This window comes from Loxodonta africana, chromosome X, assembly GCF_030014295.1.
Source record: "Loxodonta africana isolate mLoxAfr1 chromosome X, mLoxAfr1.hap2, whole genome shotgun sequence".
Classification (NCBI taxonomy): domain Eukaryota; kingdom Metazoa; phylum Chordata; class Mammalia; order Proboscidea; family Elephantidae; genus Loxodonta; species Loxodonta africana.
In genome coordinates this window covers 37,861,058-37,933,146 of record NC_087369.1, presented here as the reverse complement: position 1 = coordinate 37,933,146, position 72,089 = coordinate 37,861,058, and positions in this window count along the sequence as shown.

Genomic DNA, 72,089 nt, shown 5'->3' with positions numbered 1-72,089 from the left:
TTATCCATGGTGGACAAGTTTCAGCAGAGCTTCCAGATTAGGACACACCAGGAAGAGAGACCTAGCAAACTACTTCTAAAAAAATGACCAGTGAAAACCTTATGAATAGCAGCAGAACATTGATATAGTGCTGGAAGATGAACCCCTCAGATTGGAAGGCACTCAAAATAAGGCTGGGGAAGAACTGCCCCCTCAAAATAAAGTTGACCTTCACGACATGGATAAAGTAAAGTTTCAGGACCTTCATTGGCCAATGTGGCATGACTCAAAATGAAAAGGAACAGCTGCACACATTCATTAATAATAGGAAAGTGGAATGTATGAAGTATGACTCTAGGAAAATTGCAAGTCATCAAAAATGAAATGGAACAATTGAAGATAGATACACTAGGCAGAAATGAGCTGAAATGGAGTGGTATTGTCCATTTTGAATAAGAAAATCATACAGCTTACTATAATGGGAATGATAAATTGAAGAGGAATGGTTTCCCACTAATTGTCAAAAGACATGTTAAGATCTATTCTGAAGTACAAAGCTGTGATAGGATAACATCCATATGCCTACAAGGAAGACCAGTTAATATGAATATTATTCACATTTACCCACCATCCACTAATGCCAAAGTTGAAGAAATTGAAGATTTTTACCAACTTCTGAAGTCTGACATTGATCAAACATGTGATCAAGATGCATTCATAATTACTTGTGTTTGGGATGCAAAAGTTGGAAACAAAGAAGAAGCATCAGTAGTTGAAAAATATGACCTTGTGATAGAAATGACACCAGATATTGCAGGACTGAATTTTGCAAGACTACCAACGTACTCATTGGAAATACCTTTTTTCAACAATGTAATTGGTGACTATCCACGAGAACTTCAACAGATGGTAAACACTGGAACCAAATCGACTACATCTGTGGAAAGAGAAGATGGAGAAGCTCAATATCATCAGTCAGAACAACGCCAGGGGCCGACTGTGGAACAGAACATCAATTGCTCCTATGTATGTAAAAATGAAGCTGAGGAAAATTAAAAGTCCACAAGAGACAAAGCACAACCTTGAGTATATCCCACCTGAATTTAGAGACCATTTCAAGAATAGACTTGTTCTATTGAACACTGATCACCAAAGACCAGACGAGTTGTGGGATGACATCGAGGGCATCATACATGAAGAAAGCAAAAGGTCATTTAAAAAGATAGAAAGAAAGAAAAGACCAAAACGGATGTCAGAAGTGACTCTGAAACTTGCTTTTGAACATAGAATAGCTAAAGCTAACAGATGAAGTGATGAAGAAAAAGAGCTGAACAGAAGATTTCAAATGGTGGCTCCAGAAGACAAAGTAAAGTATTATAATAAAATGTGCAAAGACCTGGAGCTAGAAAACCAAAAAGGAAGAACACACTAGGCACTTCTCAAGCTGAAAGAACTGAAGAAAAAATTCAAGCCTCGAGGTGCAATACTGAAAGATTCTGTGGTCAAAATATTGAACAATGCAGGAAGCGTGAAAACAAGGTGGAAGGAATACACAGATTCACTGTACCAAAAAGAATTAATCAACATTCAACCAATTCAGGTGGTAGCATATGATCAGGAACTGTTGGTACTGAAGGATAGGTCCAAGCTGACTGAAGGCACTTGCAAAAAACAAGGCTCCAGGAATTGACAGAATAGCAATTGAGATGTTTCGACAAACGGATGCAGCACTGGAAGCACTTACTAGTCTATGCCAAGAAATTTGGAAGACAGATACCTGGCCAACCCACTGGAAGGGATCCATATTTGTGCCCATTCCAAAGAAAGGTGATCCAATCGAATGAAGAAATTATTGAAAAATATCGTTAATATCACACACAAGTAAAATGCTGCTGATGATAACTCAGAAGCAGTTGCAGCAGTACATCGATAGGGAACTGCCAGAGATTCAACCCAGATTTGGAAGAGGAAGTGGAACCAGGAATATCATTGCTAATGTCAGATGGACCCTGGCTGAAAACAGAGAATACCAGAAAGATGTTTACCTGTGTTTTATTGTGCATTCGACTGTTTGGATCATAAAAATTATGGATAACATTGTGAAAAATGGAAATGCCAGAACACTTAATTGGGCTCATGTGAAACCTATACATAGACCAAGAAGCAGTCATATGAAAAGAACAAGAGAATATTGTGTGGTTTAAAATCAGAAAAGGTATATGTCAGAGTTGTATCCTTTCACCATACTTATTCAGTCAGTATGCTGAGCAAATAATCCAAGAAGCTGGACTATATGAAGAAGAATGAGACATCAGAATTGGAGGAAGACCCATTAACAATCTGCAATATGCAGATGACACAACCATGCTTGTGGAAAGTGGAGAGGACTTGAAGCACTTACTGATGAAGATCAATGACCACAGCCTTCAGTATGGACTACACCTTAACATGAAGAAAACAAAAACCCTCACAACTGGACCAATAAGCAACATCATGATAAACGGAGGAAAGATTGAAGTTGTCAAGGATTTCATTTTACTTGGATCCACCATCAATGCCCATGGAAGCAGAAGTCAAGAAATCAAATGATGTATTGCATTGGGCAAATCTGCTGCAAACGACCCCTTTAAAGTGTTAAATTACAAAGATGTCACTTCAAGGACTAAAGTGCGTCTCACCCCAGCCATGATATTTTCAACCACCTCGTATTTATGTAAAAACTGGACAGTGAATAAGGAAGACCAAAAAAGAATTGAAGTATTTGAAATATAGTGTCAGAGAAGAATTTTGACTATACCATGGACTTCTAGAAGAATGAACAAATCTGTCGCTAAATCTGAATGCTCTTAAGAAGCGAGAGTGGTGATACTTTGTCTCACGTACTTTGAACATGTTGTCAGAAGGGACAAGTCCGTGGATAAGGACATCATATTTGATAAAGTAGAGAGTCATCAAAAAAGAGAATGACTGTCAATGAGATGGATTGACAAATTTGCTGCAACAATGGGCTCAAACATAGCAACAACTGTGAGGATGGCGCAGAACTGAGCATGCTTTGTTCTGTTGTACTTTGGCTTGTTGAGTCATAACTGACTCTAGGATACATAACAACAACTAACAATGATGTCAGACCCTGGAATTCCTGTTTCTCCAGCTGTCTGCACATCAATAATTTTCCAAAAGAACCCAATGCCTAATGCAAAATGCTCTTCCTTAAGATTCTAACTAAGCTATTGTTTGGCCTGAAGGTGACTCCAGGGAACCACTTCCTTAAAGGTTCAAAAGGACACACAAGGTGGATGGACTGGGTGGTCACCCCCTTTCCATGAACTCAAAAATCTGAATTTTAGGAGAATCAAAATGATTTTGTCATTCCCTCCTTCCGATTATGATTCTGCTGTAGAATCTTTGATCACAAACGTTCAATAATGGTAGCTGGGCACCATCTAATTCTCCTGGCTTCAAGGCAAAGGAGACAGCTGGTAATGGATGTATTCAGACATGTAGTCTAATTCCTCCTATGCCTGGCTTTCCTTCTTCTGCTGCTCCGGATGAACAGAGACCAAGTGTTACACCTGGGATGGCTATTTACAAGACTTTTAAGTCCCCAGACACTACATAAAGAACTAGAAGATAGAACAATATTAGGCCAATTGACTGAAATTACCCACAAAATCATGGCCCTAGGTCTTTGAACCAAGGAAACAAATCCTATGAAGCATTTGTATATACAAAAGGAGCACCAGTAACTGCTTTTCATTATTCTCAGCAGCAGCTACATTCTTCAAAACCTCAGACTGTGTATTATTAATAGAAACCCATCAACGTTCATCTATTAATGTGCATACTCCTCCTTGGGAAACTAGTTGGAAATCTAATGCTATTCTGTTCTGCAAAATCATAGCTCAAACTTCACGTACTTCTCTATTTATGGCCTTTACAACTTTGCTAAGTTTATCAACAAAAACTTCAAATTAGAAAGTCAATATCTAAATCTATTTAATGTCTGATAATTTCCTTTAATGCAAGTATTAGCTATTTCAATAACAGCACTATGCTGGCTGCTAATCAAAATGTCAGTGGTTTGAACCTACCAGCTGCTCCACAGGAGAAAGATGTGACAGTCTGCTTCCTTAAATATTTACAGCCTTGTGAACACTATAAGGAAGTTCTACTCTGCCCTATAAGATGGCTTTCAGTAAGAATTGATTCAACTACAGTGGGTTTGGCTACAGAATATCCTGTGGTAAGGGTTTTCTCATCTCTTGATTCTTCTTTTAATCTTTGTAAAGTTTATTTTCTGGCCTTAACTTTTTGTTCCTCTCGTATTTCTTATTTTTCCTTAAGGTTAGTTATGTGAACACATGAGAATAACATAACAAGCACCAGTACAAATCTTCAGGGGAAAAAAGTCCATTTTTTAGATAATTTAGGAGAAAAGGGGAAAATGGTTTCTTACATTCCCATGTAAAAACCATAGTAGTCTTTTAGTTCACTCAGTTCTATGTACTTAATTTTGGTTCCATACAATTCTGGATCAGCAGCGGTCTGTAAACCCGTCTGCTTCTACAGAAGAGTTTTGGAAACCTTGATTCTGTGCAATTGTATCCACATTGAAATATCATAGTCTTTTTCATAAGTCCAATATAGTACATCTTTTGTTGAAATATTTTATCAAGCTTTCTAAGTGACTCAGCGAAGTGAAAACTTATTTGCAGATGATAAAACTTAAAATGATCATTATTGCCTTATAATAATTCTTAAAAGGGAAAGACCTTATGGGATTTAATTACAAAAGTAATGCAAAGCCAAATAAAAGTCAATTAAAAAATCTTTAGACAAAGATATCTCTAAACGTAATGATTAACCTTATTTTCAAAGAGCTTCAGATATAGCACACAATAATCTTGAGATGTAATATCAGATAGTCAGGATATACCAAGATTATCAAGTCTCTAAACATCTATAGGTAAGCAGAGTAATTCTCCCAGTGAAACTCATTGGATTTTATGTTGCAAGATTCAAAAGAAACAAAGTTGCTACCCAGTTAGCAATTGAAATAAATAAAACCATGTCTGGTAATATTACCTTGTTGTCTGATATCAGGCAAAAACTTAAGAGGAAACACTACCATGTAAGTTTTAACCCAAAGAAAATCTGGTACTTCTCTTGCTTTGACAACACAGTCCTGGATTGAATTGTGTTCCTCCAAAATATGTGTCAATTTGGCTAGGCCATGATTCCTAATATTGTGCAGTTGTCCCTCCATTTTTTGATCTGATGATCCTCAGTTTTGTGATGTGTTGCAAATCCTAGCATCTATGCATGTCATTATGGTCCCATTTGGGAGTGAGCTGTCCATTATGTTAATGAGGCAGGATTAGGTCATGTTAAAGAGGATTAGGTTATGTTTCTTATGATAATGAGGCAGGATTAGTGTGGCATACAATCGCCTTACTCAGTTCATGTCTCTGACCTCATTTAAGGAGAATTTCTCTGAAATGTGGCCTGTATCACCTTTTGTCTTACAATAGATAAAAGGAGAGAGAAGCGAACAGAGACAGAGGGACCTCCTACCACTAAGAATGTGTCTGTCTGTCTGTCTTATTTATCTACTGCTGCTATAAAAGAAATACCACAAGTGGATGGCTTTAACAAAGATCTATTCTCTCACGGTCTAGTAGGCTAAAAGTCCAAATTCAAGGCATCAGCTCCAGGGGAAGGCTTTCTCTCTCTGTTGGCTCTGGGGAAAGGTCCTTTTCTTCAGTCTTCCCCTGCTTTAGGAGCTTCTCAGTGTAGAGACGCTGGGTCCAAGGGACGTGCACTCCTGGCTCTACTTTCTTGAGGTCTTCCTGTCTCTCTACTCGTTTCTCTCTTTTCTATCTCAAAAAAGATTGCCTTAAAACAAAGCCTACTCTTATAGATTGAGTCCTGGCTCATTAACATAACTGCCACTAATCTCATGTCATTAACATCATAGAGATAGGAAAATCATATCAGATTACAAAATGATGGACAATCACACAATACTCAAAATCATGGCATGGCCAAATTGACATTTTTTTTTTGAACACCATCCAATCCATGACATTCCACCCTTTGGGACCCAAAAATTCATGTGCTTACCACATGTAAAACATATACACCCCACCATGTCCTAGCAACTGAAATCAACTCCAAGTCTCAAATCCCAAAATTTCTCCTCATCTGTGAAATTTAGAATACAAGTTATCTGCTTCCAAAGTACAATGGAGCAATAGGCAGACACAAGCTAGACATTTCCATTACAAATGGGAGAAATTAGAAGGAAGGAAGGGATAAAAGGCACCAATCAAGTCAGCAGAACACATTACATTAGCCCACAAAGCTTGAAAATAATACTTTGTTCTATGAGACCATTTAGGCAATGGCCCTGCCCTGCAGACTCTGGGTGTTGGCCACACTCTCTGGATTCTGAGTGGAAGCCCCTTGGCCCTGGGCTTCAGCTCCATCTTCCAGGCCCACTGGTACAGCAACTCTGCTCTCTCTGATTTGGGTGGGCCCATTTTTTTTTTATTCTCCTAGTCATATCTGAGTGATGGCTCCACCCTTTGAGACTGATGCAGCTCTGCTTCCTGTGTTCCTTGTCTCTTCAGCCTCTGCTTCCTAGTTCCTTGGCCTCTTGGGCCTGACTGCCAGTGTCTGTCCTGCTGGGGCAAGTGTTCCAAAGCTCTTTAGCTCTACAAATAAGTGCCTGGAGGTACCCCCCTCAGCCAGTAAACTTTGGCCGGAAGGCACTCAGCTCTCTTGCTCCAGGAGTCAGCGAACCTAGTGCCATCGATAAGTGCTCAGAGACACCCCACTCCACCAGGAAGCCTCCTCTGTAAAGAAACTCAGTTCTCTCACTCTGTGAGCCAGCAAGCCTAGCTTCACTGATAAGTGCTCAGAGGCACCCTACTGTGCCAGGAAGCTTCTTGCACGAAGGCACTCAGCTCTTTCACTGTAATTAGGCTCTAGTGCTGTCTTGTGCTGGTCTCCTGGTACTGCTGCTGCCATTTCTCTGCTGCTACTTCTTGCTGTCTGCACCATCTCTGATTTTACAGGTCTCCTCACTTCCTTCTGAGTCCTCACCAGAAGTGTCTTTGATAATTCCACCAACAGTCTCTTCAAGGCAATCTAGGCTTTTAGTATTAGGCACTTTAAAACGCTTCCAGACTCTATCCATTCACAGCTTCAAAACTGCTTCTACATTTTAGGTATCTGTTAGAGAGACACCCCACTCTTTTTGTACCAAATTCTGTCTTAGTCATCTGGTGCTGCTTTAACAGAAATATCACAAGTGGATGGCCTTAAGAAAGAGGAATTTATTCTCTCACAGTCTAGGAGGCTAGAAGTCTAAATTCAGGGTGTCAGCTCCAGGGAAAATCTTTCTCTTTCTGTCTGCTCTGGGGAAAGGTCTTTGTCATAAATCTTCCCCTGGCCTAGGAGCTTCTCAGTTCAGGGGCCCCAGGTTAAAAGGACACACGCTCCTGGCTCTATTTTCTTGGTGGTATTAGGTCCCCCGTCTCTCTGCTCATTTATCTCTTTTATCTATTAAAAGAGATTGGCTAAAGACACAACCTAATCTTGTAGATTGAATCCCACCTTATTAACATAACTGTCACTAATCCCATCTCATTAACATCATAGAGATAGGATTTACAACATAGAAGAAAATCACATCAGATGGCAAAATGGTGGACAATCACACCATACTTGGAATCATGAACTAGCTAAGTTGACAAATACTTTGGGGGGACACAATTTAATCCACTGCAGCGTCCTTTGGACCAGGGGTCCTGAGCTGATAACCTCCTTGAGCCGGGGGAATATTTATGCCAAGACACATGGAGATCTCCAAGGAATGCCAGACCCACAGATGTTGAAAGGAGACAAGGACTTCCCCGAGAGCCAACAGAAAGGGAAAGCCTTCTCCTAGAGCTAGCCCCCTGAATTCAGACTTTTTACTTCCTCCACTCTGAGAGAATAAATTTCTGTTTGTTAAAGCCATCCACTTGTGGTATTTCTATTATAGGAGCACTAGATAACTAAGACAAACACAATTTAATGTAACTCATAAAATATTATATAAATCTTTTTCTTTTAGCATTTTTTCCTTTATAAATTAGGAACTATTTTTTTTGTGTGTGGTTTTCCATGAAGTTTCAAAGTTGTCAGGAGTATATCATAGGTCATGAGAAACAGTACTTGTGGCTTAGCATGAACCCAGGAATTTATTCTAATGAGGCACTGAACTCTTGCCTTCAAGGCAGATTACAAAAATAAATTAACTCTTCAATTTAGTAAAGAAAATTTTGGTATTTTAACAGCAAGAAATCCAATTCTTTTGCTTTAAAATGTATTTGACACCAAACTCTCAAAAATCTCATAAGTTAATCCATCAAATTTTAGTCATGACAGATAAAAATTTTTGGCCACATTAAATAAATTCACTTTTTAATAAACTTTTTAAGGTTTGCTGAATATCTCTTGTGGTACAACCCTTTAAGTGGCAAAAATGAATACACTCGTTAGCACACCCAGCCATATCTTTTCTCTGTGGAATAAAGCAAAAGTATATAAACTTAAATTATAATGAATAGCTATGAACTCAATTTAATATTAATAAATTACCTAAAGATCTCGGAAATTATTTTTAGCATATATATCACAAAACATAATTATTGTTGAAGTAATGTTCTTTTAAACAGTCAATATTTTCTTTCAAACCTTTATTATTACCCATATTTTTCTCAATCTAATCTTAGATTTTATCTACTGTTTTTTTTGAATCAAAACGTCTCCATTCCATCTAACCTTAAATTTCTGGCTCCTGCAGAAACATTTCCCAGGCAATTTCAGTTGGATCACATTGGGCTCTCTATCTTTTGGCTTCTGGTCAAAGATAAGAATTAGTCATCCAAATTCATTTACATATTTTAAGTTAGCCTAGGTTTTTTGAAAGACAAAATATAACTAAATTCTTTCCCTTTTATCTTTACTATTTTCTTGGTAAGCAGTTTTGCCTTCTCTTTATAATAACCTTTTTATCAACCTAGTAAATAGGAAAGATGTTTAGTAATTTTATAAATGAACCCTTTTTTATAAATGAACTTTTTTTTCCCTAGGTTTGTCCTATGCCTTTCTCTTCTCATTCTGGAACTAATAAAAAATTATTCTATTTTCCCTATGTGAAACACATTTCATATAATATCTAGCATAAGTTACTTAGAAAGGTTTTGCTTTTAATATTGACATAGTACAGAACATAAAAATCTCTATCAGATAGAATTCACTTTCATTAGTTCCTGGGAATGTAAGGGCTATTTAATTTATATAATCACTTATTTATCTTAAACAGATCAGAATAAAGTTATTTGAAGGAATATTAGGATCTAATAACATCTAGTGGTAGAATATTATTATGCTGTCAAACCCTGCCTTCTGTGTACATCACAGAATGCTTTAGAGAGGCAACTTAGAATCATCTGTCCTTTTTAAGGCCATGTTATGCCATTCAAAATAACTAATCCATCCTTTTTCAGTGCACTTTTCAAATAGATCAGTCTATATCAAAGTTCTCAATGTAGCTGCTAAAAGCCCAACTCACAAGACAGGTGCAAGAAACAGTTTTACTTGGAGAAGAAACAAACAAACAAACAAAATTAAGACTGAAGACAGCTTCATGAAAAACCAACCAAGCGCCAGCCATGGCCTCCAACCTAATACAAGACAGGAACTCACACACAATGTTCCAGACCAGAAGTAAACTCTCAACAAAACAAGACATAAAAACCACATAAATTCACCTGTCTGTGAGGCCAGCTCAAAAAAAAAAAAGCTCATACTAAACAACACAACATAAAGGAAATGGGGAACCCAGTTTCTTAAAATGTCTACAATTCTTTGGTAAGAACAAACCAATTCCATAGAAAAACAAGATCTAGATTAAATTTATTAACTTCCCAAAGCCTCAGATATAGGGCTTTCAGACCCTCTGACAAACCTGAATACCAAATAGAAGTTCCCCAAAGAGGAAAGAAAAAGCAACTCAAATGGGAGCTCATTTTCCCAAAGTGGAAGGAAAAGGAGCAGATGGGAGCTCATTTTCCCAAACTGATCATTAAAATTCCAAATTACTTCTGCTATATTCAGCTTATAGCATTTTCGAACATGAATCCCAAACCAGTGTCCTGGTAGGTAGGAGGGAGCTCCTGACTGTGGAGCTTCTCTTAGATGACAATGATCCTATTCTTTAGGTTGAAACTTTGGTCTTCCAGAGTCAAATAAAATTCCTGGCAGGGAGTCTGCCATGGGATGTCATCACTGTTTTGTTTTACAATGTACCTCCATTGCATGAGTTTTCTTGCAGATGGTGGGCAGCATAATGCTCTGGCCCATTTCATGTCCCAGTTTTTCCTCTCATCAGTATCTTTCTGTTGGTGGTGATCACCCTAGAGTCTTTTAAGGTGCTTGAACTCATGCCCACATATTTTTGCAGCTTAAACATATCTGAGATTCCTTTATAACAATCATATGAAATTTAGTTTGTCTTTCTAAACCTAGTTCATTCTGCTGGTTAGAGTCCCAGTCTCTTACAAATTACAATTATTTTTTTTAAACAGTTTCAGAGAGGCTATTTAGAATCCTGAATACATCTGGAAATGGCATTATACCAATCAAAATAAGCATCCCATTGTTTCTGTCTGGCTTGGGCGCCATGGTTTTCTAATTTAGACCTTAAATATATTAGTCTCTCCAATCAGAAAGTACCCCAAAGTGGTTACTGATTTAACAAACTGTTATTAGGGAGCTCAAACAAAAACCTAAATACAAACAAGACCCAGACCCATAGTTTTTGGCCAGAATTCCATTAGGAAAATCTGCTGCTTTATTGGGTTTGGCATACGCCATTTTAATACAGTCCTGAACACCTACAAAACAACAAATTCACCAAATTTACAATAAATATTGGATTACAGCTCACAATGCAAAAGAAGCAGAACTCATGAATCCATGAGGGCTTACCAAGGCTGCCTTCAGATGCTTCATGGAGACAGTAAGCTCAAAGAGCTCTTGCAGGCATCATGCCTGCCTCCAGTGAGAGCTCTGTGGGGTGTCAGTCAGCCACTATGAATCCCACTCCTAATGCCAGGAATTGTCAGAAACCTAAATGCTTAGAGAACCACCAAAAATTAGTGTAACAGAATATATTTATTGTGAGTGGATATGATTCACATTGGGCAGTGTCACTCGAACATGTTGAGAAGGCACACCAGAGAGGACACAGTGAAAGCTGGTTATATAGGTTATTGTTATGTTAATTTCTTAAGAGATAGTATCAAAGCACAGAGCAGGTTACAGACAGTCACCAAGGACATGCCATACATCCTAAAGCAGCCTCTAGTTTTAGTCTCTAGACCCTGGAGTTCTGTTTCTCTAAGCTGGCTGCACATAGATAATTTCCCAAAAGAACCCAATGCCTTAGACCAAACCCTCTCTGCTAAGATGCTCACTAAGCTACTGTTTGGCCTGAAGGTGACTCCAGGGAACCAGTTTTTTCAAGGTCCAAAAGGACACCTAAGGGCAGATGGCCTGAGTGGGTCAACCCAATTCCATGAACCCAGAAATCTGGATTACAGAAGAATCAAAACAATTTTGTCAAAACATTTAAAAATTCTACTTTTCATGATTAGTTCTTAATATATTTGGAATTAAGTTTTGTGTATCATGTAAGACGGAATCAGTTACATTTCCTTTCATATGAATAACCAATTGTTCCAGCATCATTGATTGAATAGCTTATCATTTCTTTAATGATCTGCAATGCCCACATTGTCATATATCAAGTTTTCATAAGTGTATAAACTTATTTCTGTGCTGTTTATTATTTTATAATAGACATTTTAAAGAACTTTAATTAATTAAAATTACAGTCTGTAAATATGATTCTTGAAAAGATCAAGGTTCAAATTAAGTTCTTCTAAAGGTACTGTAGAGATGTCTGTGTGTGCTCCCAGCCTTAAAATATTAATAACAAGCAAGTGCTAGTGTTTGTATGTGTAACTTCTTGTTTCTAATGAGTAGTAATTTTTCATAAAAGCTGAACCTAGAAATTCGTGTTTCAGAAAGAGCATATGGTAGTGTCCAGGGCCCAAAGGACCATATTTGGCAAACGACATGGATTCCAAAGCCAAATAGGATTTACAAAATATTTTGAAGCAGGCACTTAACTTTTTAAAAATGATAAAGCATTAAAACAGTCTATAAGGCTACTAAATAAACCTAAATTACCTCCAAATCCTAGAAAAAAATCCAGATCTGTTATACTGTCATTTGTTGAAATAAATTTTATTTAAATTATAAAGCACAAAATGAACTTGAAATGGCATTAAAGATGTTGAAATTTCCCCCTTAGACTTCTCTGTCATATATAACTAGTTTTCAAAAAATGCTACTTGCCTCTTGTGTAGCAAATATCAAATGTTTGTGTATCTGACAGATTAAAAAAAATAGAATGCACCATTAATAAATATAAACGAGATTCTAAAATGATATCTTTATCTAAAATATGGATATTTTTCACTGAGTGTGAAAAAAATCTGGGTTCAGTAAAACAACAAACAAAATTTGAAATGGAAGATGCATATCCGAAAGCAGTATACATAAAAGCTTGACAGAAGGCACAGATGGTAGTATAGTAAGTATTCTTCCTAATTGCAGGGAAACCTTTTCTCTTGGGCAAATCACTTTGAAGCTTGTTTATGTGAAATGTCTTTCATGTGAAGATGCTTGGTACAACAGAATCTGATTGTCAATTGCCCTAATCTCTAGAGAATTGAAAGGTTATCTGATTGCAATTATTAAGAATAATTCCCATGCAAAAGCAAAAATATGCCTAATGGCACTGCCCTGAGGGTTAACTAATGCAAAGGGCTTTAAAATATGCCAGATAAATATAGTTATATTCCTTCCTTTATAACACAGTGTATCTATAACTTTTATAAAGAAAGAAATCCTGGACTTTCAGTCATCCTGAAAAAGAGAACTGTTCAACTCTAACTGTTCTTTTGTCTTTACCATTCCTTTCCAAATATCTTTAAAACTACCTATGTGAATTTGGGAGCAATCATGAGATGTAAACAATGAATTTACTTTGTACGTTTCTTCTACAACTGCATAGCAAGGGTTTATTACACCAGTGAAAATGTCTAAGACAGGATTTTCCACAATCAATTTGATAAAATTATTTCTTCTTGCTTTGATTCAGAACCCTTCACATAATTATTATAAATAGTTACACAGAAGCCAAGTGAATTATTGTGAATTTATGTATAATCAAAAGTATTTGTATACCTATATTTTGGATTGATTAGGAGTGTCAATGTGCTAAAAAAATGCAACTCATAAGAATACTAACAAATTATTATATATATAAAAATATATATATAGTTGATATTAATGCAAAAAATGGACATTTTCCCAGTAAATGCAGGGATTAAAAGTGCTTTAGAGGATTGACTTACATATTTTAAATTGCTGGTTAATAAATTAAAGAAGAAAAATATAAAGAAGTATGAAGCATAAATATTTATGAAGGAAAATAAAATAATATTTTTTCATAAACAATTAGGTAGGGCTGTTCTTTCTAAATCTATAATGGCATCCAGAAATTCTAAAGAAAATAATACCTGTATGATAACTGAAATATTTAAAACCATTTTAAAGTCATCATTATAAAAGTCAAAAAACAATAACAAATTTATAAAAAATGAGTGACATATTTGGCAGATCATTAAATATCTGTAATATTTAAATAACAGCTTCAAATCAATAGAAAAATGGACAACCAAATAAAGTGAACATAAAACGTGAGCAGAACATTCATAGACAAACTACAAATTGTAGCAAGAATATTAAAGACATTCAATAGCAATAATTATTTGAGATACACAAACAAAAGCAAGATATATTTGTAAACTACTTGACTGGCAAAAATTCTTAAAATAGTAATATTTTTGTTGAAGTAATGTGGGGAAATGCTCACATACTCTATTCATGGAAGAGTTAATTGGTAAATATCAATTTTTAAATGACAGTATCTATCAGAAACCTTAAATATGCATTCCTTTTAAATAGGCAATCATAATTTTAGAAAATATACACATTCATATTTAAACACACATATACATTGAAGGAAATATTTAAGTCATTACTTATGTTTATGAATAGCTTATGACTGAGCATTTCTAGATGAGCCTAGGTGGTAAAATCTGCTGCTAACCGAAAGGTTGGCAATTCGAACCCACTTAGTGGCTCCACAGATGAAAGGCCTGGTGATCTGGTTCCCTAAAATTTACAGCCAGGAAAACAGTATGAAGTCATTCTACTCTGTAACATGTGGGGTATCCATGACTCAGGGACTGACTCCTCAGCAGCTAAAAACAACAAAGCATGTCTAGAAATCTGATATGAAATGATGCATATAAAAGGCAACATGTTGCAGCATTATTATAACAAAAGTCTGAGTGTATCTCATATTAACAGACTGATTTAATCAATTAAGGTATGTCCACAAAATATAATGTTTTGTTACCATTAAAAAAAAAAAATGAAGAATTTATTATATTCTTCAGCTATGAAACTAGGTCCAAGATTTGATAAAATGAAAATAAACAAACAACAAAAACAAGGTGCAGGAGAGTGTGTAGAGTATGTTAATATATTTGGGTAAAATGGTATGATGGTTAAGATTGTGTGTCACCTTGGCTGGGCCATAATTTTCAGTGTTTATATGTGATCACTCCCATGATGGGATCTGCTGTGAGTATCCAATCAGTTGAAAGGGAATTTCCTGGGGCTAGTGGCCTGCATCCAAATACAAGAAGACATTCTGGCTTTTTGCTCAGTCTGGATCCTGTGGCTGCCTCCTGTTCATCTGACCTCCAGTTCTTGGGACCTGAGCTATCAGCTTGCCTACCAGCCTTGGGATTCATCAATCTTCACAGCCTGTGAGCAAGAGCCCTGCTCTCCAACCTGCCAATCTTGGGTTCAGCAGCCCCTGCATCTCCGTGAATCAGGAGAAGCCTCCATTCTGATCCATGGACTTGGGATGTTCCAGCCTCTACAATCACATGAGCCATTTCCTTGATATACATCTCTTTTTTTTTATATATATATGTATTTATACACTTTACTGGTTTTGCTTCTCTAGAGAACCCAGCCTAAGATAACTGGTATCGAGAGTGGTTCTAGAGAAATGAAATTGTAGGGATGAGTTTTCTAAATTGGTTCTAAAATCTGGTAAGTCTTAAAGATGTTTATGACTCTGCTTCCAGCAGTAAAGAAGGCAATGCTAATCCATGGTATGAGGTGGCAATACAAATACACAAAATATCACCACCAGTAGATCAGGTATTGGTGAAAGGCGAGACTCTGGATGAACACATGTGTGATATTTTTCTAGTTTTGTCAGAATGAAAAGTATAAGGAAGCTGGTTGGTTGATCCTACTTTTACCAGACAAACTGGTGAAAGAAAGAGATGTCCTCAGGGCTTCAGGGTCAAAGCTCAAATGACACATAAATAATTTCAAGGCTTCCACTTGTTCTTTGAAAGAAATCCCTAGAGCTAAAATTGCTGAAAACCAAACCTGGAGTCTCATTGTAGGAGTGGCTGGCTGAATTACAACATCAGCTCAACTGCCGACCTCAAGAGGTGACTGAAGTTAAAGTAAGGGCATTGATTGGGAAGAATGGGATCCTGACACTTGAAATAGGGACATATGGGCAGATAATCAAGAAGCTGGAGACACTGAGCTCCTAAATTTGGTTGAATCACTCCTGCTAGCAGAACCACCCCCATCTGAAGAGATCACTTCATGTTTGTCTGCTAAACCACCCTGTCCAGAAAAACCATTAGCCCCTCCATTCCCATCCAATGAGATTAGCCCTAGCCCAGCTGCCTCTAAAGAGTCCTTGCCTGAGTCATTGCCTGCAGCTTCGCCTGAGGCAGATGATTTACAAGACAATGCCAAACGTTCTCAAAACATTTCCACACTACTGATTCTGTCTTCTAGACCTATAACTAGACTTAAGTCCCAGTGAGCCCCAAAAGGTGAAGTATAAAGTGTGGCCCAGGAGAAGATACGCTACACTCCAAAGGAACTGCTTGACTTTTCTAATATGTACAAACAGAAACTTGGTGAATATGTGTGGGAATGGTTATTAAGGGAAAATGGAACAAGGAACATAAAGATGGATCAGTCTGAGTTTATTGATATGGGTCTGCTAAGCACAGTCTTCATTCAATGTTTGAGCTCGAGAAGTTAGGAAAGGATCTAATAGTTTGGTTGGGTTGCTGTAGCAGGAAATACGTGGTGCCCTACACTAAATGGAGTTGAAGTACCAGACCTGCCTTGGCATATTGTAGAAGAAGGTATCCAAAGGCTTAGGGAAATTGACATGCTAAAGTGGATTTATCAGGTTAAACCCACAGACCCACACATGGAGTGCCCAGAGGACATACCTTTTACCACAACTGTGAGGAACAAATTTATGAAGGGACCTCTGGCATCCTTAAAATCTGCTATGACTGCTATTTTATGTAAACCAGATTTGACAGTGGTAACGGCCCTGACTGAATTAAGACACCTAACTACAATGGGGCTGATTGGACCCCGTGGTAGTAGGGGTGAAGAGGCTGCACTCAGTCGACAAAGACAAGGTGGGCGTGGTTACAGTAATGGACAGTGGAGTCAAAGCAATAATCAGGATAGTCTGACTCCTATGAACTTATGGTGTTGGCTACTTAGTCATGGTGTCCCTAGGAGTGAAATAGATAGGAAATCTACTAAATATTTACTTGATCTGTACAAACGGATGAATTCTAGGTCAGGTGAACAGCAGTCTAACTCGAATTGCCAGAATAGAGAGTCACAATCTCTCAATCAATTCCCAGATTTGAGCAGTTTGAAGTCCCACAACCCCTTGAATGAAGGAAAGGCCAGGTACCCTTGAGGAAGGACTCCAATACATTGCCAAAAATATTTACCGTTAGTCTTTCTCCCAGCCTTCCCCAAAGGGATCTGAAGCCTTTTACAAAAGTGACTGTTCATTGGTGAAAAGGAAATAACCAGACTTTTCTGGGGTTACTGGATACTGGCTCTGAACTTTCACTAATTCCAGGAGATACAAAACATTCCTGTGGCCCACCAGTCAGAGTGGGGACATATGAAGGTCAAGTTATTAATGGAGTCTTGGCTCATGTCCATCTCACAGTAGGTCCGTTGGGTCCCTGAACCCATCCTGTAGTGATTTCCCCAGTTCCATAATGCATAATTGGAATAGATATACTCAAAAATTGGCAGAACTCCCACACTGGATCCCTGACAAATAGAGTAAGGGCTCTTATGGTAGGAAAAGCCAAGTGGAAGCCATTCGAGTTGCCCCTACCTAAAAAAATGGTAAACCAAAAGCAATACCACATTCCTGAAGGGATTGCAGAGATTACTGCCACCATTAAGGACTTAAAGGATGCAGGGGTGGTGAGTCCTACCACATCCCCACTCATCTTGCTTATTTGGCTTGTGCAAAAAGCATATGGATCTTGCAGAATGACAATACGTTATTGAAAACTTAACCAGGTGGTGACTCCAATTGCAGCTGCTGTTCCAGCTGTAGGTTCATTGCTTGAGCAAATTAATACATGTCCTTGTACCTGGCATGCAGGTATTCACCTGGCTAATGCCTTTTTCTCCATACCTGTTTCAAAGGACCATCAGAAGCAGGTTGCTTTCAGCTGGCAAGGCCAGCAATACACCTTCACTTGCCTACCTCAGGCTACATCAGCTCTCCAGCCCTATGTCATAATTTATTCCACAGGGATCTTGATTGCCTTTCCCTTCCACAAGATACCACACTGGTCCATTACATTGGTGACATTATGGTGATTGGACCCAATAAGGAAGAAGTGTCAATGACTCTGGACTTACTGGTAAAGCATTTGCATGATCAAGAGGGTGGGAAATTAATCCCACACAAATTCAGGCACCTTCCACCTCAGTAAAATTTCCAGGGGTCTAGCAGTGTGGGGTATGTTGAGATATTCCTTCTAAAGTGAAGGATAAAAAAAAAAAAGGATAGGCTATTGCATCTGGCTGCTTCCACATCTAAGATGTAGGCACAATGCCTCTTTGGATTTTGGAGGCAACATATTTCTCATTTGGGTGCCTATTTATCAAGTGACTCGAAAAGCTGCTAGTTTTGAGTGGGGACCAGAACAATAGAAGGGTCTGCAACAGGTTAAGGCTGCTGTGCAACCGCTCTTCCCCTTGGGCCATATGATCCAGCTGATCCAATGGTACATGAAGTGTCAGTGGCAGATAGAGATGCTGTTTGGAGTCTTTGGCAGGCCACTACAAAGAGGCCATGATGGCAGGGATGGAGGTTATGCATGGGCCCAGCAGTATGGGCTTCCACTTACCAAGTCTGACTTGGCTATAGCTACTGCTGAATGCCCAATCTGCCAGCAGCAGCACCAAGACTGAGTCCCTGATATGGCACCATCTCTCAAGCTGATCAGCCAGCAACCTGGTGGCAAGTTGATTACATTGGACCACTTCCATCATGGAAAGGGCAGCATTTTGTCCTTATTGGAACAGACATTTTGGATATGGATTTGCCTTCCCTGAATGCAATGCTTCTGCCAAAACTACCATCTGTGGACTTACAGAATGCCTTATCCACCATCACGGTATCCCACACAGCATTGCCTCGGATCAAGGGATTCACTTCATGGCAAATGAAGTGTGGCTGTGGGCCCATGCTCATGAAATTCACTGGTCTTACCATATTCCACATCATCCTGAAGCAGCTGGCTTGACAGAATGATGAGATGGCCTTCTGAAGACACAATTAAGGTGCCAGCTAGGTGGCAATACCTTGCAGGGTTGGGGCAATATTCTCCAAGAGGCTGTATGTGCTCTAAACCAGTGTCCAATATATTGTGTTATTTCTCCTATAGCCAGGATTCATGGGTCCAGGAATCAAGGGGTGGAAATGGGAGTGGCACCACTCACTATTACTCCTAGTGACTCGCTTGCAAGTTTTTTGCTTCCTGTCCCTGTGAGCTTCTGCTCTGCAGGTCTAGAGGTCTTAGTTCCATAGGGAGGAATACTCCCACCTGGAGACACATCACTGATTCCACTGAACTGGAAGCTAAGAATGCCACCTGGCCACTTTGGGTTTCTTATGCCTCTGGATCAACAGGTGAAAAAGGGAGTTATCAAACTGGCTGGTGCAATTGATCCTGATTACCAAGAGGAAATTGGATTGATATTACATAATGGAGGTAAAGAAGAGTATGTCTGGAGTGCAGGAGAGCCCTTAGGGTGTCTCTTAGTACTACCGTGCCCTGTGATTAAAGTCAATGGAAAACTTCAACAACCCAATTCCGACATAATCCTTCAAGAATGAAGGTTTGGGTCACTCCACCAGGCAAGAACTGCAACCAGCTGAGGTGCCTGCTGAGGGCAAAGGGAATATAGAATGGGTGGTGGAAGAAGGTAGTTTTAAATACCAGTTACAGTCATGTGACCAGTTGCAGAAACGAGGACTGTAATTGTTATGAGTATTTCTGCTTTGTGTGTGTGCATCAAATATTCTTGCTTTCTTCACTTATAAAATCTAAGATGTAAACAGGGCTAATGCATTTTCAGTTGTACACGTGTTAGTTGTAGCATTTTAGGGGCAAGTATGACTGTGTAAGTGTTTTTATTCAGAGATTATGTATGGTTTAAGGATATGTGTACACGTGCCAAGTTGACAAGGGGTGGACTACGATTATGATTGTGTGTCAACTTCCCTGGGCCATAATTCTTAGTGTTTATATGTGATCACTCCCATGATGGGATCTGCTGTGAGTAGCCAATCAATGGAATGGGAATTTCCTTGGGGGTGTGGCCTGTATCTCAATATAAGCAGATGTCCTGGCTTTTTGCTCCCTCTGGATCCTGCTGCCACCTCTTGTTAAACTGACCTTTGGTTTTTGGAACTTGAGCTATCAGCTTGCCTACCAGTCTTGAAATTTGTCAATTTTCACAGCCTGTGAGCAAGAGCCCTGCTCTCCAATGTGCCAGTCTTGGGTTCACCACCCCTGAGGCTACGTGAATCATGAGAAGCTTCTCTTCTGATCCACAGATTTGGGATGTTCCAGCCTCTACAATCATGTGAGCCATTTCCTTGATATAAATCTCTCTCTATATATTTTAATACGCTTTGCTGGTTTTGCTTCTCTGGAGAACCCAGCCTAAGACAAATGGGCTGTCTACCCTTTGCTCCGGAGAGAGATAATATATATCTTCCAAGTACAAATATCCTCAAAAAGATAATCTGAAACAAAGAGCAGTGCCTCACTTAGCAAAACATACAGAAACACAAGAGATTCATGGAGAATTTTCTCCCAACAAACAAAAGGGTGACGTTGATATTTGTCTTAGTTATCTAGTGCTGCTATAACAGAAATACCACAAGTGGATGGCTTTAAAAAACAGAAATTTATTCTTTCACAATTTAGGGGGCTAGATTTCCAAATTTAGCATGCAGCAGCTCCTGGGGAGAAAGACCTGGGAATCTGTTCCAGACTATAGCCTAGAAAACCCTATGGGGCTTCTCCTCTGTCACATGAGGTCACTATAAGTTGGAATCCATTCAATGGCACCCAACAACAACAAAACTATTATTGTATATCACACACATATATGCATATATACATACCACACCAAAAACCACATCTGTTGCCATCAAGTTGATCCTGACTTACCTCGTTGCCATCCAGTCAATTCCAACTCATAGCGACCCTATAGAGTAGAACTACCCCATAGGGTTTCCAAGGAGCAGCTGGTGGATTTGAACCGCTGATCTTTAGGTTGCAGCCAAGCTCTAAATCACTGCACCATTACATTATATGTAAAATTCTCATTTTAATAGTATGCAATTCAAGTGGTTGAATAAACTATGATGTCTACGATGAATACATTTTAATGAGTTATTTTAGAACACTGTATAAAATTATGCAAATATTATAAAAATAAAATAATATATAAGATATGCACAACAGACTACTGCTGGGTATCTCCGGAGCGTGGGCTGTGACAAGGATGGATACAGTGATTTATATTTTTGATTTTTCTTTGCACACTTCTGGACATTTTGGTATTTTTAGAGAAAAATTTTCTTCAGAATTAAAAATTAGACGTAAAAAATTCAAAAAAAAGTTGAAGAAAATTTCTTATACGGATAAAAAACAGGAGCTAAGACATTTATAGATAACCAGATAGAAGTCTTTTTTTTTTATTCCAAATAGCCAAATGAATACACAAGGCTCTTAGCAATTGAACTAACATTCTAAAGGACAAAAAAAAAAAAGTGTCCTAATACAACCAGATAAAGTGTTGTCAGTTCATGTAAAAGGCAATATTAAGGAAACACTTTTATCTGAACTAAGCTGAAGATGAAAAGAAAAATAATTAAAATGAGACTTCCCCCAAGAATATTAATGCGGAATATGAAGTTCAACTGTGTGGGTGCTGAAGCATTAGATGCTGGCTGCTTTAGTCTACATGCCATTCCAAGTGAGCAGATGTAATTATTTAATGCTAATTTTTAATCTTAATACTATAACCTAGCAAACTGCTAAGAGGGGAAAAACCCTGGAGTTATTTAGGAACTAGCTCAAAAAAACCTAGCTCAAAAGAAATACTTAATTGGAATTAAAAATGATGCCAGGACACATGGTCACATTTAGCAGCTATTCCGCAGAGTGTTTCTCACCTTTGTCATAGTAGAAAAAGATGAGTCAGGAGTTGAGATCAGGGAACATGGATAATTAGTTTAATAATGATAATAAATCCGTTGCTATAGAGTCAATTCTGACTCTTGGTGACTCCATGTTTCAGAGTAGAATTGAACTCCATAGGGTTTTCAGTGGTTGATTTTTCAGAAGTAGATCAAAAAATCAATCCAAACAATATGTGGGTGAATTTTTGTATGAGAGATTAACTTGAGCTTTAAACTTTCACCTAAGGCACAATAAAAAACAAAGCACAAAAAATGAACCAAACCCGTTGCCGTTAAGTCATTTCCAACTCATAGCAACTCTATAGGATAGAGTAGAACTGCCCCATAGGGTTTCCAAGGAGCTGCTGTTGGATTGGAACTACCAACCTTTTACTAGTGGCTGAGCTCTTTACCACTGTGCCACCAGGGCTCCAGAAGTAGATCACCTGGCCTTTTTTTCCTTGGCACTACTGGGTGGATTCGAACCGCCAACCTTTCAATTAGTAGTCAAGCGCAAGATGTTAGTTACACCCGGGGACCTTAATGATGATAATAATAGCTGAAATTCTATGAGCATTTACTCTGTATCAGGTGCTATGCTAAACTCTTCGTTATCTTATCTACTCCTAACCACAAAACATATGCCTCATTCACAGATGAAGAAACTGAGGAATGAGGGTAAAGTAACTTCCTTATGGTTATTCATCCAGGTAACTCTAGGGAAGAATTTTAATCCCAGTGTCTGATTCTAGAGGTATATGGTTATTGGAGTCATACAGACCTGGCTTTTAATATTTCCTTTGCCAGAGAATAACTAAACTTGGACAAGTTGATTAATTGCTCTGTGCCTTATTATTTTCATCTGTCAAAACAAAGAACTTCCATGGTAAGTTAATTAAAAAAATAGAATAAAATATGGATGATATAAATTGATGGTAGATTAAGTTGTCAAAAATTAGTGAAAAATATCAATAAAAATTTAAAATTTTTGTAAATTATATATCATAAGTTTAAATGTAGCTTTTTGGTGTGTGTATCTTAGCTATTGTCATACAAAGATTCTGTTTTTATAGAAAACCTAACTGAATGAAACTTGTAATCAGCTATTCCTTTCTAATTTGCATTTCTCTTACAGGAAATCTCCAAATGTATACCTTAAATAGGGCCTGAGACTCTGGGAATTGTCATGTAACTATCTTTTTGATGAGAACAGATGATACTAATAAATAAGGACCATTTTTCTTAATTTTGTTGGGCTCTTTCTTGAAAAATAAACTACATGTCTACATTGAGTGAAAATAGTTGACATTTGCAAATTAGTTTAGGATCCAGGTGTTTTATCTATATAGAAATATCTCTACCATATTTTTACAAAAGGAGCCCTGGTGACACAGTGGTTAAAGCACTCAGCTGCTAACCAAAAAATGGTTGATGCTTCAAACCCACCAGCCCCCCCCCCCCCCACAGGAGAAAGATGTGGCAGTTTGCTTCTGTAAAGATTTACAGCCTTGGAAATGCTATGGGGCATTTCTACTCTGTCCTGTAGGGTTGCTATGAGTTGGAATTGACTGATGGCAGGGAGTTTGGTTTGTTTTGGTTTATTTTTACAGGAATAATGCACCAACCACTCCCTCCCCCCATGAGATATTTTTATGAGAGCACTATGCTATTTTTTTTACAGTAACATGTAAAAAAAATGGCATAGCATTGCTTACAAAAATACCTCATGGAGGAAGGGAGCAGTTGGCAAACAAATATAGAAGGCACGTGTTATTTGCATAAAAATACGGTGTATAGAGATCAAGGAGAAATATGTCTTTTTGTATCTCAAATAAGGTAAAAGGAACTACCACAGTATTTCATCATAGATCCATGGTTTCTGCCTCAAGAAAATTAAAGTGATAAAAAGGGGTTAGAATACTTCCACTCTTTGATGAAGTATTTCCTGTGTTACTGCTACAGAAAGTTGGCTATGGGCTAGAACCTTTCATTGCCCATACCTGGTCACCCAATGAGAAAAGTAGCTCTGTGGATCAAGATTGTTTGACTATTAAAGAATCCCACCTCAGCTAGAGACATTTATGGAATATAGGCAATACCTGGATATTGCTTTTCATGGATTGGATTTAAAATAAAGGGTCTATAAAGGCCTTTAACTGGTCACTGTCACTTGACATCCTGAAATTTCTACCTCTTTGTGATTAAAAAGAATCAAAGCACAGTCTGGCACAAAGAGGGAAAAGTATCCCGAAGCCTAGTATTGATGAAAAAAGAAATAGAGATGAATGAAACCTAGATCCCAGCAGAATTTTTTTGAATAGGCTGTGGAGCTCACTTCACTGATACATTAGACAAAGAAGAACCAATTTGGTTGCTAAGGAAAAAAAAAAAACAGGTTTTAAAACTTTCATGTAAGAATAAAACATGAGTGTTAAATGAAAATATCATACTGAGCTGTTAGTTTTAAAGAGCTACCACACAGTAATTAAAGCGTTCTGTATTTTTTTTCTGGACAGAAAATAAGAATTCATATGAAAAGATCTGTTGCATACCACTAACACACAATATATTTTCTACAGAAGATTTGCTGAAAATAGTCCTTGGGAGCTGTTGTTAGAAACTATCCAGTCATTCTCAGACTCATGGAACCCCATACACAACAGGATCAGATCCCTGTGGTCCATAGGGTTTTTATTGGCTCATTTTCAGAAGTAGATTGCAAGGGTTTTTTTCCTAGTCTGCCTTAGTCTGGAAGTTCTGCTGAAATCTGTTAAGCATCATAGCAACATACAGCCTCCACTAACAGAAGAGTGGTGGCTGGGCTTGAGGTGCATTGGCCGGGAATTAAACCTGGGTCTCCTGCATGGAAGATGAGAACTCTACCACTGAACTACTACTGCCCACACCCCAACCCTAACTGGTATTATTTCTAGAAGCAGGAAAAATCAATATGGTCCAGAACACTGAGTTGTTTCCGGAGAACATGGATGCTTTTAGAGATGAATAGGGTGTTGTTGTTGTTAAATGCCGTCAAGTCTATGTACTACAGAATAAAACACTGCCGGTCCTGCGCCATGCTCACAATCATTGTTATGCTTGGGCCCATTGTTGCAGCCACTGTGTCCACCTATCTCTTTGAGGGTCTTCTTCTTTTTCAATGAACCTCTACTTTACCTAGCATGATATCCTTCTCCAGGGACTGATCCCTCCTGATAACATGTCCAAAGTATGTAAGATGTAGTCTCATCATCCTTGATTCTAAGAAGCGTTCTGCTTATACTTCTTCCAAGACAGATTTGTTCCTTCTTTTGGCGGTCCGGGGTATAGTCAATGTTCTTCACCAACACCACAATTCAAAGGTGTCAATTCTTCTTTGGTCTTTCTTATTCATTGCCCAGCTTTTGCATGCATAGGAGGCAACTGAAAACACCATGGTGTGGGTCAGGCGCACCTTAGTATTCAAGGTGACATCTTTGCTTTTCAACACTTTAAAGAGGTCTTTTGCAGCAGATTCTTCTGTTGTTGAAAAAATGTATTTGCAATGAATAGGTGGTTGATCTTGCAAAATTCTACCATGTGATCTCCAGGATTGTTTCTATCACCAGGGTCATAGTTTCCAAAAACTGATCCTTCTTCTTTGTTTCCAACTTTCGCATTCTAGTCAGCAGTAATTATCAATGCATTTTGGTGCTATGTTCTTTCAATTTCAGACTGCAGAAGCTGGTGAAAATCTTAGGCCTTCCTTATTAATTGTCCAGGTTTGCATGCATAGGATGCAAGTGAAAATACCATGGTTTGGGTCAGGCACACCTTAGTCTTCAAGGTGACATCTTTGCTTTTCAACACTTCAAAGAGGCCTTTCACAGCAGATATGTCCAACGCAATGTGTCTTTTGATTTCTTGACTGTTGCTTCCATAGGTGTCGATTGTGGATTCAAGTAAAATGAAATCCTTAACAACTTCAACCTTTTCTCTGTTTATCATGATATTGCTTATTGGTCCAGTTGTGAGGATTTTTGTTTTCTTTATGTTGAGGTGCAATCCACACTGAAGGCTGTGGTCTTTGATCTTCATCTGTAAGTGCTTCAAGTCCTCTTCACTTTCAGCAAACAAGATTGTGTCATCTCCATAATGCAGGTTGTTAATGAGTCTTCCTCCAATCCTACTGCCCCATTCTTCCTCATAGTGTCCAGCTTCTCGGATTATTTGCTCAGCATACGGATTGAATAGGTATGGTGAAAGGATACAACCCTGACACACACCTTTCCTGATTTTAAACCCCTCAGTATCCCCTTGTTCTGTCCGAACAACTGCCTCTTGATCTATGTAAAGATTCCTCATGAGCACAGTTAAGTGTTCTGGAATTCTCATTTTTGTGATTTTATCCATAATTTGTTATGAACCACACAGTCGAATACCTTTGCATAGTCAATAAAAAACGGATAAACATCTTTCCAGTATTCTCTGCTTTCAGCCAGGATCCATCTGACATCAGCAATGATATCCCTGGTTCCATGTCCTCTTCTGAATCTGGCCTGAATTTCTGGCAGTTCCCTGTGGATATACTGCTGCAACTACTTTTGAATGATCTTCAGTAAAATTTTACTTGCATGTGATATTATTGATATTGTTTGATGATTTCCACATTTGGTTGCATCACCTTTCTTGGGAATAGGCATACATATGGATCTCTTCCAGTCGGTTGGGCACGTAGCTGTCTTTCAAATTTCTTGGCATAGATGAGTGAGCACTTCCAGCACTGCATCTGTTTGTTGAAACATCTCAACTGATATTCCAGCAGTTCCTGGAGACTTGTTGTTCACCAATGCCTTCAGTGCAGCTTGGACTTTGTCCTTCAGTACCATTGGTTCCTGATTTTATGCTGCCTCTTGAAATGGCTGAACGTCAACTAATTTTTTTTGGTATAATGACCCGGGTATTCCTTCCATTTTCTTCTGGTGCCTCCTGTGTTATTTAATATTTTTCCCATAGAATCCATCACTATTGCAACTCAAGGCTTGAATTTTTTTCTGCCATTCCTTCAGTTTGAGAAATGCCAAGCATACTCTTCCCTTTTGGTTTCCTATCTCCAGATCTTTGCACATGTCATTGTAATATTTTACTTTGTCTTCTCTAGCTGCTCTTTGAAATCTTCTGTTTAGTTCTTTTACTTCATCATTTCTTCCTTTTGCTTTAACTACTCAATATTCGAGAGAAAGTTTCAGAGTCTATTCTGACATCCATTTTGGCCTTTTCTTTCTTTCCTGTCTTTTTAATACCTCTTGCTTTCTTCACCATCATGTCCTTCCACAACTCTTCTGGTCTTCAGTCATTAGTGTTCATCATGTCAAATTTATTCTTGAGACAGTCTCTAAATTCAGGTGGGGTATGCTCAAGGTCGTACTTTGGCTCTCGTGGACTTGTTCTAATTTTCTTCAGTTTCAACCTGAACTTGCATAGGAGCAATTGATTGTCTGTTCTGCAGTCGGCCCCTGGTCTACTTCTGACTGATGCTATTGAGCTTTTCCATTGTCTCTTTCCACAGATGTAGTTGATTTGATTCCTGTGTATTCCATCTGGCGAGATCCATGTTTATAGTTGCTGTTTATGAAGGTGAAAAAAGGTATTTGCAATGAAGAAGTCATTGGTCTTACAGAATTCTATCATGAGGTCTCCAGCATCATTTCTATCACCAAGGCCATATTTTCCAACTACCGATCCTTCTTCTTTGTTTCCAGCTTTCACATTCCAATCGCCAATGATTATCAATGCATCCTGATTGCATATTCCATCAATTTCAGACTACAGAAGCTGGTAAAAATGTTTAATTCCTTCATCTATGGTTTTAGTGGTTGGTGCGTAAATTTGAATAATACTGGTCTTCCTTGTAGGCATATAGATATTACCCTATCATTGTACTTCAGGATAGATCTTGAAATGTTCTTTTTGATGATGAATGCAACACCATTCCTCTTCAAGTTGTTATTCCCGGCATAGTAAATCATATGATTGTCTGATTCAAAATGGCCAATACCAGTCCATTTCAGTTCACTATTGCCTACGATATTGATGTTTATGCATTCCATTTCATTTTTGATGGTTTCTAATTTTCCCAGATTCATACATGTACATTTCAAGTTCCAATTATTAATGGATATTTGCAGCTGTTTCTTCTCATTTTGAGTCATGTCACATCACCAAATAAAGGTCCTGAAAGCTTGACTCCATCCACATCATTAAGGTCAACTCTACTTTGAGGAGGCAGTCATCTTTTGAGTACCTTCCAACCTGGGGGCTCATCTTCCATAACTACATCAATGTTCCGTGCCTATTCATAAGGATTTCACTGGCTAATTCTTTTCAGAAGCAGACTGCCAGGTCCTTCTTCCCAGTCTGTCTTAGTCTGGAAGGTCGGCTGAAACATCTCTGCCATGGGTGACCCTGCTGGCATCTGAATACTGGTGGCATAGCTTCCAGAATCACAGCAACAGGAAAGCCCTCCACAGTATGACAAAATGACAGACATGTGGGGGATGAATAGGGTAGAGATGGCCAATTTAGATGCATTGACGTGACCACACTGATAAGTAATGTTTAGTAAAGTTAGAGAAGATTCTGAAATTGAGTTGTGAAACACAATCTGAATTAAGGTTTTCTTACATATCATTGGGATCTATAGGGACGTCTGGACACTTTATATTTAATCATAAGAATAGTTTAGTGCACCTAACCCTTATATCAAACTTCATTTTGTAACATTCAAATGACATTTTTTCCCAATAATATAATTTTTTAAAATAATTTTTATTGTGCTCTAAGTGAAAGTTTACAAATCAAGTCAGTCTGTCACATATAAACTTATATACACCTTACTACATACTCCCATTTACTCTCCCCCTAATGAGTCAGCCCACTCCCTTCTTCAAGGCTCTCCTTTCATGACCGTTTTGCCAGTTTCTAACCCTCTCTACCCTCCCATCTCTCTTCCAGACAGGAGATGCCAACACAGTCTCAAGTGTCCACCTGATACAAGTAGCTCACTCTTCATCAGCACCTCTCTCCAACCCATTGTCCAGTCCCTTCTATGTCTGATGAGCTGTCTTCCGGAATACTTCCTGTCCTGGGCCAACAGAAGGTTTGGAGACCATGACCGCCGGGATTCTTCTAGTCTCAGTCAGACCATTAAGTCTGGTCTTTTTATGAGTATTTGGGGTCTGCATCCCACTGTTCTCCTGCTCCCTCAAGGGTTCTCTGTTGTACTCCCTGTCAGGACAGTCATCGGTTGTGGCCAGGCACCATCTAGTTCTTCTGGTCTCAGGATGATGTAGTCTTTAGTTCATGTAGTCCTTTCTGTCTCTTGGGCTCATAATTACCTTGTGACCTTGGTGTTCTTCATTCTCCTTTGATCCAGGTGGGTTGAGACCCATTGATGGATCTTAGATGGCGATTAAGGCCCCAGACGTCACTCTCCAAAGTGGGATGCAAAATGTTTTTCTTAATAGAATTTATTATGCCAATTGAATTAGATGTCCCCTGAAGCCATAGTCCCCAAGCCCTCGCCCCTGCTCTGCTGACCTTCGAAGCATTCAGTTTATTCAAGAAACTTCTTTGCTTTTGGTCCGGTCCGGTTGAGCTGACCTTCCCTGTATTGAGTATTGTCCTTCCCTTCACCTAAAGTAGTTCTTATCTACTATCTAATCAGTAAATAACCCTCTCCCATCCTCCCCCCTCCTCCCTCTCGTAACCACAAAAAAATGTGTTCTTCTCAGTTTATACTATTTCTCAAGATCTTATAATAGTGGTCTTATACAATATTTGTCCTTTTGCCTCTGACTAATTTCACTCAGCATAATGCCTTCCAGGTTCCTCCATGTTATGAAATGTTTCACAGATTCCTCACTGTTCTTTATCGATGCGTAGTATTCCATTGTGTGAATATACCATAATTTATTTACCGAATCATCCGTTGATGGACACCTTGGTTGCTTCCAGCTTTTTGGTAATGTAAGCAGTGCTGCAATAAATATGTGTGTGCATATATCTGTTCCTGTAAAGGCTCTTATTTCTCTAGGGTATATTCCGAGGAGTGGGATTTCTGGGTTGTATGGTAGTTCTATTTCTAACTGTTTAAGATAACACCAGATAGATTTCCAAAGTGGTTGTACCATTTTACATTCCCACCAGCAGTGTATAAGAGTTCCAATCTCTCCGCAGCCTCTCCAACATTTATTATTTTGTGTTTTTTGGATTAATACCAGCCTTGTTGGAGTGAGATGGAATCTCATCGTAGTTTTAGTTTGCATTTCTCTAATGGCTAATGATCGAGAGCATTTTCTCATGTATCTGTTAGCTGCCTGAATGTCTTCTTTAGTGAAGTGTGTGTTCATATCCTTTGCCCACTTCTTGATTGCTTGTTTGTCTTTTTGTGGTTGAGTTTTAACAGAATCATATAGATTTTAGAGATCAGGCGCTGGTCGGAGATGTCATAGCTGAAATTTTTTTCCAAATCTGTAGGTGGTCTTTTTACTCTTTGGGTGAAGTCTTTAGATGAGCATAAGTGTTTGATTTTTAGGAGCTCCCAGTTATCTGGTTTCTCTTCATCATTTTTGGTACTGTTTTGTATTCTGTTTATGCCTTGTATTCGGGCTCCTAACGTTGTCCCTATTTTTTCTTCCATGATCTTTATTGTTTTAGTCTTTATGTTTAGGTCTTTGATCCACTTGGAGTTAGATTTTGTGCATGGTGTGAGGTATGGGTCCTGTTTCATTTTTTTGCAAATGGATATCCAGTTATGCCAGCACCATTTGTTAAAAAGACTATCTTTTCCCCAATTAACTGACACTGGTTCTTTGTCAAATATCAGCTGCTCATATGTGGATGGATTTATATCTGGGTTCTCAATTCTGTTCCATTGGTCTATGTGCCTGTTGTTGTACCAGTACCAGGCTGTTTTGACGACTGTGGCTGTATAATAGCTTCTGAAATCAAGTAGAGTGAGGCCTCCCACTTTCTTCTTCTTTTTCAGTAATGCTTTACTTATCCGGGGCTTCTTTCCCTTCCACATGAAGTTGGTGATTTGTTTCTCCATCACATTAAAAAATGTCATTGGAATTTGGATCAGTTAGAAGTGCATTGTATGTATAGATGGCTTTTGGTAGAATAGACATTTTTACTATGTTAAGTCTTCCTATCCATGAGCAAGGTATGTTTTTCCACTTATGTAGGTCCCTTTTAGTTTCTCGCACCAGGACTTTGTAGTTTTCTTTGTATAGGTCTTTTACATCTTTGGTAAGATTTATTCCTAAGTATTTTATCTTCTTGGGGGCTACTGTGAATGGTATTGATTTGGTGATTTCCTCTTCGATGTTCTTTTTGCTGATGTAGAGGAATCCAAGTGATTTTTGTATGTTTATCTTGTAATCTGAGACTCTGCCAACCTCTTCTATTAGTTTCAGTAGTTTTCTTGAGGATTCCTTAGGGTTTTCTGTGTATAAGATCATGTCATCTGCAAATAGAAGTAATTTTGCTTCTTCCTTGCCAATCCGGATGCCCTTTATTTCTTGTCTAGCCTAATTGCTCTGGCTAGGACCCCTAGCACAATGTTGAATAAGAGTGGTGATAAAGGGCATCCTTGTCTGGTTCCCGTTCTCAAGGGAAATGCTTTCAGGCTCTCTCCATTTAGAATGATGTTGGCTGTTGGCTTTGTATAAAGATGCCCTTTATTATGTTGAGGAATTTTCCTTCAATTCCTATTTTGCTGAGAGTTTTTATCATGAATGGGTGCTGGACTTTGTCAAATGCCTTTTCCACATCAATTGATAAGATCATGTGGTTTTTGTCTTTTGTTTTATTTATATGGTGGATTACATTAATGGCTTTTCTAATATTAAACCAGCCTTGCATAAAAAAAAAAAAAAAAAGCATACCTGGTATAAATCCCACTTGGTCATGGTGAATTATTTTTTGGATATATTGTTGAATTCTATTGGCTAGAATTTTGTTGAGGATTTTTGCATCTATGTTCATGAGGAATATAGGTCTGTAATTTTCTTTTTTTTTTTTTTTGTGGTGTCTTTACCTGGTTTTGGTATCAGGGATATGGTGGCTTCATAGAATGAGTTAGGTAGTATTCCATCATTTTTTGTGCTTTGAAATACCTTTAGTAGTAGTGGTGTTAACTCTTCTCTGAAAGTTTGGTAGAACTCTGCAGTGAAGCCATCCGGGCCAGGGCTTTTTTTTGGGGGGAGTTTTTTGATTACCTTTTCAATCTCTTTTTTTGTTATGGGTCTATTTAGTTGCTCTACTTCTGATTGTGTCAGTTTAGGTAGGTAGTGTTTTTCTAGGAATTCATCCATTTCTTCTAGGTTTGCAAATTTGTTAGAGTACAATTTTTCGTAATAATCTGATATGATTCTTTTAATTTCAGTTGGGTCTGTTGTGATATGGCCCATCTTGTTTCTTATTCGTGTTATTTGTTTCCTTTCCTGTATTTCTTTAGTCAGTCTAGCCAATGTTTTATCAATTTTGTTAATTTTTTCAAAGAACCAGCTTTTGGCTTTGTTAATTCTTTCAATTGTTTTTCTGTTCTCTAATTCATTTAGTTCAGCTCTAATTTTTATTATTTGTTTTCTTCTGGTGCCTGATGGATTCTTTTATTGCTCGCTTTCTATTTGTTCAAGTCGTAGGGACAGTTCTCTGATTTTGGCTCTTTCTTCTTTATGTATGTGTGCATTTATTGATATAAATTGACCTCTGAGCACTGCTTTTGCTGTGTCCCAGGGGTTTTGATAGGAAGTGTTTTTATTCTTGTTGCATTCTATGAATTTCTTTCTTCCCTCCTTAATGTCTTCTATAACCCGGTCTTTTTTGAGCAGGGTATTGTTCAGTTTCCAAGTACTTGATTTCTTTTCCCTGATTTTTCTGTTATTGATTTCCACTTTTATGGCCTTGTGGTCTGAGAAGATGCTTTGTAATATTTCGGTGTTTTGCATTCTGCAAAGGTTTGTTTTATGACCTAATATGTGATCTATTCCAGAGAATGTTCCATGTGCACTAGAAAAAAATGTATACTTTGCAGGTGTTGGGTGGAGTGTTCTTTATAGGTCTATGAGGTCAAGTTGGTTGATTGTAGCAATTTGGTCTTCCTTGTCTCTATTGAGCTTCTTACTGGAAGTCCTATCCTTCTCCAAAAGTGGTGTGTTGAAGTCTCCTACTATAATTGTGGAGGTGTCTATCTCAGTTTTCAGTTCTGTTAAAGTTTGTTTTATGTATCTTGCAGCCCTGTCATTGGGTGCATAAATATTTAATATGGTCATATCCTCCTGGTCAATTGTCCCTTTAATCATTATGTAGTGTCCTTCTTTATCCTTTGTGGTGGGTTTAAATTTAAAGTCTATTTTGTCAGAAATTAATATTGCTACTCCTGGTCTTTTTTGCTTGTTGTTTGCTTGATATATTTTTTCCATCCTTTGAGTTTTAGTTTGTGTCTCCAAGTTTTAGTTTTAGTTTGTGTCTCTTGTAGGCAGCATATAGACGGATCGTATTTCTTTATCCACTCTGAGCCTCTCTGTCTCTTTATTGGTGCATTTAAAGTCTATTTACATTCAGCATAATTATAGATATGTATGTGTTTAGTGCTGTCATTTTGATGCCTTTTCATGTGTGTTGTTGAGAATTTTATTTTTCCACTTACTTTTTTGTGCTGAGACATTTTTCTTTGTAAATTGTGTGTTCCTCATTTTCATAGTAGTTGAATTTACATTTGCTGAGCCGTTATGTTTTTCTTGGTTTTTATTTTGAGTTGTGGAATTGTTAGACCACTTTGTGGTTACCTTAATATTTACCCCTATTTTTCTAAGTAAAAACCTAACTTGTATCATCCTATATCGCCTTGTTTTCCTCTCCATATGGCAGTTCTATGCCTCCTGTATTTAGTCCCTCTTTTTGATTATTGTGATCTTTTACACAATGACTTCAATGATTCCCTGTTTTGAGCATTTTTTTTCCTTTTTATAATTAATCTTAATTTGTTCTTGTGATTTCCCTATTTGAGTTGATATCAGGATGTTTTGTTCTGTGACTTTGTGTTGGTATCTGGTATTATTGATTTTCTGACCAATTTCCTTTAATATTTCTTGTAGCTTTGGTTTGGTTTTTGCAAATTCTCTAAGCTTGTGTTTATCTGTAAATGTTTTAATTTTGCCTTCATATTTGAGGAGAGTTTTGCTGGATATATGATCCTTGGCTGGCAGTTTTTCTCCTTCAGTGCTATATATATGTCATCCCATTGCCTTCTTGACTGCATGGTTTCTGCTGAGTAGTCTGAACTTATTCTTATTGATTCTTCTTTGTAGGAGACCTTTCTTTTCTCCCTGGCTGCTTTTAAAATTTTCTCTTTATCTTTGGTTTTGGCAAGTTTGATGATAATATGTCTTGGTGATTTTCTTTTTGGATCAACCTTATATGGGGTTCGATGAGCATCTTGGATAGATATCCTTTCGTCTTTCATGATGTCAGGGAAGTTTTCTGCCAACAGATCCTCAACTATTCTCTCTGTATTTTCTGTTATCCCTCCCTGTTCTGGAACTCCAATCGTACGCAAGTTATTCTCCTTTATAGAGTCCCACATGATTCTTAGGGTTTCTTCATTTTTTTTAACTCTTTTATCTGATTTTTCTTCAACTATGTCAATTGCCTTATCCTCCATTCCCCTCACTCTGCATTCCAATTCCTCGATTCTGCTCCTCTGACTTCCTATTGTGTTGTCTAATTCTGTAATTTTACTGTTAATCTTTTGGATTTCTGAATGCTGTCTCTCTATGGATTCTTGCAGCTTATTAATTTTTCATTATGTTCTTGAATAATCTTTTTGATTTCTTCAATTGCTTTATCAGTGTCTTCCTTGACTTTTTCTGTAGATTGCCTTATTTCATTTCTGAGGTCAACCCTGATGTCTTGAAGCATTCTGTAAGTTAGTTTTTTGTATTCTACATCTGGCAATTCCAGGATTGTATCTTCATTTGGGAAAGATTTTGATTCTTTAATTTGGGGAGTTGTAGAAGCAATCATGGTCTGCTTCTTTATGTGGTTTGATATTGACTGCTGTCTCCGAGCCATCTACAAGATATTGTAATGATTTATTTTATATTTGCTCACTGAGTCTTATCTTGTTTTGTTTTCTTTCAATATACGTAGATGGGCTACTAGATTGCGCTGTCTTGATTGTTGTAGCCTTTGAATCACTTATGTCCTATTACCAGCTCTTTTGGGCTGTTACTAGATATATAAGCCTAAGAGTCCATTCACTATTCTTGAGTAGAATCTGATTTGGGGTCACTAAGTTTTTTTTAAGTGTGTGGTGTAGACTGTCACCTATTCACTTAGAGGAGTAATGGTGATAGCTGTGTGCACCAGATTCTAGTAGCAGCAGGGGATCACACTCCGGGGGGTGGGGCAGTATGCTGACAGGGTTCCCCCAAGTGCCAGTGAGGTATCAAATAACATTTTGAAGCAGTGCCTGGGACATTTATGGTCTAGGAAATTGGCTTTTAGGGTGCTGTTCTCCAGGTTGTGGTGTATGCATTGAACTAATGGCTGATATATGGCGATGTGTCCTCAATAGTTATAATACATGTGTTTAGGAGCTAAGAGGTGGAAGTAAGAATGACTCTCACCTACATCACACCCCGTAACTGGAATATTTGTGTTTCTTATATTCACAAGCTCAGGCTATGTCAGTATAGAGGTTCTTGTTGGTCCCTGAGGATCACAGAAGAAGGGAATATTTCATTTACAGGACTTGGAGAGAGATTTATTGTATAAGAATCTATTGCTAACATCTGACCATTTGGGGATTTTCATGCCAATTAACTAGCAGATGCAAGAAGGGTTTAATGCACTGGCAGAGGTAATTGATCTTGGTTACCATTAAGACCGACATTTGCCTCTATGTAATGGGGGAAAAAATTTTTTTGGGGGGGAAGGGAATATTATATCTGAAATTTGGGGATTTACTGAAGCATCTCATAGCATTTGCTCCTGCACAATGGATAAGATGTCGTTCTACCAGATCAAAGCTAATCCCCTCATCCCTGTGGCTTCCATCATCCTACAACCTTCTCTGGGCCTTAACATATCAAGCATATCAAGCATTACCTCTCCTGGATTTTCCAGCTAATATCTCATTCCTCTTCCTTCTTCATAACCACATTTCTTAAACAAGCCATGAGTATTCCATGTTTACATCTTCTTTTCTGTCTTTTACTCTTCAATGAATTGTTTTCATCAATTTTATTAATGATATCTTATTGAATGCATATAATAGGCATATTTCAGGCTTTTTCTTACTTTCAGTCTTAAAGTTTTAGTATCCTTTGACACTATTTACCAACCTTTCCTTCCTAAAACACTCTTTGGTTTTCCTGACATCAAAATTCCCTAGATTTCTTCCTTGTTTTTAGGTATGCCCCATACTTGGTACATAATAGGCACTCGATAAAATAAATAAATGGTTTGTGCAATATAGAAATATGATTTATCTGTCTTTAGTTACCAGAATCCTTCTCATGGATATTATGTGCAAGAACTCAAATGATTCCCTGATGATATATAAGAGAGGTGCATACATTTGGTCACAAGTATGTACCCATATTGGATTGCTAACTCAGAATGCATTCTAAATATACTTCTAAATGATCTAGTATATTTTTAAAATTGGTAAGACATCCTCCTGCTTTTTTTTAAAATTTATGAGCTATAGACTCATCTCTGTAACTGCAATTAATGATACAGGGATAAAGATTTGAATGGGATACAGCAAACTGAATGCATCATTGTTAAAAGCTTGTATATGAATAGCAAGTGGAAACACACATAATATACATTTAAGTCCCATGTATAATCCCACAGATAATCTCTTTTCATTATTTCAAATGCAGAACTTTATCTTATGTAGAAGTTTCTATAAACCCCACGGAGATTGTAAATTGAGTAAAAGGGGCTGAATTTTCTGAGAAACTATTAAAATCCTTTCTTGTTAATAGCAAAGGAGCAACTGAAAATGGCTCTCCACCAGCACAGATTGTGGTGTGCCACTTCTATTCTATTGTACAAACAATGTGTTAAGTACCATTTGCTGTAAAAGACCTAAACATATTTTTAAAACAATGGCCTGGAAACTTGGAAGGAACACCATGGGAAGCCACTAAGGCTACCATTAGCAGTGAGATAATAGCCTACCAGCATCCCATAGCAACAAAAAGCAGCCCAGCATGTAACGTACAGTCTAATTTGATCACGGAAATGGAAAAGCAATGCATTTCTGAACCAGACCTCAGAAAATGAAGCATTTTATGGAAATACCATATCAATTCTGGGAGAATTTTGTGTTTCTACAAGACGTAGCTTTTTGGCTTAATGACCCTCAACACTTACCAAATAACTATTATGTTAAATGAATGGGTCCTTTACTTCAGATCATGGTTTTGTTAATAAATTCAGATGAATTGACTTTAGTCCCCAAGAAGCCACAGGGATGTATTTCATCCAAAGACTCAACTCACCTAGGAGCAAATAAAATTAGATACCATGCATGCTCGTTTTAGAAATGAATGTCACACAAGATAATATTAGCAAAGGCAAAGAACTAAGAGGACCTAACATTGAAATGAATCTGGGTCCAGGAAATTTGATCTCAAAGATGTGCCTTTACAATGGGATTTCTTCCAAAATGTTTGGCTTGGCCTGATGCTGTAGTCAGGAAACTCAGTCAAAATCTATTCAAAAGCTCTTCACATAGATTTTCTGCCCTTTTGAACCTATATTCAGTAATTTAGAAGCAGAAAACTTTTTCAAATAACTTGCATAGCTTAACTTTAAATTTGCTCATCTTTAAAATATAAATCTAGATCTGTTCCTGCTGCATGAAAACTCCCATTTGTTTTATTAGAAGATAGGCAGGGAACAGATCGGTCAAGGCCTTACAAGACAATTTAATAATTTTGGAGTTTATGGGATTAATAAAAAATATATAATGTTTCCTGAAAACTCACTACATTTCAAGCATTATACTCAGTAACATGGATTACTTTATCTAATTCTTGCAAGAAACCTATGAGCTGGGTATTATTTTTAGTCTATTTTAACACTAAGGAAACTACAATTCATTAAAGTTAGGTAACTTGCATAAGATCATATAACAAGTGAGTGGTCAAATGGGGTTTGAATCCTGGCTATTTGAACCCAAAAACCAAAGTTTTTTTTTTTTTTTTGAATTTTTATTGTGCTTTAAGTGAAAGTTTACAAATCAAGTTAATCTCTCATACAAAAATTTATATAACTTTGCTATATACTCCTAGTTGCTCTCCCCTTAATGAGACAGCACACTCCTTCTCTCCACTCTCTATTTCTGTGTCCATTCAACCAGCTTCTGTCCTACTCTGTCTTCTCAGCTCCCATCCAGGCAGGAGCTGCCCACGTAGTCTCATGTGTCTACTTGATCCAAGAAGCCCACTCCTCACCAATATCATTTTCTATTCCATAGTCCAGCCCAATCTCTGTCGGAAGATTTGGCTTTTGGAATGGTTCCTGTCTTGAGCTAACAGAAGGTCTGGGGACCACGGCCTCCAGGGTCCTTCTAGTCTCAGTCAGACCATTAAGTTTGGTCTTTTTATGAGAATTTGAGGTCTGTATCCCACTGCTCTCCTGCTCCATCAGGGGTTCTCTGTTGTGTTCCCTGTCAGGGCAGTCATGGGTTGTAGCCAGGCACCATCTAGTTCTTCTGGTCTCAGGATGATGTAGTCTCTGATTTATGTGGCTCTTTCTGTCTCTTGGGCTCAAAAATACCTTGTGTCCTTGGTGTTCTTCATTCTCCTTTGCTCCAGGGAGGCTGAGACCCATTAATACATCTTAGATGGCCACTTGCTAGCGTTTAAGACCCCAGACACCACTTTTCAAAGTGGGATGCAGGATGTTTTCTTATTTGATTTTATTATGCCAATTGACCTAGATGTCCCCTGAAACCATGGTCCCCAAACCCCCGCTCCTGCTACTCTGGCCTTCAAAGTGTTCAGTTTATTCAGGAAACTTCTTTGGTTTTGGTTTAATCCAGTTGTGCTGACCTCTCCTATATTGTGTGTTGTCTTTCCCTTCAGCTAAATAGTTCTTGTCTACTATCTAATACTGCTCTCCCTCCCTCCCTTCCCGCTCTGGTAACTATCAAAGAATATTTTCTTCTCTGTTTAAACTGTTCCACAAGTTCTTATAGTAGTGGTCTAATACAATATTTGTCCTTTTGAAAACTCACTAATTTCACTCAGCATAATGCCTTCCAGATTCCTCCATGTTATTAAATGTTTCACAGATTCATCATTGCTCTTTATCAAGGCATAGTATTCCATTGTGTGAATATACCATAATTTATTTATCCATTCATCCGTTGATGTGCACCTTGGTTGCTTCCACAAAAACCAAACTTTTAACAATTCTATTAGTCAAGTATTCTTTATCCACTTCTCTGTTATGTATAAAGAGCCCTGGTGGTGCAGTGGTTAAAGTGATCTACTGCTAACTGAAAGGTCGGAAGTTCAAAACCACCAGCAGCTCCACGGGGGAAAAATGTGACAGTCTGCTTCTGTAGAGATTTATAGACTTGGAAACCCTGTGGGGTCGCTATGAGTCAGAATCGGCTCGATGGCAGTGGGTTGGGCTGTTATGTATGGAACATTTCACAATAAAAATTCTTTAAAAAGACCACACTAAACTGTTCCTTCATGTTTATTGTCTCTGAATTGATTTATAAATTTAAAGCTATTCATATGAAAGCCCAAGGAGTTTTTGTTTTGTTTTAATTTAACAAATGATTCTAAATTTATATGGCAGAATACATGAGTAAGAGCAGCTGTAGTCATTTAGGAAAGGAAGAATAATGAAGAAGATGTTCTCTTTTAAATAAATAAAACTCATTACAAATAATAAAATAATTAAAATATTGTGTTAGGTCCAACGGAAATAACAGAAATATAAATAAAACAACAAAAAGACAAAAAAAAAAAACCTTATCTGGGTGATATTTTACTACAGAGAATGTGAGAAAATTGCTTTTTTCGCATAGAGATTGAATTCAAGTACCTCAAACTTCTTGGAGTATGGGAAGTATATTCTAAGAAGAAAGTTTGTTTTATTTTTCTTTTAGTTTGGGCTAATATCTTACTGGAACTTTTCTATTAAAAAAGATAGTACCGTTTCTCAACCTATAATGGCATATTGTGTAAAAAGTAAAACAAAGGAAGAGTTAATGCATTATATTTTAGAAAATAGCAGAAATTTGGGAATTGTTTCTTGAGAGACTGAGGAGAAAGGAACCCATAAATGAAGAGTAATGACATCAGAATGGCTAATTTACACTGAGAGAAAGGGATCTTAGGTCATGGTGGAAAGCTAGGTGGGTTAGAATGGTCACAGATATTATATGAGTCACTTCAGTGGTAAAAAATGGCTGAAAAAAGTCTATGAAAAATGAAGACTGATATTGTATTTTACATTTCTATTGACTGGGTAAGTAATCACCCTGCGATACCCAAAACATTCCGTCGCAATTCTGATAGCTCAGGTTGTGTTTGGTTATTGGTATTTTGCAGGAAGGAACAGGCATAATGTCTTGTGTAGAGTAAAATGGGATAATGGTGAAGGAGAGTAGATGCTCCTAGTTAATGAAAATAGAATAGTATAGTGTTGAGAGCATTGACTCTTTTGTCAGACTGCTTGGAATCAAATCCCAGCTCTTTGATTGGTCATCGTGTGACTTTAAGCGATCTATTCAACCTCAATGTGCTCAGTATCCTTATCTGTAAAGTGGGGATAACAATAGAGCTATCGTGACTATTCTGTGAGTTAATTCACTGTTTTTTTTTTTTTTTTTGCAAAAATAATGCTTGCCTTCTACATTTGTTTGCCAACTGCTCCCTCTCCCCAGGAGATGTGTTCATAAATGTGCTATGATTTTTTTTTACAGAAACATGTAAAAAAAAATTGGCCTAGCAGCACTTAAGAAAATACCTCGCGGGGGGAGGGAGTGGTTGGCAAACAAACATAGAAAAAAAAAACATAGAAGGCATGCATTATTTGCTTAAATATATGGTACAAAGATTTTAGAAAGTGCCTGTCACGTAGTAAGTACTTATTAAGTGGTAGCTATCACCATCGTTCTAGGAGCCCTGGTGGTGCAGTGATTAAAGCATTCAGCTGCTAACAGAAAGTTTGGGGGTTCGAACCCAACAGCTGCTCCAAGGGAGAAAGATGTGACAGCGTGCTTCCATAAAGCTTTATAGCCTTGGAAACCCTATGGGGCAGTTTTCTGTCCTATAGGGTTGCTATGAGATGGAATCTACTCGATGGCAGTGGGTTCGGTTTTGGTTTTATCACCATTTTTGCTGGAGTCACTGGGTGATACAGCGGTTATCAAGCTAGATAGCTAATTGAAGGGCTGCACCCAGAGGGATCTGAGAAGAAAGGCCTGGTGATCTACTTCTGAAAAATCATTGAAAACCCTATGGAGAACAGTTCTTCTCTGACACTCGTGGGGTCCCCTGGAGTCAGATCAACAACTGATTTTTTTTTTGTTTGTTTTGTCTTTTTTATCACCATTATTGTTAGAAGGAAAACAGAAGACAGCAAAGCAAAAGGATAAAGAGAGAAATAACTCAAGAGTAGACATGATGAAACAAACTCTGTTTTGCCAAAATATGCTGTAGGAAGGTGGTCCTGAAATGTTAGATGCAATGCTTGGTGTATCGTAGCCTATGCTGTGTGTTCACCAAAACATTTCCTTTTCTCCCTGGGCACAGAGGAATCTGTATTTCTCTGCCTTCTGATATAGGCTGAATTCTCTGGAAGCAGACCCTGGGACAAGGTTTGGAGTGGATTACATTTATGACAGATCAACACCTGTGGAAGGGAGAAGGCAGAAGCAGAAGGAGAAGTCCAACTGAGATGCGGCCCCAACAAAACCTCTGTCGACCCCATGGGGAACTCTAGGACATATGTGGCTATCAGAGTTGTCCTGTAGTGGGCCAAAATGGCTGGGCCTTTATAATCATGCTGCAATCAGTCATCAGAGGTGGGCCACCCTGAGAACAGTATGACCACAGGTGAAGTGGCACTCTGCAGGTGAGACGGAACCCAAAGAAGCTGAAAGCTGGAGGCTGGCCACTGACAGCTGGAAAGAGGATCTGAGCAGCACATTCTTATGTTCACAACAGGCCAATGTTTGTACCATATGGCTCCAGTTCTTTATACCAGTTTGAGGAGCAGCTCCTCCAGGATTCCAGAATGCCTATTTTTCTGAGAAAAATGTAGAAGTGGAAGATTAGTGGGGCAAACTACAACTCACTCTGCTACAACCTGTTTCAGGCCCAAACATGGTGCTTATTCTTTCCCTTCTCCACTATTCAGTTCAGTCCCTCCTTATCCTAACTCACATCGTTTTACTTGGATCCACAATCAACGCCCATGGAAGCAGCAGTCAATAAATCAAACTACATATTCAATTGGGCAAATCTGTTGTAAAAGGCCTCTTCAAAGTGTTAAAAACCAGAGATATCACTTTGAGGGCTCAGGTGTGCCTGACCCAAGCCATGGTATTTTTAATCGCTTCGTATGCATACAAAAGCTGGACAATGAATAAGGAAGATCAAAGAATTGATGTCTTTGCATTATGATGTTGGCGATGAATATTGAATATACTCTGGACTGCCAGACAAATGAACAAGTGTATCTTGGAAGAAGTACAGCCAGAATGCTCCTTGGAAGCAAAGATGGAGAGATTTTGCCTCATGTACTTTGGATGTGTTATCAAGAGGGATCAGTCCCTGGAGAAGGACATCATGCTTGGTAAAGTAGGGGGTCAGTGAAAAGAGGAAGACCCTCAACGAGATGGATTGACACAGTGGTTCCAGCAATGGGCTCAACACAGCAGCAACAGAACAACGTAGCAAAAAGTGTTTCATTCTGTTGTACACAGGGTACCGAACCAACCTGATGGAACCTAACAACATAGATAGATTTAAGTGAATCAATTTCCACATCCTCAATTACTGTGTGTAATCTGTCCTAAAACGGATTGGCATGAGTGAGAATGAGCATTAAGTTCAAAGCATCATCTTGTTTCCACCTCCTCTTCACTTTCTCCTACTTTACAAAAGGAAGGCTTCCCTTTCCTGTATCTTATTAGGTTGCCCAGGGTTGTAAACACTTCTAGGTTGAGCAATGGAGCAATTCGCAATATAGACATTCATGTTAAGAAAGCTAATAATACTTCTAATGAATAGGTATCAAGTTGTTTTTCAATTAAGGTGGTTTTCAATTTTTTTGCTTTCAACAAACCTAAAGAGGGCCTGATGTAGTTGCCAAACACCTTAGGCATAGTACAGAAACTTGAGAGACATTGCTGTAACATAACTCTATTTTCATCAATTTATGCTTATGCAGAAATTTACTCAGCACTTACACCTCTAAAAATGAGAAAAGGAATAGAATTGATATTGTGTTTTGACTCATGCTAGCAATAAGCTTGCATAAACCAATTTAGAAGGTGATAATAATAACTCATCCATCTCATTTAGGAATACATTTCCAATATTTTTTCTCTTTTAGATTGATAAATTATTTTTCCCCAAATTTATAAAATATGTGTGTTGCTTTGATAGATTATTTACTGCTAATAATTATAATTGGTAACTTAATGCAGAAGAAACTTAGCCTTTATGGGCTATGGGGGCAGAGAATTTATAAAACTAATTTCAATTCAGATACATAATATTTTGCTGTAGAAACATAAGTTCCTGTGATCAATAAAACACTTTCAAATATAAAATATATCACATTATGTTAAGATTGTATGGAGAAAGTGGAATATTAATATGATTTTAATTTCATGGAGAGAAAGAATAAGACATAATTTCTGATTGTTCAATAAGAGCTTTGTCCATACATTAGTTTTCATGATGGTTCTGTTGTATCAGATCATTATGGTCTTTAAATGATATCAGATATTTTAAAAGACAGATTTAGCTGTTTCATTTTAAAATGCCAGTGTAGGTAATATGCCAGAGCTTAAATCTTTTGCAACTGGTTAAACTTAAAAAAAAAAATAGATATCACATTATAAAAGTGTAAGTGACTAAAATGTTTCTCAAAATCCCTTTAGAAAGGACATGAACAAAAGGTTTGAAGATCATTGAAACAATGTCAATGAAAGAAAAGAAAACAATGTCTCCATCTATGTCTCATTATATAAAGTGTTTGAAGTGTCATTAAAAGACTTCAACCTCCTCTGCCGGTATGTCTTCTATTTTGCCTAATAGAGTACATTGTTTGCTAGTTTATTTCAGTGCATTATCATCCCAGTGGAGAAGCATAGGCATTTTCTTATGGTTAGCTTTTATGTAAGTTTCAATATCATAGATAAAACTAAAAAGTACACAAATCATAATAAGGTGAAATTCAATGGACATACTGATTCCTACTGGAATTTTTTTTAATGTAAATATATTTCATTTAGTGAAAGAGAACAAACAAATGAAACTATAAAAACCTGCTTTTAATATGTTCTATGCTGTTGGGTATGCAGTGGGGTGGGTGGGGATGCAGAAATAATTTGCATGGGTTATGCTGCTTGTGTGTGTCTCTGTGAATCTATGTGTTCATGTGTATATCTGTGTGCACACCCATGGCTGTAATATTGTCTAATTTAGCTACCAATAAAAGAACAAAAACTGGAAATCTGTTCCTTTAGGTAAAGTTTCTTGAGTTGCTCATAGTTTTGTTTTTTACAATTTATACTTGAAACTCAATGCAGTATTCCAGATCTTTATTTGTTTTAAACTTGACTGGAGAATCGGCTGTGTTTCGATTTAGTTTTTAATACACTATGTGCTCAAGTGAAAGACCATGATGTATAGCTCTCATTTCTGTTGTATCTTCATTGAAACTTTCCTTTCCCTTGAGTATGTATCTGTATGACTGAGTCTCTTATTCCAATACGTCAATGAAGAAGTAGCAAAGTTTAAGCTAGCTCACTATTTATATAACACAACACCTGTTCAAAAATTATATACAAGTCATCTCGTATTTGCTATAAAACCAAAACTTTTTAGAATTCAGGTGCATCTTAAACATTTTAGTTTTTAAAAATAGTCGATTGCTTTGCTTATATCTAGATCTACTAACTTGAGTTTCAGCTTTTTTTTCCCCTGATAATTTTACTAAATAAAAACTATAAACTATTTGACAAATTATTTTTATTACAAGTGTGTTTACTGCTTCTGGTTTCATGTACTCTCTGTTTACCCAAATGGAAACAGTCCGTGTCTCATAATGTTTACACCACCTGTTTTGTCGGCATGGAAAATTCTGCCACCATGACTTTTGTCCAAAAGCTACCCAGGCCATATGTTGTCACCTCCCTTCAAGCTTTCCCGGATGATTTATTTCCCAATCATATCCACTCCACATCTGAAATAACCTTCGCTCTTTACAGATGAAAATATCTTTCCTCTGAACTCCCCAAACTCTAATTTTGACCTTTTATTATAAAACATATTACTTTCTGCACAGAATTATAATATTTAGACACATATTTCATATATAAACCTGCATGTTTTTGAAGGCAGATTTCATGTTGAACTCCTTTGTATTACTGACAGCTCCACAGTACACTGTCACTTATATATAGTAGACACTAAAACATTGTCGAATGGATCAGTAAAAAATCAACAAATAGATGAATGATTCCATTCCTGTTAAATCTCAATGTTCCCCAATATTTTTCCAATTTTAAATGTTATTTGTAAGAACACATCCATATTGTATCATTTGTATTTCAGGAAATCAGCATTTTATTCCTTCTGCTTTGATTAAAATATATACTTTTCCATTCAGATGTTTGCAAACAGTTGTTTAAGTGCTGTCCTCAACCCAGACAAATTTGTTTAATACATTTTTTTAATTGAACTTTAGATGAAGGTGTACAGAACAAACTTGTTTCTCATCAAACAGTTAGTACACACATTGTTGTATGACATTGGTTAACAACCCCACATGTCAACACTCTCCTTTCTCAACCCTGGGTTCCCTATTACCAGCTTTCCCATTCCCTCCTGCCCCAGGGCTGGTGAGTCCCTTTAGTCTTGTTTTGTTCCATGGGTCTGTTCAATCTTTGGCTGAAGAGTGACCTTCAGGAGTGGCCTCATTACTGAACTGGAAGGGTGTCCGGGAGCCATATTCTCAGAGTTTCTCCAGTCTCTGTCAGGCTAGCAAGTTTGGTCTTTCTTTTTGAGTTAGAATTTTGTTCTACATTTTTTTCCAGCTCTGTCTGGGACCCTCTATTGTGATCCCTGTCAGAGCAGTCTGTGGTGGTAGCCAGACACTGCCTAGTTGTACTGGACTCAGTCTGGTAGAGGCCGTGGTAGATGTGGTCCATTAATCCTTTGGACTAATCTTTCCCTTATATCTTTAGTTTTTTTCATTCTTCCCTGATCCCACAGGGGTGAGACCAGTGGAATATCCTAGATGGCCGCCCACAGGCTTTTAAGATCTCATACGCTACTCACCAAAGTAGAATGTGGAACATTTTCTTCGTAAACTCTGTAAACCCAGACAAAATTGTAAAGAAGTAAACCACCCAAAGCTCCTAGTGTTTCCATAAAACTTTTCTCAGTTATCATCCTCCTTTAGGAATCTAGCATAGTTCATTCTCTCCAATCACTGCTATTAAAAGAAAAAATATATATATATATCTGTTTAATACAAAATAAAATATTTATAACTAATTAAAATATTGTACGATTTCCAGTACTCTTTTATCAAATAATTAATTTCTAATTATGGAAGTCCAGGCAACAGAAAATAGTAACCACAATAATAAAAATAACATTTCTACTATTATTACTAATAGAATTAGTGAGAACTTACTATCTATAAGACAATATGTTAAATGCTTTACACAGATTATCTCATTTAATGTTCATAACAATCACAAATACTGTTACCATCTCCATTTTCCATAGAAGAAACAGAGGCCGACCATGCCAAAACCTTCTCCTCTGTTCCTCTGATTTTCTTGAGAAGAAATTTTCCCTATATCCTTCTTGCCTTCTGCTCTACTCTTTTGCGTCTCCACAGTTAGCAGCGTAAGCTATCAGGCTGGGAAAGATAGACCTTTGTCAGAATTCTGAATTGGGTGGTACTAATCTAGCAAAATTCCTAAACTTTAGGAGTTCACACATTTTCTGCCCTTTTTCTCACCCCTCACCAGTGAGAGGCAACAATCTTGAGTGAGTCCCTTCTTCAGACTCAGACTTTCCCTTGAGTGGTCTATGCCAAGGTCAAAACTGGCATGGTTAGGAGTATCATGAAGCTCATTATTACCATGCATCTAATTCATATTCTTCAGTGTAGCTTTTTTAGTAACTAAGCTAATATAGTGGTCTCCATCTGCTTAAATCCTCTCTTTCAATTGTTTTTATTTATGGATACTCATAAAACTTCAAAAGGTTACAGATATCAAGTAGCAGACCAAACCCACTGCCTTCAACTCGATTCTAACTCATGGTGACCGTATAGGTCAGAGTAAATTCCAAGGCAGCAATCTTTTTTTTTTTTTTCAGTAGAAAATATCATATTGCTTTATTTATATCTCTTCCTGATTTCTCCAAGTCCCCCCTCCAGTATTTGCTGATTCTGCTCTCAAGGGCGTCCCACCTGTTCCTTCCCTCCAAGTACCCTGACTGGTTTTTGCTGAGTGCAAGAATCTGACCATGCTTCGACTGAGAGTCCAATGAGTTGAGAGGAGTCCTGGTACAGGAGGACAGAGAAGGACCTTTAATTCCTATGGTTTCCTCTGGCCCTGGATCTGTGTAGGGCTGGAAATATTTTGACAAATGGACTGTTTCACCCCTAGCTCATCTTTTCTTTTTAATATTTTATTGTGTTTTAGGTGAAAGCTTACAGAGCAAATCATTTTCTCATTCAACAAATTGTACACAAAATGTTCCATGACATTGGTTGCAATCCTCTCACTGTGTTATCACTCTCCCAATTTCTGCCCTGGGATCCCTATTTATGTTCGTCTGGTTTTCCTACCCCTTCCTGCCTTCTCATCTTTACTTTTGGGTTGCCCTTTTGGTTTCCTATAATTGTTTGTTCTATGAAGCACGTTCTTTTCTGGTGTTATTGTTTATTTTATGGGCCTGTCTATTGCTTGGCTGGAAGGTGGTTTCTAGGAACAGCTGCATTTCCAAGTCACATGGGTGTCTTAGGGCCACAGTACCTGGAGTTCCTCCAGTCTCTACCAGGCCAGTAAGTCTGGTCTGTTTTTTTAATTTGGTTTTCTGTTCTACATTTTTCTCCCCTTCTGTCTCTGACCCTCTATTGTAATCCTGGTCACAGCCATCAGTACTGGTAGTCAGGCACCATCTAGTTCTTCTGATTTTGGGGTACTGTGTGTTGTAGTACATGTGGCCCATTAATCCTTTGTACTAATTTCTCCCTTGAGTCTTTGGTCTTCTTCACTCTCTTTACTCCACATAGAAAGAGATCACTAATTGTGTCTTGGATGACCACTTGCAAGCTTTTAAGACCACAGACGCTACTCACCAAAGTAGGATATAGAATGCTGTTTTTATGCACTATGTTGTGTCAATTGATGTAGATGTTCCTCAAGTCTATGGTCCTTAGCCTTCACGCCTAGTAGCTTTGACAAGGCTGTAATCTTTATGGAAGCAGACTGCCACATCTTTCTCCCACAGAGGGACTGGCGCATTCGAACTGCTGACCTTTTGGTTAACTGCCAAGCTTTGGTGCCACCAGCCCAAAGACTACACATTCATGGTATTGTACTATTAAGGATATTATCTTCCAAAATAAGCAGAAGTTACCAGAAACCTGAAATTTTATCATGGCTTCTACACTGAGAAACTTTCTTTAGACTACTTTTTCGACTTTTTCGAGTATACTACTTCTAAAACCTTTCTGCTTTAAAATGTATATTCTATTTTGTTTTTATTTTGAAATGTAAAAAAACAGTAATTATAAACAAAGTACAAAACAAATTAGGGGGCCTTTCAGCTGTCTGGCAATACGTTAAAGGTGTTGAGAAACTAACTGTTAATATACCTTACTAATTCTTGTTAGGTGCCGTCAAGTCAGTTCTGACTCATAGCGACCCTATATGTACAACAGAATGAAACACTGCCTGGTCCTGTGCCATTCTCACAATCTTTGTTGTTATGCTTGAGCCCATTGTTGCAGCCACTGTGTCAATCCATCTCATGGAGGGTCTTCCTCTTTTTCGCTGACCTTCTTCTTTACCAAGCATGATGTTCTTCTCCAGGGACAGGTCCCTCCTGATAACATGTCCAAAGTATGTGAGATGAAATCTTGCCATTCTTGCTTCTAAGGAGCATCCTGGCTGTACTTCTTCCAAGACAGATTTGTTCCTTCTTCTGGTAGTCCATGGTATATTTGATATTCTTTGCCAACACCGTAATTCAAAGGTATCAATTCTTCAGTCTTCCTTATTCATTGTCAAGCTTTCATATGCATATGAAGCAATTGAAAATACTATGGCTTGGGTCAGGTGCATCTTAGTCCTCAGTGACATCTTTGCTTTTTAACACTTTAAAGTGATGCTTTGCAGCAGATTTGATCAATGCAATATGTTATTTGATTTCTTGACTGCTGCTTCTACGGGTGTTGATTGTGGATCCAAGTAAAATGAAATCCTTGACAGCTTCAATCTTTTCTCTGTTTCTCATGATGTTGCTTATTGGTCCAGTTGTGAGGATTTTTGTTTTCTTTATGTTCAGGTGTAATCCTTACTGAAGGCTGTGGCTTTTGATCTTCATCAGTAAGTGCTTCAAACCCTCTTTGCTTTAGCAAGTGAAGTTGTATCATCTGCATATGGAGAGTTGTTAAGGAGTCTTCCTTCAACCCTGATACCAAGTTCTTCTTCATATAGTCCAGTCTATCGGGTTACTTGCTCAGCATGCAAATTGAATACGTATGGTGAAAGGATATAACCTGGACACAAACCTTTCCTGACTTTAAACCACCTAGTATACCCTTGTTCTGTTTGAATCACTGCCTCTTGGTCTATATACAGGTTCTCATGGGGACAGGTAAGTGTACTAGTTAAGATAGGCCAAAATGCTATGATATATAGACCCTAGAAAGACTGTGGGTGGTGCAAATGGGTTGCACTAAACTACTAACCTAAAGCTTGGTGGTCCAAACCCACCGAGCAGCACCACAGAAGAAAAGTCTGACAATTTGCTTCTGTAAAGGTTACAGTCAAGAAAACCCTATGGACCACATGGGGTCGCTATGCATCAGAATTGAAGAGATGGCAACAGGTATTTTTTTTATGGACTTCTAAATATATAAATATATACCTGACTAAACACAATAGAAGTTTATTTCACACTTTCCTAAATGTTCAGTTGCTGGGTAGCTCTTCTCACTAAGATCCATCTTATGTTTCTACCATCTTTTCTCAGTGATGTTCAATAGCATGTCCTGAAACAATGAGAATGTGGCTATTGAAGTTTTGAAATGTGGCTAGAGTGAATGAGGAACTGAAATTTTTTTATATAATTTTTATTGTGCTTTAAGTGAAAGTTTACAAATCAAGTCAGTCTCTCACACAAAAACCCATATACACCTTGCTGCACAGTCCCAATCACTCTCCCCCTAATGAGACAACCTGCTCTCTCCCTCCACTCTCTCTTTTCGTGTCCATTTCACCAGCTTCTAACCCCCCCACCCTCTCATCTCCCCTCCAGGGAGGAGATGCCAACATAGTCTCAAGTGTCCAACAGATCCAAGAAGCTCACTCCTCACTAGCATCCCCCTCCAACCCATTGTCCAGTCCAATCCATGTCTGAAGGGTTGGCTTCGGGAATGGTTCCTGTCCTGGGCCAACAGAAGATCTGTGGGCCATGACCATCGGGGACCTTCTAGTTTCAGTCAGACCATTAAGCCTGGTCTTAGGAGAATTTGGCGTCTGCATCCCACTGATCTCCTGCTCCCTCAGGAGTTCTCTGTTGTGTTCCCTGACAGGGCAGTCATCAGTTGTAGCCAGGCACCCTCTACTTCTGGTCTCAGGATGATGTTGTCTCTGGATCATGTGGCCCTTTCTGTCTCTTGGCCTCATAATCGCCTTGTGTCCTCGGTGCTCTTCATTCTCTTTTTTTCCAGGTGGGTTGAGACCAATTGATGCATCTTAGATGGCTGCTTGCTAGCATTTAAGACCCCAGACGCCACTCTTCAAAGTGGGATGCAGAATGTTTTCTTAATAGATTTTATTATGCCAATTGACTTAGATGTCCCCTGAAACCATGGTCCCCAGACAGCTGCCCCTGCTACGCTGGCCTTCGAGGCACTTAGTTTATTCAGGAAACTTCTTGGCTTTTGGTTTGTCCAATTGTGCTGACCTCCCCTGTATTGTGTGCTGTCTTTCCCCAATATCTAATTAGTGAATGCCCCTCTCCCACCCACCCTCCCTCCCCGCTCTCGGAACCACAAAAGAATGTTTTCTTCTCAGTTTAAACTATTTCTCAAGTTCTTATAATAGTGGTCTTAAACAATATTTGCCCTTTTGCAACTGACTAATTTCACTCAGCATAATGCCTTCCAGGTTCCTCCATGTTATGAAATGTTTCACAGATTCCTCACCGTTCTTTATCGATGCGTAGTATTCCATTGTGTGAATATACCATAATTTATTTATCCATTCATCTATCGGTTGCTTCCATCTTTTTGCTATTGTAAACAGTGCTGCAATAAACATGGGTGTGCATATATCTGTTTGTGTAAAGGCTCTTATTTCTCTAGGATATATTCCAAGGAGTGGGATTGCTGGATCATATGGTAGTTCTATTTCTAGCTTTTTAAGGAAGCACCAAATCAATTTCCAAAGTGGTTGTACCATTTGACATTCCCACCAGCAGTGTAGAAGTGTTCCAATCTCTCCACAGCCTCTCCAACATTTATTCTTTTTTGTGTTTTGGATTAATGTCAGCTTTGTTGGAGTAAAAAAAAAAAAAATTTTTTTTGTTGGAGTGAGATAAAATCTCATTGTAGTTTTGATGTGCATTTCTCTAATGGCTAATGATCGTGAACATTTCCTCATGTATCTGTTACCTACCTGAATGTCTTCTTTAGTGAAGTGTCTATTCATATCTTTTGCCCATTTTTTAATTGGGTTATTTGTCTTTTTGCACTTGAGTTTTTGCAGTATCATGTAGATTTTAGAGATCAGGGGCTGATCAGAAATGTCATAGCCAAAAACTTCTTCCCAGTCTGTAGGTAGTCTTTTTACTCTTTTGGTGAAGTCTTTGGGTGAGCATAGGTGCTTGATTTTTAGGAGCTCCTAGTTATCTGGTTTTTCTTCTACATTCTTTATAATGTTTTGTATACTGTTTATGCCATGTATTAGGGCTCCTAACGTTGTCCCTATCTTTTCTTCCAAGATCTTTATCTTTTTAGGTTTTATATTTAGGTCTTTGATCCATTTTGAGTTAGTTTTTGTGTATGGAGAAAGTTATGGGTCTTATTTCATTTTTTTGCAGATGGATATCCAGTTATGCCAGCACCATTTGTTAAAAAGACTGTCTTTTCACCATTTAACTGTTTTGGGGTCTTTGTCAAATATCACCTGCTAATATGTGGATGGATTTATGTCTGGAGTCTCAATTCTGTTCCATTGGCCTATGTATCTGTTGTTGTAGCAGTACCAGGCTGTTTTGACTACTGTGGTGGTATAATAGGTCCTAAAATCAGGTAAAGTAAGGCCTCCCACTTTGTTCTTCTTTTTCAGTAATGCCTTATTTAACGGGGCCTCTTTCCCTTCCATATGAAGTGGGTGATTTGTTTCTCCATCTCATTAAAGAATGTCCTTGGGATTTGGATCGGAATTCCATTAAATGTATAGATCACTTTTGGTAGGATAGACATTTTTATAATGTTAAGTCTTCCTATGCACGAGCAAGGTATGTTATTCCACTTATGTAAGTCTCTTTTGGTTTCTTGCAGATGTGTACTGTAGTTTTCTTTGTATAAGTCTTTTACATCTCTGGTAAGTTTTATTCCTAAGTATTTTATCTTCTTGGGGGCTGCAGTAAATGTCATTGATTTGGTGATTTCCTCTTCGATGTTCCTTTTGTTGGTGTAGAGGAATCCAACTGATTTTTGTAGGTTTATCTTGTATCCCGATACTTTGCTGAACTCTTCTCTTAGTTTCAGTAGTTTTCTGGAGGATTCCTTAGGGTTTTCTGTGTATAAGGTCATGTCATCTGCAAATAGAGATACTTTTACTTCTTCCTTGCCAATCCAGATGCACTTTCTTTCTTTATCTAGCCGAATTGCTCTGGCTAGGACCTCCAACACAATTATGAATAAGAGAGGTGATAAAGACCATCATTGTCTAGTTCCCAATCTCAAGGGGAATGCTTTCAGACTGTCTCCATTTAGGGTGATGTTGGCTCTTGGCTTTGTAGAAATGCCCTTTATTGTGTTGAGGAATTTTCCTTTTACTCGTATTTTGCTGAGAATTTTCATCATGAATGAGTGTTGAATTTTGTCAAATGCTTTTTCTGCATCAACTGATAAAATCATGTGATTCTTGTCTTTTTTTTTATTTATGTGGTGGATTACATTAATTGTTTTTCTAATGTTGAACCACCTGCATATCTGGTATGAATCCCACCTGGTCGTGGTGAGTTATTTTTTTGATATGGTGTTGAATTCTATTGGCTAGAATTTTGTTGAAGATTTTTGCATCTATGTTCATGAGGGATATAGGTCTATAATTTTCTTTTCTTGTGGTGTTTTTACCTGGTTTTAGGATCAGGGATATGGTGGCTTCATAGAATGAATTTGGTAGTATTCCATCCTTTTCTATGCTCTGAAATACCTTTAGTGGTAATGATGTTAACTCTTCTCTGAAAGTTTGGTAGAACTCTGCAGTGAAGCCGTCCGGACCAGGGCTTTTTTTTTTGTTGGTAGTTTTTTGATTACCTTTGCAATCTCTTCTTTTGTTATGGGTCTATTTAGTTGTTCTACCTCTGTGTTAGTTTAGGTAGGTAATGTGTTTCTAGAAATTCATCCATTTCTTCTAGTTTTCAAATTTGTTTGAGTACAGTTTTTCATAGTAATCTGATATGATTCTTTTAATTTCAGTTGGGTCAGTTGTAATATCACCCATTTCATTTCTTATTCAGGTTATTTGCTTCCTCTCCTGTTTTTCTTTTGTCAGTTTGGCCAGCGGTTTATCAATTTTGTAGATTTTTTCAAAAAACCAGTTTTGGTCTTGTTAATTCTTTCAATTGTTTTTCTGTTTTCTATTTCATTTAGTTCAGCTCTAATTTTTATTATTTGCTTTTTTCTGGTGCCTGTGGGTTTCTTTTGTTTCTCTCTTTCTATTTGTTCAAGTTGTAGAAATAATTCTTTGATTTTGACCCTTTCTTCTTTTTGGATGTGTGCATTTGTTGACATAAATTGGCCTCTGAGCACCCTTTTTGCTGTGTCCCAAAGGTTCTGATAGGAAGTGTTTTCATTCTCATTGGATTCTATGAATTTCTTTATTCCATCCTTAATGTCTTCTATAATGCAGTCTTTTTTGAGCAGGGTATAAAAAAAAAAAAAAAGAAGACGACTTCTTTTTTTTTATTGTTCAGTTTCCAAATGTTTGATTTCTTTTCCCTGCTTTTCCTGTTATTGATTCCCACTTTTATGGCCGTACGATCAGAGAAGATGCTTTGTAATATTTCAATGTTTTGGATTCTGCTAAGGCTTGCTTTATGACCTAATATGTGGTCTATTCTAAAGAATGTTCCATGTGCACTAGAAAAGAAAGTATAGTTGGTTGCTGCTGGGTGAAGTGTTCTGTATATGTCTACGAGGTCAAGTTGTTGATCGTGGCATTTAGATCTTCCGTGTCTTTATTGAGCTTCTTTCTGGATGTCCTGTCCTTCACTGAAAGTGGTGTGTTGAAGTCTCCTACTATCGTGGAGTTGTCTATCTCACTTTTCAATGCCGATGGAGTTTGTTTTACGTATCTTGCTGCCCTGTCATTGGGTGCATAAATATTTAATATGGTTATATCTTCTTGGTATATTGTCCCTTTAATCATTAGACAGTGTCCTTCCTTATCCTTTCTGAAAGATTTAACTTTAAAGTCTATTTTGTCAGAAATTAATATTGCCACTCCTGCTCTTTTTTGATTGTTGTGTGCTTGATGTGTTATTGCCATCCTTTGAGTTTTAGTTTGTTCGTGTCTCTAAATCTAACGTGTGTCTCTTGTAGGCAGCATAAAGGTGGATCTAGTTTTTTAATCTATTCTGCCACTTTCTGTCTCTTTATTGGTGCATTTATTCCACTTACATTCAGGGTAATTACAGATAGGTATGAATTTAGTGCTATCATTTTGTTGTCTGTTTTTGTCTGTTGACTGTTTCTTTTTCCCACTTAATTTTATGTGCTGAGTAGATTTTCTTTGTATATTGTCCTTTCTTCATATTTGTTGTTGGTGATATTGTTTCTGCTGAGTCTCTATTTTCCCCTTGTATCTTATTTTGATGAGTAGGATAGTTTGTCTCCTTTGTGGTTACCTCATTATTTACACCTATTTTTCTAAATTTAAAACTAACTTCTATTTCTTTGTATCATCGTATCTTCCTCTCCATATGGAAGGTGTATGATTACATTTCTTAAAAAAAAAATAGTCCCTCTTTATTATTTTAATGTTGTCTTCTTTTATATAATAACATTGCTGTTACCCTGTTTTGAGCTTTTTGTTTTGTTTTTTAGGATCTTGCTTTGTTTTTTTGGATTTCCATGTCTGGGTTGACTTCTGGTTGCTCTGCCCAGTGTTCTAGTCTTGGATTGATACCTGATATTATTGGTTTTCTAACCAAAGAACTCCCTTTAGTATTTCTTGTAGTTTTGGTTTGGTTTTTACAAACTCCCTCAACTTGTGTTTATCTGGAAATGTCTTAATTTCACCTTCATATTTAATAGAGAGTTTTGATGGATATACGATTCTTGGCAGGCAATTTTTTTCCTTTAATTTTTTAAATATGTCATCCCATTGCCTTCTTGCCTCCATGGTTTCTGCTGAGTAGTCCGAGCTTATTCTTATTGGCTTTCCTTTGTAGTTGACTTTTCTTTTATCCCTCGCTGCTCTTATAATTGTCTCTTTATATTTGGTTTTGGCAAGCTTGATTATAATATGTCTTGGTGAGTTTCTTTTAATATCTACCTTATGTGGTGTTTGATGAGGATCTTAGGGAGATATCTTCTCATCTTTCACAATATCAGGGAAGTTTTCTGCCAACAAATCTTCAACAATTTTCTGTGTATTTTCTGTTATCCCTCCCTGTTTTGGTACTCCAATCACTCGTAGGTTATTTCTCTTGATAGAGTCCCACATGATTCTTAAGGTTTCTTCATTTTTTTAAATTCTTTTATCTGATTTTTCTTCAAATATATTAGTGCCAAGTGATTTATCTTTGAGTTCAGAAATTCTAGTTTCTACTTGCTCAATTCTGCCCCTCTGACTTTCTACTGAGTTGTCTATTTCTGTAATTTTATTGTTAATCTTCTGAATTTCTGATTGCTGTCTGTCTATGGATTTTTCCAGCTTATTCAACTTTTCATTATGTTCCTGAATAATCTTTCTAATTTCTTCAATTGCTTTATCTGTGTGTTCCTTGGCTTGTTCTGCATATTTCCTCATTTCCTTCCTGATGTCTTGAAGGGTTCCTTATATTAAACTTTTGTATTCTGCATCTGGTAATTCCAGGTATGCACTTTCATCTAGAAGATCCCTGGATGCTTTGTTTTGAGAGCCTATTGAGGTGATCATGGTCTGTTTCTTTATATGACATGATATTGACTGTTGTCTCCGAGCCATCTATAAGTTATTGTATTAGTTTATGCTTGCTTGCTGTGTCGTAGCTGCTTGCTTTGTTTTGTTTTGGTATACCCCTATGGGTTGCTTGAGTGAGCTAGCTTGATCATTTTCATCTTTGGAGCTCTGACATCCTGTCCCCAGATCGCTAGAGCTGTTATCAGGTATACCATTCTGGGAGTCCATTCAGTTTTCTTGTATGAATTCAGCTCAGGTTTCCAGGTAGCTGATCATCAAGTGTGTGGTGCAGGCTCTGTCCTACAGTCTTAGAGGGGCAGGGGTGCTTGGCGTACATACCAGTATCTGCCTGCAGCAGGAGGTCACGCTCTGAACAAGGCAGGGGCCTGAGAACTGACCACCGAGTGTCTCTGAGGAAAACGTGTCCCTGTTCCCTAGTGCGTGCAGTTGGGTGGGTTCTGCAGATGGACCATGGGCACCCAAAGTTTTTGATTTTAAGGATTGGGAGGTACCAGTTATCTTTGGGCCCCTGTCACAGATGGCTGGGTGGCCTGAGTGGAGCTACCAATTCTTAGGATCCTGATGTGCTTAGGTGAGGACCTTGTTTAATAGGCAAAGCAATGTCAAAGATCAAACACCCACCTCTCCACCACCCTATTCTCCCGAAATAGGCCCACACAGGTCCATGCAGAAGGTAAAGGTGGTCAGGGTCCACGGATGATGTATGCCCGGACAGGAGCCGCTTCTGTCTTGAGCTCCCCTGGGTAATGGAGCTAGCAAATGATCTTTTCCTCGCAATTGCAAATTTTTTCCTTCCCCAAGTCTGGGAAGATGGCTCTCGGTGCTCAGCAGGGTGTATCTCAGGCCCAGGGATTCAGCCGCTGAAGCCGGCTTGGGGGGGGGTGCACGGTAAAATATATGCAAATACTTAGCTTTTGCAGAGAGCGCCGTTCTCCTCAGCTTCCGGAGGTGTGAGTGGGCTGTGTGGCTGCTGCTTCTCCCTGAGGAAACTGCAGCCCAACGCTAGTACCAGGCCACCACCACCACTGTCGCTGCTCAGGGAATGGTGCCTGAGGGCTCCCCGCAATTCAGGTCCGGTAACTCCTCTCCACTTTTGAAAGGCCTCTTCCTCCCCCTGCCCCTCATTTCGTTGCCTAAGCTTGCCTTTGATGCTCAGGGCTCCCAGCTTGTCAGATATACTCATTTCACTTGTTTTTTCGGATCTTTGTTGTAAAGCAGGCTCTCTGGAAGCGTCTCTACTCCGCCGTCTTGGCTCTGCCTCTGAACTGAATTTTTAAATTTGTTTAATTTTAATTATTTTATATTTAAATAGCCACATATGGCTAATGGCTATCATATTGGATGATACAACATTAAGGCCTTATCATTTTAAATATCCAGCCAATGGAAGGGGAAAAAGGGCAAGGAGGAGGCATGTCATGTTCTCCAGTCTTGTCCCAGAGATGGCACTCATTATTTACACTTAAATTTCATTAATAAGGACATGATCATACCTAGGTGAGTGTACACAAATAGAGACAGCCTGGCTAGCTGCTGCTCAGTTATAGGTGTGCACTATGGAAGGAGAAATGGATTTTATTGTCTGGTGGTAGTCTCTATCACAGCTGGCTAAAAAATAATTTGTAGATTTCTTTTCTGAAAAAAATGTAATATTAAAATAAAGTGTGAAAATTTCAAGTAGGGAATTAGAAGAGAGACAAAGTTGTGGTTGGTGACAGCCATGGGCTTTCTCTGCTTTTGTTTTTAAACTGAATGTGAAAACAAAAAGATGGAAAATACATGAGAAGAGATGTGGTGAAATCCATGTAGAATTTTGCACTAGAGATTAGTAAGTAAACAGAATGAAGCCCGGGCGTATCTTGCTGTGGGTTAATCCATCCCTGTGCTAGAGCATATTCAAAAGTTATTTTATAAGGCATGTCACATCCTTAGGGATAACTCTGCCTCTTCAGCTATTACTGCTAGTTAAATTTTGTTCACATTTTCCAGTGATAAAATTGCATCTTATCTGTTTCAAACGCTGTCCTTCAAACTGAGATCAGAATTGTTAGTGAACAGTAGGAAAGAGCATGAAGAAAGAGTGTCATATGGGGAAGAAGGAAGGCACTAATGACAAATATTGCAAGGTACCAGTTTATTCACTCTACTCAGATGGACAAATAAATCTTAGCTTCTTTAATGAATATAACAGATCTAATCTTAAATATCAGATCCTTTCCCTTGTATAGAGGATCACTGCTCGCACAGTGGTTAAGCATTCGGCTGCTAACTGAAACGTCAATGGTTTGAACCCATCAGCTGCTCTGCAGGAGAAAGATGTGGCAGGAGAAAGATGTGGCAGTCTGTTCCCATAAAGATTTACCTCCTTGGAAATCCTATGGGGCAGTTCTACTTTGTCCTATAGGGTCGCTATGAGTTGTAATCGACTGGACAGAACTGGGTTTTGTTTTTGGTTTTGGTTTCCCATGTATGGAGACGATCCCCAGCTGGGTCTCCCATCATAAGGGCATATGCAGCTACCTCTGCCTACAGACAACAGTAAGTTGGGCCTTCCCCACCAAAACAATTTCCAGCCATACCCTGCTTCCTGCAAGAGTCATTTGTATAGACTCTTTCCTGTGCTTTCTAGGTAGAGAGAGAAATGGTCATTTGCTGAGGTCATCTCTGCTCAGACTAGTTTTCTAAATTCCTATAACCTTTCAAGTAAGCATTGTACTCTGCTCTCTCTCCCCTAAGTACAATTCTACTCCCAAACCTTGGTACTAACTGGTGAGTTTCTGTTGCTGAAATTGGAGTTTTCTCTCTGGAAATAAGTTAAGTCCTTTCAAAACTACAGAGTTAAGAAAGATTCTTAAAGATAACCCTTTCTTCTGAGTCTATCCATATGTGACTATGGACAAAAACATCTACTTCATAATCCTGGTCATGGCTTCAACATGGTTTCTCTCACTAATTTTAGTTTAGGTGTTGCAGCCCATGGCACCTATAAATTCTTGCTACACCCAGATTCTTAGAAATTTCAGGCTAGCTCTGACATGTTGTGGGTCACTAATGCAATATCACCAGACTCAGATGTGCCAGAAAAACATGGCTTCCTTACCTAATTTTCCTCGTCCTGTCCCACATACAAAGACACTTTTCTTCACAGCATAGGTAGTTCCAAGGTGTCCTATCCATCTCATCTTATGTACAGGGCTTAATCTTACAGCTACTAGGGTTCCAGACCTCCCAATTTCTAGTTACGTTTCTGCATGGCTTACCTTGTAACCTTGGATATAAGGTAATCAGCCTCCCTCCCAATTTCACCAAACAGCTAACTTCTCTGGCTCACCTTGGAATTTCTTTTTCTCTGTATCATCCCACCTACACCTCCTCCTCTCCCAAAATCAAGTGTTGTCCACAGTATCTAACTGGACCCTTTCTTTGTCTAAGCACTGCATGCTGCCATTTTTATTCTGCTACAGACAGAGGCGGATTATCCAATAGGCAAGCTATGTACGGTGCTTACCTTGCTCACTAGATAATCTGTAGTGAACAATTTCACATGGATTTCACCTCATCTTTGAGTTTTGTATTTTACCCTTGTGAAATTGTTCACTACAGATTAGTAAGTAAGCACAAGTAAGCCTGGGTTTACTTGTGCTTACTGGGTCATCCATCCCTGTCAGGGATTATAAATTCGAAAAGAGGCTTTGATTCCATAGGGAAGTGCTGTGGGGTTAGGAGAGAGACAGATGCCAGCCATATGTAAAAGCAGAGTTTTTGATGTGGTGAAAAAAAATGTGAAATTGTTCATGACAGATGATCTGGTAAGCAAGAGATAAGCACTGTGCTTACCTTGCCTATTGGATAACCCACCGCTGGCTACAAACACCCACTCCATGCCCCTGTTGGTGCAGGCAGTGGGTAGGTATGGGGGTCCTCTGTAAGGCAAATTCTGGGAAAAGACCATCTCTACCTTTTCTTCTCCCTAACCTAAACTACATCCCTTCAGGGACTTAGGCAGAAAGAATAGCCCAAAAGACATGTGCCTTGCTGTTAGCTTCCCTTTGTTTTCTCCTTTCTTTTCTTTTTTGTCCCAGCTGGGTTGAAAAGGATAGGCTTTTCCCTTTTTCTTTCTTTATGGTAAGGGCTCCTCGCACACCACATCCTTGTTTTTTTCTGGGGCCATCAAGCTTTATAGTTTATCTTTAGAGATGGCAGTCATAGCCTAACTACATGCTGAAAGAAATGTCTAAGGTCTAGTAGATCTAGTTTGCCCACCAAGCCTGGCTCTTGACTTGTTAAAAATGTGGTTGTAAGACTTAAAATCCCTTCCCTCTCTTCATAAAGGTTGTTTTCTTTCCCCCCTATTGAGGAAAGTTAAATTTTAGATTTAATGCTATCTAAAAAAAAAAAATTAGCTTTTTTTTTATTAATTGAAAAAAAAAACAAAAAACTTTTTTTTTATTAATTGACCTCTTTATTCTTGGTGGCACATACTCTCTTGTTCCCTCCCTTGTTAACTGGGGTAGTAAGCTTTATGACTCAGCCTTGGAAGCGGCTGAAAAGGAAGATGATTTAAGGAAAAATGAAAATATGACAATTGAAATTTCCAAATTTTAAACTCATTTCACAAATTTTATCTCTTTCACATGTTTCTGTAGGATTTGTGCTTATTAGAAGATTATGGAAAATGACTAATCTGAACTCCTTTTACCAAGATTGACAATTTCTATGATGTGGGCTTGATTTCTGCCTTGGCATCAGTGTTACATTAAGATATACATTTCCTACATGAGTCTATTGTTTTTCCCTAGAGGAATTCAGGGCATTGTTGAGTGAAAAGAAAGAATATTTATGAAGGCAGGAGAGAAGGAGGAAGGAAGGAAGGAAGAAAAGAAGGGAAAGAAGAGAGAGAGAGAAACTCTTAAATAACCTGTAGCCAGTTCCTTTTTATCCAGAGTGTCCCTGATACAGGGATTTAAGCCTATCTTATTCTTTGTATTATTTAAGGGCTCTGCCCCTACACTTTTTACTCAAGATAGTCAAATATACAATATCATTATTACTCTCATTTCACCCTGTTATATAAAAAATGCATATGTAAAAGCTGAAGACAATTCCACAAAGGTGAACTTGATAAGATTCATCATGTAGAAAGCATGTCCGTCAGACAGTCTTCCACAAAAGGGAACAGAATAATTGTGGTCACCTTCTGGTTATGCTGGACTGTGAATTACCTTGAAACCACTGTAAACTTGAGATACTCAATTATGTAATTCCTCTGATGTACTTTTCCTATACCTCTAGCTTAAAGCTCCCCAAAAGCATACCTAATACTTGCTCGAATTACATGCTTAACATTCTAAAAAAAAAAAGTGAATCAGGGAATTTGTTCTATAAGAAACTCTTTCATGTTGTATTTAATCTCAAGCAGTAAAATTTTTCAAAAGCTTTTTACATTTTTGCTTGTATTTCCTTTATCATGAAACCAAGTCATCTCTTTAATTTGCTACAGCATTGCAAACAAATTAATTTTTGAGCTTAGTTCATTGCATTGCATTTAATCCACTCAAAAACTAAAGATGTCAGCAGGAATAGATGTGTACAGGAGCACCTGTTTTGTTTTGTTTTCAAACCACTTTTCCCATCAGATACAAAGTGTACAGAAAATTAATGATTTTTTTTCTCAAAATACATGAAGCTTTGGTAACAAAATCAAGTGTTTCATAACTTAGTCATATGTGCATTATGTTCTGTGGTGCTTCAAGTTTTCCATATAATTCTTCTTCATTCTGCACCCTTCTGGCCTGGGAGGCTGGCCATAACTCACTCTTGTTATTAGTTCTACATCAGGTATTATCACTTGGTAGTTTCCAAAATCCTACCCAAAGCTTTGAAATGAGACCCTTTATATTAAACTCTCCTTAATTATCCATTCGTATCTTTCCAAAACCTCCACAATAAATGTGCTTGTATAAAGTATTACATACAGTGGGCAAATTTTATTTAAAATGAGTGTTGTTACACTGAGACTATTTACAGCCTTGGAAACCATATGGGGCAGTTCAACTCTGTCCTATAGGGTTGCTTTGAGTCAGAATCTACTCGACAGCAACTGTTTTTTTTGTTTGTTTGTTTGTTTTGCTTATCCTCATAGAATGAGTAGTCTGATGGGGGGGGTGGGACATATGTTTAAATGGATTTTTTTGTTGTTGTTTTGTTTTTCTTGGTTGGTCTAATTGGGGAGATTTCAGAACTAAAATTAAGTACTCCATTCAGAAATTTAACTGAGGGTTTTACATCTACACTCCTGATAACCATTAAAAAAACAAAACAAAACCCTTTGTCTTCAAGTTGATTCCCACTCATAGTGACCCTATGGGTCAGAATGGAACTGTCCCATAGGGTTTCCAAGGAGCAGCTGGTGGATTCGAACTGCCAACCTTTTGGTTAGCAGCCATAGCTCTTAACCATTGGCTTCTGTTAAAGTTGCCTTTTGAAAAACAAAGCTGAGTCCTGTTTGTTATGTTAAGAGTGTCCCCTCAGCTAGCCTTAGAAAAACCTTCATTGAGTTATTAAAATAATTTAGAGCCTAGAGGTAAACAAGTTAACCCTGGTGGCGTAGTGGTTAAGAGCTTTGGCTGCTAACCAAAAGGTTCGCAGTTCGAAACCACCAGATGCTCCTCGGAAACCCTATGGGGCGGTTCTACTCTGCCTTATAGGGTTGCTACGAGTCGAAATCGACTCCACTGCAACGGGCATAGATTAACGTGGAGCCATCAAGGGATGGATTGACACAGCGGCTGCAACAATGGGCTCAAGCATAGCAACTATCTTGAGGATGGCGCAGGACTGGGCAGTATTTTGTTCCGTTGTACATAGGGTCACTGTGAGTCTGAACCTGAAACAACAATAACATACATAAACATGTTGTTTTAATTACCTTAAAGAAGTTACCCAGCAAGCAACTGGGCATTATCTCTTTCCTCTCAGCTAAATAAAAAAAACAAACCCGTTGCCGTGGAGTCGATTCCAGCTCACAGCGACCCTACAGGGCAGCGTACAACTATCCCATAGGGTTTGCAAGGAGCGGTTGGTGGATTGAACTGCCGACCTTTTGGTCAGCAGCAGAACTCTTAACCGCTGCACCACAAGGGCTCCTCAGCTAAATAAGAAGTTTATTTACACTTTCCTAACCAATGGTTAGAAACCTTGGTGGCATAGTGGTTAAGGGCTACAGCTGCTAACCAAAAGGTTGGCAGTTCAAATCCATCCAAGGTGCTCCTTGGAAACACTACGAGGCAATTCCACCCTGTCCTATAGGGCCAATATGAGTCGCAATGGACTGAATGGCAACAGTCCATACAGCAATGGTCAGTGCTGTATCCAAAGATTCCAATTAAGGTAGCCCAGCTGCAATTATATCACTAACTTCCACGTCACTAAGCTTTCACGTCGAAATTATTTATACCTTTCATTTTAGAAATATTGCCTTAGTTAAATTGTACCAAGTATGAGAGATTTGTTTTAGACTAGAAACTGCTGTAAAGAAAATTTCACAGTTGCCACCCTTGTAAATCTTGCAACCTTTCCTGCTGTTGTTTTGATGTGAAATTGCTATCTGTACTCACTCTACTTGTTAAGTATCCCTTGGTTTTGCCTGTAAGGCAGAACATACCTTTACAGCCAAATTGAGTGCATGTTTTCCTGCGGTTCATTCCTTCAGTAGATTTTATTTGTTTAAACATCAAATATGAGCGTTGGTCCAGTGACCTCACGGTGACACTTAGGCAAGCAAAAAAATTTATTTTTTTAATGGCCAATCCAATCCATAAACACCCAATATATGCAAAATGTTAGGTTTTTACTGTAAACAGATAACTAAAATAAGACATATGTATAGAGTTTTTACTGTAAACAAGATAGCTAAAATAAGACATGTATAGAGTTTCAAAAACAATCAGGCATATAAAGAATAATAATAAGTACAAAGATCTGAACACACTCCCAGTTCTCTTATGTTTTTCCAGGAAACCTTATCGCTATGAAGATGTAATCAATGAAAAACTACTTTAAATCCACAGTAAGTCAACCAAAGTTTGATTTTTTTCTGCTTTGTAACTTTGTATTGTTAATTAGTAACGGCCTAAGTTCTTTCAAGACACCCCTTTTCCTCTAAAGAAAAGTTTGATAAAGGGCCTCCTTACCCTTTTTTAATTGGAAAGTGAAAAGCCATTCATCTAAGAGTAACTCCCTCATTATTTCTGTGGACCTATACATTTAGACGTGCAATCCAAGAATCTGTAAGTACCTTTTAGATAGCTTCACTCTGTGATACTAATTTTCAAGATTCCTGGAGATAAGAACGCATACATACCACAAAACAAATTATATTGTTTTTAAAAATCAAAATATTTTTATTACTATTTAATAAAAACACTTTTTAAACCTTCATTCCAACCATATACATATAAAACTAGAGTTTTAATGTCTAATATATCACTAATATTCATAGAGGTGAAGTGAATGACAAGTTTTAAGACTACTATAGAGTCTTATATCATACCTTTCCCATATCTGAGCATTTGTTCAAAAACTCTTTGTACCCATACATGGAGCAATTCAAAAATCAATGTGAGACCTATGTTATTCAAGGTAAAAAGCTGTTCAGAAGGGTCAAAGGTAGAGAGTCCATATACTTTTTCATATAAATGAGAATAGGGACTCTATTAATAATTACACTGATTCAATAGTTATAAACAAGGACTGTCCCCAGCAAACCAGGACACCCACGTTGAGAGCCAAATTTTAGGTTCACATCTAGGAGAAAACTAAGTGCTTTCTCCATCTTACTTTTTCCTTGATTCCCATGTATATTTCTAATTTAATCTATTCTTATGACATTAAGTATGTATCTATAAATAACATTGAATTACTTTTGGAACAGTGAGATAGAGAGACGATAGATAGATGGTAGACAGATAGATTGATAGATAGATTGATAGGTAGGTAGGTAGATGATAAAGACTGAGTGATAAAAGTAAGTAAGAACACAGCTAAATTTAAGAGCAAACGGATATGGCCTCTGCCCATAGAGGTATGGTACACTGGAGTTTTGCAGTCAAGGTGTAGCAAGTGTAGTATCAGCATCACCTGGGAGCTTTTTAGAAAAGTGGAATCTCGGCTACTCCCCAGACCTGTTGAATGAGAACCTGCATTTTAACAAGGTCCCAGACCAACCCTATGTACATTAACGTTTGAGCAGTGCTGTTTTAGAGGATGCTCCAGGTGTAGTTAGCACTAAAATTCCTACTGGAAGGTCTTCTTCTACTTCCTACTCAAGGTTTTTGTCTGCTTCCTACATGAGAATAGGAATCATTTTCTAGTCATCATTGCGGTATGTTTCAATGAATGTTTCATTTACATGAACACCATCATGATAGAGTTAAAGAAGGACTTCCGGCTTGTGTCCTCCTGGAAGTTCTGCCTCTGCAACCATAAGCAGGAGCAAAAGTGTAATCATTTAGGACTGAGAAAGAGTGACTCCATTCTGTGCAATATTATGGGATGTTCTTTCTAAGCCACAATCTGGAGGTTACCTTGGCTGCTTGGTGTATTACTTACACATCCCCTTTCCTTTTTAAGATACTTCAGCTGAATACAATGATAAAGCAAATTTCTGCTTGACCATTACCAGAGAAACCATCACTTGCAACTTTATCAACTTTATCTTAGTACCATTATCTTCTGATAGATCCCTGGGTATTGCAAACTATTTGCACTCAACCACTAACAGAAAGGTTGGTGGTTCGAACCCACCCAGCATTGCTGTGGAAGAAAGATGTGGCGATCTGCTTCCGTAAAGATTACGGCCAAGAAAACCCTATGGAGCCGTTCTACTCTGTAACACATTAGTCAGAATCAACTCAAGGGCAATGTTTTAATTTTGTTTTTTAAATATCTGATACAGAGTTCCTGGGTGGTGCAAACCGTTAATGCACTCGACTGCTAGCCAGAAGATTTGAAGTTTGGGTGCACCCAGAGGTACCTCAGAAGAAAGACCTGGTGATCTACTTCCAAAAAAATCAACCATTGAAGACCTTATGGAGCACAGTTCTGCTCTGACACATGCAAGTTGCCGTGAGTCACAGTTGACTGCCTAGCAACTGGTTTTTTATCCTCTGATTTAATCTGCTTTCCTAAAAAGCAAAGGCTTCTAGCATATTCTGTAATATAATTTTAAAACACATTGAAACAGAATTAATGAATGTTAAACAATTCAGTGGTCTTTACCAGAGGCAGTTGTTTTCTATCAATTAGGGAGTTTATACGTAAATTATAAGACACGCTTGTGTAGCTCAGGTTTTTCAATGATGTTGGTTGGGTTGCAAATCGAGAAAAACAAAATAAGTCTTCATAAAGTCATTTTGGCATTTTTTTTTTACAGGTGTATCAGATTCAAAATGTTACACTGGTTGATAACACTTTTACTCTTGTGAAATGTAAGGCATGTTAATTGTGTAGATGTTTTTGTTTCCCATCGTAGTTAATAAAGGAGCCCTGGTGGTGCAGTGGTTAAGTGCACAGCTGCTAATGTGGTTCAAATCCACCAGCCACTCCACGGGAGACAGATGTGGCAGTCAGCTTCCGTAAAGATTTAAAGCCTTGGAAACCGTATGGGGCAGTTCTATTCTGTCCTATAGGGTCGCTGTGAGTCAGAACCAACTCAACCACAGTGGGTCACAAATTCTCTAAAAAACGTGGAAACCAGTACAAGTTCTGGTGTCCTAGTGAAGGTCCAATTAGTGTCCAGTGAGGATTACAAATGTGCATCTATGTTCATAATCAGTTAAATTGAATTCTCACTTTATGCTTAGCTGAAGAGATTTATTTCAGCTCTTTTTCTCATAATTACAACCTGACCTGGATTTGCCTGAGATCTATAGATATGAAATTACAAGTGATGTCCAGTAGTTTTCTTCCAGAGGAGGAATTGCCACTATGCATCCAGACAAATTTCTCTGGTGGTAATTTAATATCTCACAGTTATCTTGTGTACTATACTTTTCAATATCCTTTTACAGAAATTACCTCATTTTCCAATTGCAACTATCTGCATAGTAAGAAAGAATGGGTACTTTCATTTTGATTATATAGGGGAAACTGAAGGCCTGCAAGACTCACTATTTGGCCAATTTTATAAAAACTAATGATGGCTCTAAAGGCAAAATTCCATACTCCAGTATTCTTTGTGGTCTACTTTGTGTTTGTCTCCACATGTTGGGTAATAATACAGGAGTGTCCAATGTAGTAAAATGCTGGTAAAACCTGGCAGCTTATATATGTCATTAGAGTCACTGAGTGGCATTTGGGTCAATTTGATTTATGTCTCACTTTAGCTTGTGTGCCCAAGGGCTACTGTAATGATTAATCATAAGGAGAAAGAACATGTTACTTTAACTTTGGTAAAATGCATTGCACAGTTTGTAATTCTTGGGACCTAGATCGCCTTTCATGTCTCAAATGCCTTCACTCTCAGTTTTAATCACTTACTCACTTATCTCAAAGCTTTACTTTCCTCATGATTCTTATATCACCAGTTTTGTATGCACTTAATCTACTTTTCTATTAAACTAATTTATTCTGTCACAGTGGGGTCTCCTTTCATTATTTTCCACAGAAAATTAAATTTCTGACTTCAATGTCACATATCTCTTGGCTTCATATTTTTTTGATTACCTATAACTTCTTTTATCACCCACTAAAATGCATTGATGGATTAACATGAGAGTGGCATCAAGTTAAAAGTCCATGAGATGGATACAGCCGACATTACACAAGGCCAAGTGTCTTGGATTGGATGCATATGTTGCATTCAGCCTCTGGAGTGGTTTTATTTTCAGTATTCATGAGTCCTGAGCTAACCACAGAAGAAAACAAGGGAGATTTAGTGCCCTTTTCACATTTTTCCAAGACATGAAATCGTACTCAAACCCACCTGTCTTTTGTGATATGGCATGGATGTTGTGAGTTCTGAGCTTCCTTTTCCATCATAGTAGTAGCAAGACTAGTTCAATGTGTAGGTCTGTAGAAAATCATCTTTGCCCAGTGATAGACATGACACGGGCAGAACTACTCAGTACAAAAACCTCCGGATGAAATTCACTAGTGGTTTACATTAAAAAAATATATGTATATTAACATTAGAAAGTAGGCATATGATAGTTGTTCCTTATACTTCTCCTATTAGGACATAACAGATCCTGAGGCACTGGCACATATCCTATCCTTGGCACCTTTGTGGAAAAGTGGGGCACTGATTCATCTCCTCAAATTTGAAGGACTGTGTATGATCAGGTCTTTACTAGGACCCATTGACACCAGAAGAAAAGACAGTAGAAAGAAGCTGAACATATAAACTCAATTCACCCTCCAGTATGACCTCATGTTAACTAATTACATCTGCAGTGACTCTACTATCAAATAAGGTCATGTTTTGAGGTTCCAGTGGTTAGGATTTCAACATCTTTTTTTTTTTAAGGACATAATTAAACTCATAACAGCATCCACTGATGGTATTTTTCATTGTATTTTCTCAATGAACAGATGCATTACAGCAAAATGTGGGTGTCTTAAGGGAGCATCACTGATTTGCTCAGTAAAAAAAAATCGGTAAGCTTTGCATATGAAGAAGTAGCATGAAAACAAAACTCACAATGGTTGGGATGGGGGTTTTAGAGCATCTAAGGGATGGTAAGGAGTCCCTGGATGGTGCAAACAGTTAAGCGCTCAACAACCAACCAAAAGGCTAGCTGTTTAAACCCACCCAGAGCTGCCTTAAAAGAAAGGTCTGACTTTTGAAAGGTCACAGCCTTGAAAAACCTGTGGAGTGCAGTTCTACTCTGAAAAACATGAGGTTGTCATGAGTCACAATTGGCTTGATGGCACCTGGTCTGTTTTTAGGCTTAGGGAAAGCAAACATACTAATATCATTCTTTTTAAGGCTAAGGATCTGAGTATTTCACCAGGAAGAAATTATTATCTTTTTTGCAACTATCTTAGTTCTGATTTGACAAAACTTTTGATTTATTCACTTTTTTTATAAAGGAAGGTAGCAAAAGGAGGAACTCATCAATATTCAAGAGTTTGGAAGTCAGATCAGAATCATTGAGATTCTGAAATTCAGCCTCCACAGGATGTTTGTTGTTGTTGTGTGCCATCAAGTCAACTCATAGTGACCCTATAGGACTGAGTAGAACTGCTCCATAGTGTTTCCAAGGCTATAATTATTTTTTTTTATTGTGCTTTTTTTTAGGTGAAAGTTTACAGTGCAAATTAGTTTTCCATAGAATAGTTTGTACATAAAATGTTCCATGTCATTGTTTTTATTTCCCACAATGTGTCAGCACTCTCCCCACTTTCATCCTAGGTTCCCTATTTCCTTTCATCCTGGTTTTCTACCCTGCCCTGCCTTCTCATCTTTGCTTTTGGGCAAATGCTGCCGTTTTGCTCTCATATAATTGATTGTTTTAAAGAGAACCTTCCTCTTGGGTGTTACTGTTTATTTAACAGGCCTGTATACAGTTTGGCTGAAAGGTGGTCTCTGGTATACGTAAAAAAAAATAATTTTTTTTTTATGCATAGAAACACAAAATACTCCACAAGAAAACTACTGGAACTAATAGAAAAATTCAGCAGAGTAGCAGAATACAAGATAAACATACAAAATCAGTTGGATTCTATACATCAATAAAGAGAATGATGAAAAGGAAGTCAGGTAAACAATACCGTTTATAATAGCCCCTAAAAAAAAAAATACTTGGGAATAAATCTAACCAGGGATGTAAAAGAACTATACAAAGAAAACTGCAAAACACTACTGCAAGAAACTGAAAGAGATCTACATAAATGGAAAAACATACCATGCTCATGGATAGGCAAACTCAACATTGTGAAAATGACAATTCTACCCTAAGTGATTTATAAATACAATGCAATCCCAATCCAGATACCAACGACATTCTTTAAAGAGATGAAAAAACTTATTATTAACTTTATATGGAAAGAGAAGAAGCCCCAGATAAGTAAAGCACTATTGAAGAAGAATAAAGTAGGAGGACTTGCACTACCTGACCTCACAACCTACCATACAGCTACGTAGTCAAAATAGCCTGGTACTGGTACAACAACAGAAACATTGACCAATGGAACAGAATTGAGAACCCAGATGTAAATCCATCTACCTATGGTCACCTGATCTTTGACAAGGGCCCAAAGTCCATTGAATGGGGAAAGACAGTCTTTCTAACAAAAGGTGCTAGCAAAACCAGATGTCCATCTGCAAAAAAATGAAACAGGACCCATACCTCACACCATATACAAAAATTAACTCAAAATGGATCAAAGACCTAAATATAAAGCCAAAAACTATGAAGTTCATAGAAGAAAAAAATAGGGTCCATGCTAGAGGCCGTAATACACAGCATTAATAGGATAGAAACCACAACCAATAACACACAAGCTCCAGAGGATAAGCTGGATAACTGGGATCTTCTAAAAATTAAACACTTATGCTCATCAAAAGACTACACCAAAAGAGAAAAAGAAAATGTACAGACTGGGAAAAAAAAATTGGCTATTACAAATCAGACAAAGGTCTAATCTCTAAAATCTACAAGAAAATCCAACACCTCTACAACAAAAAGATGAATAATCCAATCAAAAAATGGGCAAAGGAAATGAACAGACACTTCACCAAAGAAGACATTCAAGTGGCCAACAGACACATTAGGAAATGCTCATGATCTCTAGCCTTTAGAAAAACGCAAATCAAAACCACAATGAGATACAATCTCACCCCGGAATTACTGGCACGAATCAATAAAACAGGAAAAAACAAATGTTGGAGAGGCTGAGGTGAGATAGGAGCTCTTATGCACTGCTGGTGGGGATGCAAAATGATACAACCATTTTGGAAAATGATATGGCACTTCCTTAGAAAGCTAGAAATAGATATACCATATGATCCATCAATCCCACTTATAGGAATACATGCTAGAGACATAATAGTCATCACACAAATAGACATATGCACTCCCATGTTCATTGCAGCATTGTTCATAATAGCAAAAAGATGGAAACAACCTAGATGCCCATCAACAGATGAATGGAAAAAACAAACTGTGGTACATACACACAATGGAGTATTACACAACAATAAAGAACAATGATGGATCTGTGAAACATCTCGTAACATGGAAGATTCTGGAAGGCATTATGCTGAGTGAAATAAGTCAATCACAAAAGGACAAATATTGTATGAGACCACTA